Source organism: Nicotiana tabacum, chromosome 3 (genome assembly GCF_000715075.1).
Source record: "Nicotiana tabacum cultivar K326 chromosome 3, ASM71507v2, whole genome shotgun sequence".
Taxonomy (NCBI): Eukaryota; Viridiplantae; Streptophyta; class Magnoliopsida; order Solanales; family Solanaceae; genus Nicotiana; species Nicotiana tabacum.
Genome location: NC_134082.1, coordinates 115,567,879 through 115,639,967, shown reverse-complemented (window position 1 = coordinate 115,639,967; position 72,089 = coordinate 115,567,879). Strand labels below are relative to the sequence as shown.

Sequence of the window (72,089 nt, the reverse complement as noted above, 5' to 3'; positions counted from 1 at the left end):
TATTGGATCCGTTGGTGGTATAGCTAGGGCAACTCTGGGATGTTCTCGTCCCCTACCTCGGGCAGGTTCCCTCTCCGGCCTCTACCAATAGGGGGAGTAGCTCCTCCTAGGTCTAGAACATCCGCAGTGTGCATTCTTACCATCTGTGAGAGAATAAGAGAAAGACATTTAGTGTAACATCAACTGCACGATAGGAGATGAAGAAAGAGTAGTTTCCTAATACCCTATAACCTCTCGAAGATAAGTACAGACGTCTCCGCACCGATCTACAAGACTCTATTAGGTCTGCTCATAACTTGTGAGACCTACGTGAACCTAGTGCTCTGATACCATGTTGTCACAACCTAATTTCTCCTATAGGCCATGATGGCGCCCAACGTTGCCGCTAGGCAATCCTACAGTGAACTAACTCTATGATCCTTAGATGCATCTATTAACCTACCGAGGCGAACGACCCGCTCCTATGAGAGTAGTGAAAATTTACCCCGTTCGCGGAATATACTTGTGACGTGGTTGAACATAGATTCCTCAAGTTATCATGACATCCCTCAAATCTTTTCAAAACAAGAAATTCAACTAGGAACTTTAAAATATAGAAATCCTCAATCTCAATTCTATTCAAGGCAATTGGTAAGCATAATCAAATAATGGTGTCAACAAAATATGGTGTAGACCTAACACTACCCGGACATAAGCATAATTAGTAGCTGCATACTAACTTTCGTCACCTCGTACGTACGTAGTCCTCCACAAATAGAAGCACATATTAATTAAATTCACCTATGGGGTTAATTCTCTTTTACAAGATTAGAAAAGAGACTTACCTCGTCCCAAAGCTTACTTTACGGTCCAAAAATTGTGATTCAACTCTCTCCAAACGACTCGAAACTAGTCAATTGTTATATAAAATAGTCAATACACGTTCAAAAGTTCATATCCTAGCTATTAAAGTAATTTCCCAACCTTAACTGAAAAATTCCTAAAATTCACCCCAGGGCCCACGTGCCCGGATTTCGAAATTTTTTGAAGAAAGTTGTTACCCATAACCTCATGAACTCAAATATATGATTTTTATTAAATTTCATAACAAATTTGGTGGTTAAATCCCATTTTTATCAAAAACCTAGGTTTTCACCTAAACCCATGATTTTCAGTAATTTACATGTTATAATCTTCCCATAAATTATGTATTTAACTCACAATAGGTAGAAATTACTCACCCTCAATAGCTAGGTCGAAATCCCCCTTTTTGAAGCTCCAAAATTGCACACGTGTGTGAAAAATTAGAGGAAAAGACCTAAGTCCCGTTTTTAAAATTGAGGTTCTGCCCAGCTGAATCCCCCTCATTCACGAACGTGGAATAAGCCTCGCGTTCGTGAAGGCAAAATTTCATGGCCAGAAAAATCCTGCATCGCGAACACGAGGGCAACCTTGCGATCGTGACGGCCTGAGCTGCCTGGGCATCGCGAATGCACCTACGCGAACGCGAAGAGCAATGTGCACTGACCCTCCTCGGCTCCTTTCCTTAAAGTGAACGTGAGAGGGGCTTCGCGAACGCGTAGGCCTAGGATCATAGGGCTTCACGAATGCTAGAGCCTGATCACAAACGCGAAGAGCAATTGCTCACTGCCCCCAGATCATTCTTTGCGAATGCAATGGCCCTACCGCGTTCGTGAAGAAGGAAACTAGAACTGGAAAAATCTGGTTTCCTCAACTTAGCTCCGGGAGGTCCGAAACATACCTGAGCCCCTCGGGACCCCTTCCAACTACCCCAACCAGTCTATAAACTTAATATGGACATGTTTGAACTCTCGAAATGCGTAAAACAACAACAAAACCAAGAATTACACCTCAAAACCAAATTGAATCAAGATATGAACTTCAAGTTTCTAAATCGCTCCGAGCGCGCCGAATCATACTTAGACTACTCGAAATGACACCAAATTTTGTGTGCAAGTCTTAAATCACCATACGGAACTATTTTCAATCTCGGAATCCCATTTGGACCTCTATATCACCAAAACCTACTCCAAACCAAATTTAAAGAACTTAAAAATCTTCAAAGAGCCAACTTTCACTATTAGGCACCGGAACATTCCCGGGTCATCCAAACTCCGATCTAAACATATGTCCAAGTCCAAAATCATCATACGAATCTATTGGAACCTTCAAATTTCTTTTGCAAGGTCGTTTACTAAAAACGTTGACCGAAGTCAAACTTAACCTTTTAGGCAACCTTAAGGAACCAGTGTTCCAATTTCAATGCGAATCCTTCTAAATCCCGGACTAACCATCCCCGCAGGTCATAAATAGTAAAAGCACATATGGAGAGTCTTATTTAGGGGAACAGAGTTCTAGAAAGCAAAACGACCGATCGGGTCATTACACTTAGTTTTGTCTCATCCATTAAATTTGTAGTCACTTTTAAAAAATAGGTAACTTTAGGTATATTCACATTTTTTGGTGAAAAGACATATATATTTTTCTCTTCTTCTTCGATGTTGCTTTCTTCTTCTTCTTCTTCTTCTTTGTGCTTAGGTTTTCTTCTTCTTCGATGTTGCAAAATGGATTTGTTGAATTTATTATTGTTTTGACAATTTGATGATCAAGGCTTGTTCTTTTATAAAATTTAAAAGTTATATTTCAAATTTGAGCTCATTTGGAGTAAATATGGGTGTTGAATCGTGTATTGAATTATTGAAATTCGAAGAACAAGTTTATGTTTAAGAACTTAAGATTTGAAATCTGAAGTTGCATTGAACGGATTGAACTACTTAAGATTCGAATTTCTGAAGTTACATTTGATAGATAGAAAAATCGCAGATTTGATTTTTGAAGTTGCATTAAAGAGATTGAACTACTTAAGATTTGAATTTTTAAAGTTGCATTTGAGATATAGAAGAACTTCTAATTTGATTTCTGAAGTTGCTTTGAAAAGATTAAACTACTTCATATCCGAGCAGGTACACTTTACAAAATTTTGTGCAATACGAATATAGCTTTAATGATAGCCCCAAAAGTGAGTATATATAAAAATGCCCCTAGTCAAACTCTTCTATGTATAACTAAATTATACATATATGCTTCCAAAAAAGTATAAAGCACTTTATTGTTAATAAAATTTGAGTTTTATTTTTTTGTTCTATTAAAATTAAAATCATATATTACAAAAATACACTAAGTCCAAAAATTTGTAAAGAAATTTAAATATGTTTAAAACTATGGGCATGACAGTAGGGATGTAGCAAATCTCTTATTCAAGGTTTAAAGTTTTTTTCCTACGTTTTCAATAGTTGATCTAATATTTTAGAACTTTAAATTAAACAACTCAAATTTTCATATCTATCAATTAGATTTTTGAAAACAATAACCAATATAGTGTATTCAAATAAATTGCTAATTTTTTTATCTTGTATCTTTTATTTTTGAGTTTGGGATAAGTATAAATAGGGTCTAATCTACTTGGAGCGTTCATTTTCTTTAATGAGAAGGACCTTTTAATAATATTTAATTTACATGCAACTTACAAATGACAAAATATTCCATCAAAACAAGATAACAATACACATAGGGCACCTAAAAGAAAAATAATTTTTACCCTTGGAATCATTGCAGCTTACGCTCTAGATAGTATTAGATTTTTATGGTGTCCTTTTGTGTTGACTATTTTTATTAAATTCTTAAACTTAACTGTAGGTATTCGTTTAGAGTTCATTAACTGTAATAAACTATTCCAGTATGATTTTGTTGTTGGAGTAGTAACAATGAAGTTGATCAATTGATTCAACTTTTTTAAACAGTCAAATTACTGATAGTAGTACCCAATATCAAGAACATATGCTTCGGTAATCGTTCTCCTCTGTAAAATTGCAAGGTAAAAACTTGAAATCTTGTTGTATTTCTTTCCTAGGAATCATTGCAGCTTATACTCTAGGTAGTATTAACTTTTGTAATATTCTTTTGGGTTGATTATTTTTGTTTAATTATTCAACTTAACTGTAGGTATTTCTGTTTTCCCTCAAGAACTGTTTTCATTGCTAGAAAAGTGGTCTGGAGTCGCCTGCTGATATGACTTATCATTACCATGACAAACACCAAAAACTTAAAGTACCATGCAAACTTTGTGGCTTCTTTTTCATCAACAAAGCGGAGTCTAACCAACATTACAACGAGGACCATTCAGTAAAGACCATTCACAAGTTGTAGAAGAAGAACCCAAAGAAGAGGAATAAGAAAAGGAATTAAAGCTTAGTTTATAAGTAGCATTTGTGTGTATGGAGGAGATGGGGAAGTGAATAAGAAAAATAATTAAAACTTAGAGTTGGACAAGGGGCTTTCGGCAGACATTATGAATTAGTTTTGTTGCAAACTCTCTTTTTTGGCATGGCATCAATATTTGCCAACAATAATCAGTTATCAAATTAATGTGGTTCAATTCCTTCAAATAATACTCTTGCAAACGTGAAGAAAGTTATGAACATTTAGCGCAAACTCGATTGTACATTGCGATTCACTTTATTGTACAATTAATCTTAGGAGCAACTTTTTCAACTTTTTCAGTCTTGTTAACATCACAAAGAACCTCTGTCATGACCCGCATTTTCTCACCCTCGGGAGTCGTGATAGCGCCTACTAGTGAAAGATAGGCAAGCCAATTGGTCCAATTACTTAACCTTTTACATTTTTAATCTTTTAACAATGGTGAACAAACATCATATAAACAACACAAATATAAAGCGGAAGACTGAGACGTAATAATTTAATAATGATACCAATGGCAATCCATAACATAAGCTACCCAGAGCTGGTGTCACAATATCACAGATTGTCTAGGAATACTACATATAAAGGTCCGAAAGATAAATACAACGCTGTCTCTAAAATACATAAAAGAAACATAATGGAAAGATAGAAAGAGACGCCAAGGCTTGCGGACTCCTGCAGGACTACCTCGGGACGCCTGATGGACTGAAGGCAGCCACCTCACTGCGGTCCAAAAGCTACAGCACCGGGATCTGCACAAAGTGCAGAGTGTAGTATTAGCACAACCGACCCTATGTGATGGTAAGTGCCTAGCATAACCTCGGCGAAGTAGTGACGAGGCTAGGACCAGACTACCAAATAAACCTGTGCAGTTATATAATATACAGCAAAAAGTAAAGCAGAAATAAACAAGTAAAGATGGGGGGGGGGACATGTTTCGGGGGAATAACAGGTAAAAACAAAATATCAAGAGAATTACAAGGGAATCAAAATCCAACCACTAACAAGAATAAGGGAACACAGGCAGATTTAACTGCGGGGAGTATCAGATAACAACAGAATATCAACAGAGGAATGTAAAGAAAAACCATAATTCAATTGCCAATAAGAATAAGGAAAACAAACACAATATTCACTTTCATTTCTTTCTTGTTGAGGTGTGCAACCCGATCCCAAATCATGTAATACCGTTGCGGCGTGCAACCCGATCCTATTTCATATAATACCGTTGCGGCGTGCAACCCGATCCTATTTAATATAATACCGTTGTAGCGTATAACCCGATCTCATTTCATATATTACCATTGAGGCGTGCAACCTGATCCCATTTCATATAATATTACCGTTGCGGTGTGCAACCTGATTCCATTTCATATATTACCATTGCGGCATGCAACTCGATCCCATTTTATATATTACCATTCAGGTGTGCAACCCGATCCCATTTCACATATTACTGTTGCGGCGTGCAACCCGATCCCATTTCATATATTGCCATTGCGGCGTGCAACCTGATCCTATTTCATATGATACCGTTGCGGCGTGCAACTCGATCCCATATACAATTCAACATCAGTTTTAAAAGAATCCCGGCAAGGGAATAAGAGTATAACAACAATATCCCGACAAGGGTGACAACATCATAAACAATAACATCCCGGCAAGGGAAATAATATCATAAACAATAACATCCCGGCAAGGGAGACAATAATGATAACCAGCATATTAAGCATAAACAAATCACAACTGAGTCACAACAATTACAATACGAGACTCACGGGCATGCTTGACACTGACGTATAGATACTCGCCACCATGCCTATACGTCGTACTCCACAATTAACACATAGCAATTAAGACACAACTCCTAATCCCTCAAGCTAAGGTTAGACCAAATACTTACCTCGATGCCACGAACACAATTCAAGCCTTAACTACCGCTTTACCTCTTGTTTCCACCACCAATTCACTTGTATCTCGCCACAAGTTACTTAACTATATCAATAAATGCTAAATGAATCAATTCTAATGCATGAAAATAAGTTTTCCAATAATTTTCCCAAAAAGTCAAAAATCAACTCCGGGCCCACATGGTCAAAACTCGAGGTTCGAACCTGCAATGACCTGACCGGTTATTTTAAGAATTTATGCCCTGGTCCCTTATTAACTGCTTTCTCTGTGTTTGTTTCTGCTATTGTGAGTTGCTGGAAGGGTTTATTTGGAGTTTCAGAGAGTTCTGGGACACTTAGTCCCTAAATGAGAGCTTAAGTTTTGGAAATTTGGCCGTAGTCAGAACAGTGTGAAGACGGCCTTGGAATGGAATTATGATAGTTCCGTTAGCTCTGTTGGGTGATTTCGAATTTAGGAGCGTGTTCGGATTGTATTTTAGAAGTCCGTAGCTAATTTAGGCTTGAAATGCCGAAAGTCAAATTTTTGAAGTTTCCGGTTCGATAGTGAGATTTTGAGCCGAGGTTCGTAATGGAATTCCGAAAGTTGGAATAGCTCCGTAGGGTTGAATGTGATGTGTGTGCAAAATTTCAGGTCACTCGAATGAGGTTTGATAGACTCTTTGATCGAAAGCGTATTTTGGGAGTTTTTGAAGTTCTTAGGCTTGAATCCGATGCTAATTGGTTGATTCGATGTTGTTTAAGGTGTTTGGAAGATTTGTATAAGTTTGGATAGTGGTATATGACTTGTTTGTGCTTTCGGTTGAGGTCTCGGGGGCCTCGGGATGATTTCGGATGGTTAACGGGAAGTTGGAACTTGGAGTTTGCAGTTGATGTTCTTTGGGCTGATGTCATAACCGCATCTGCGGTTGATAGGCCACAGATGCGACTCCTACATAAGCGGAATTTAGCCGCAGAAGCGGCCAGCTGAGGAAAAGCAAGGAGCCGCAGGTGCGGAAGGGTTCACGTACCTGCGTGACCGCAAATGCGGTAAGTAGGTCGCAGGTGCGGATTTTGGGATTTTAATGAGTTTCATAGGTGCGGTCATTTTTCCGCAGGTGCGGTCCTATGGCCGCAGAAGCGGATTCGCTGGGCAGAACATATAACTAGTTGCCTTCGCGAATTTGAGTTATTCTTTCACCATTTTCATCCGGGAATTGAGCTTTTGGGAAGGTTTTTGAGAGGGAATTCAAGGGAGCTTCGAGGAGGTAAGATTCTTGGAACCTAAACTTGTTATTTTGGTGATTTTATCATTCTAACCATGAAAATTTAAGGAAAATCACTGGTAAATTGAGGGTTAGAGCTTGATTAATTAGAGATCTTTGAGTGATGATTTGAGGGACCATTTGAGGTTTGATTTTAGTACTTTTGGTATGACTGAACTCATGCGAGTATGAGGATTTCGAAAATATAAATTTTACCCGATTCCGAGATGTGGGCCCGAGGGGCGTTTTGGTTATTTTACCTAATTTCGCGTATTAGCTTAGAATTTCTTTGTAGAATCAGTTACTTGAAGTGTTATTTGAATTATGCAATTTAATTGAATAGATTTGGGCCATTTGGAGTCGAGTACTCGTGGCAAGAACGTGGTTTCAGGCTAACTTTGAGCCGGTTCGAGGTAAGTAGCTTGCCTAACCTTGTGTGGGGGACCTTCTCCTTAGGATTGGTATTACTGATAATTGAAATGTCTTGTACGTGAGGTGACGAGTGTGTACTTGTGCTAATTATTGAAAATCCGGGTTTCATTAAGTAAACGGAGTACCCTTCTGGGTCATCCTGGTCATAGGGGCTGCAATCGATGAAAATCCCTCCACAAAATGATGGTAGTAACTCACCAAACCAAGGAAACTGCGGATCTCTATAGCTGAGGATGGTCTGGGCCAACTCTGCACGGCCTCTATCTTCTTTGGATCCACCTGAATACCCTCACTCGATACCACGTGGCCTAAGAATGCCACTAAATCCAACCAAAACTCACATTTCGAGAACTTAGCATATAACTTCTTCTCTCTCAAAGTCTGAAGCACAGTCTTCAGGTGCCGATCATGACCTTCCTGACTTCGGGAATACACCAGAATATCATCAATAAAGACAATGACGAACGAGTCAAGATACGGCCGGAAGACACTGTGCATCAAATGCTTAAAGGCTGATGGGGCATTGGTAAGCCCAAATGACATAACAAGGAACTCGTAATGACCATACCGAGTCCTGAAAGCAGTGTTCGGGATATCTGGCTCCCGAATCTTTAACTGATGGTAACCTGAGCGCAAATCAATCTTAGAAAACACCCGTGCGCCTTGAAGCTAGTCAAACAGATCATCAATACGAAGCAAAGGATAATGGTTCTTCACTGTAACCTTGTTCAACTGGTGATAATCAGTACACATACGCATAGTACCATCCCTTTTCTTCTCAAATAAGACAGGAGCACCCCAAGGTGATACACTGGGCCGAATAAAACCCTTATCAAGTAATTCCTGTAACTGATCCTTCAACTCAGGAGGAGCCATACGATACGGAGGAATAGAAATGGGCTAAGTGCCCGGCAACAGATCGATGCCAAAATCAATATCTCTATCAGGCGGCATGCCTGGAAGATCATCTGGAAACACATCGGGAAAATCCCGTACTACTGGAACTGTATCAAATGAAGGGGTATCAATACTGACATCTCTCACATAAGCTAAATACGCATCACACCCCTTCTCAACCATACGCTGAGCTTTAAGAAAAGAAATAACTCTACTGAGAGTGTGATCTAAAGTACCCCTCCACTCAACACACGGTACACCTGGCATAGCCAACATCACAGTTTTGGTGAAACAATCAAGAATAGCATAATGGGGTGACAACCAGTCCATGCCCAAGTTAATATCAAAGTCAACCATGCTGAATAACAATAAATTGGCTCTGGTCTCAAACCACTAAGAGCGACCAAACACGACCGATAGATGCGATTCACAACAAGAGAATCTCCCACAGGAGTAGAAACATAAACAGAGGAACTCAAAGAATCCCGAGATACACCCAAATGCAGAGCAAAATAAGAAGACACATAAGAATAAGTGGAGCATGGATCGAATAGAACCGATGCATCTCTGTGACAAACTAGTATAATACCTGTGATGACAGAATCGGAGGCAACAACCTCGGTATGGGCAAGAAGGGTATAGTATCTGGCCTGGCCTCCCCCTCTAGGGCAACCTCTGTGTCCCCGACCTCCATCTCTAGCTGGCTGAGCAGGTGGGGTAGTAACTGGAGCTGTAACTATAGCCTGAGAACTCTATGGGGTACGCTGTGTCTGAGAAGTCTGTGGAGGTGCACCCCTCCAAAGTCTGGGGTAATCCCTCACCATATGACGTGTGTCACCACACTCAAAACAAGCTCTGGGAGGACGTGGTAGATGTGACTGGCTCGGGCCACGTCTACTGTACTAACCTCTGAAAGCACCCCGTGCAGGAGGCGTGCTAGATACCATTGGTGCATAATAAGGCTCCTGAGGCCTAGGAGGAGCTGGAGCACAACTAGCTGCTGGAAGAGCTGATGAACAGGGCGACTCATATAACCCCTACCATGACGACCTGCAGCTGGGGTACGGGCACTAGAATAATGGCCCGACTCTTGAGACCTCTTGGCCTCCCTCTCCTCTCTCTCTCCCTAGCATGCATACCCTCAATCCTCCTAGCAATGCTCACCACCTGCTGATAAGAAATATCCATCTCCAACTCACGAGCCATGCTAGACCTGATGCTGGGAATAAGGCCCTCAATAAACCGGTGAACCCTCTCGCGAACAGTAGAAACCAAGGCTGGTGCATGCCTAGCCAAACTAGTGTAACGGACAGCATACTCTGAGACAGTCATAGCACCCTGACGCAAATGCTCAAACCCTACGCGCCATGCATCCCTGAGGCTCTGAGAAACATACTCTCTCAGGAACAGATTTGAAAACTGAGTCTAAGTCAGTGAAGTAGCCTCATCCGGATTGTCTAACTCATAGGTGCGCCACCACTCATAGGCGGCTCCTCGAAGCTGGAAAGTAGTGAAGGAAACCCCGCTCGATCCTGATATACCCATGGTATGGAGAATGCGGTAACTCTCATCTAGAAATTCCAGAGCATCCTCCGATGCTAGACCGCTGAATACATGAGGCTTGTACTTCTTGAACCTCTCAAGCCTCAGCTCCTCCTCCTTGGAAGTCGCTGCCCTATCCTCGGGCTAAACTGGCACTGCAGGAAGTCTAGGAATAATCTTAGGGACCTGCTAAACATACACTCGCTGCTCAGAAGTGCAGGCGGCGGGAGTTTGTGCTCCTCCCCCAGCCTGAGATGTGGCTGCAGCAAGGGGAAACAACCCTGCCTGAGCCAAGGTGGTGTACATGCTCATGAATTGCACCAAAGTCTCCTGAAGAGCTGGAGTAGTAGTGGTAGTAGGTGTGTCAGGTGCTTGGACTCTGGTTAGAACTGCTGGTGGTACCTCGACGGCAGCTCGCACAGGTGCTCTGGCTGCACCACGTGCGCATCCTCGTCCTTTACCCCGACCCCGACTTTTGGCGACTCTCGCAGGGGCGCGGGTGCCTGATCATTTCAGCTAGTGCGTGTCCTCACCATCGGTGAGAGAATAGAAGATAGAAGTTCAGAATTCGTGATGTAAAAAATCTCGCACGACAGGGAATCAAATGAAGTGGAAATTTTCCTAACAGTTACATAGCCTCTCGTAGATAAGCACAGATGTCTCTGTACCGATCAGCGAGACTCTAATAAACCGGCTTGTGATCCATGATTCCTATGAACCTAGAGCTCTAATACCAACTTTTCACGACCCTAGTTCGCCCTCCGTGATTTGTTGTGACGGCACCTAGTCTCTACGACTAGGTAAGCCTAACAAATGCAGAACATAACTGACACTTGCGGAAGGAATAATCAAAACCAAAATAACAAAATGGAAACAATAGTTATAATGTCGCTCGGCATATACAACACAACATTCTCAAAACCAAGTACACTATCCCAAAACCTGAAAACTCACGGAAACATAAGCCTTTGGAATATCTAACAAGAAAAAAAATACAGAAGGGCAATGTTTAATAGCTAGAATAGAGAGGGACTTCTCGGTCTTCGGACGCGGTAGATGTACCTCAAAGTCTCTAGAGCAGTCGCCTCCCTCAAGGATGGTAGTCTTGAGTAGCGGTATCTGGATCTGCACATGAAAAATATGCACAGAAAAGGCATGAGTATACCACAACGGTACTCAGTAAATGCCAAGCCTAACCTAGGTTGGGTAGTGACGAGGAAAGCCAGGACCCTACTGAGGTTAAATAAAATATAAAGATCAACAGTATAGAATAGAACGGTATAAATAAGTACGGCAGTAAAATAACACAGGATGTACAGGACAACAACAACTATGCAGAAACAAGGTAAACATGGAAAGGAAATACAGCTCAACACCAATAGTAAAAATCGGGGATCTCCCAGGATACCGTCCTGTAGTCCCATCTGTACATATCCAGTGGATCTCCCGGGATCCCGTCCCGTAGTCCAACTCATAGTGCGCGGGGATCTACCGGAATCCCGTTTTGTAGTCCCAAATGTAAATACCCAATATTAGGGGAATCTACCAGGTGCATTCCCGTAGTTCCATATAACTGTGCAGGGAGTTCTATCGGGAATCTAACTCGTAGTCCCAAAGTAAATGTGCAGGGGGATCTACCGGGAATCTAACCCATAGTCCCAAAGTAAACATACAAGGGGGAGCTACCGGAATCCCACATCCATAGTCCCAAAATAAATATACAGCAGCAGCAGCAGGAAGATATACAGAAATGGAAAAATTTCATATTAAGGCAATAAGTGATTCTAGCCTAGCATGCTGCACAAAATTCAAGTAAGGCAGGTTGAATCAAATAAAGCAATTAAGTCACTTAGACATGCTTTCCTAAGTTAACAATAGACTTAATAGTGCAAGTAATAGAAACAAGAAAGGAAACATACTAGTAATTACTTAAAGAAAATCGGATTTCCAACAATTAGCACAAGTACGCACTCGTCACCTCACGTACAAGGCATTTCAATTACCAAATATACCAATCCTAAGGGGAAGGTCCCCCACACAAGGTTAGACAAGCCACTTACCTCGAACTGGCTCAAAATCAACCCGAAACCACGCTCTTACCACGAGTACTCGACTCCAAATGGCCCAAATCTATTCAATTCAATTTCATAATGTAAATAACACTTCAAGCAACTGATTCTACAATTAAAGTCTAAGCTAATACGCGAAATTATGTAAAATGAATAAACGCCCCTCGGGTCCACGTCTCGGAATTGGGTAAAATTTATAGTTTCAGAATCCTCAAACTCTCACGAGTCTAACCATACCAAAATTATCCAAATCCGATGTCAAATCACCAATCAAAACTCAATTTCTTGGTCTAAGAACTTTTCCCCAATTTTCATACAAATTTCAAAATTAAAGGATGAATTCATGTTTAGATTAATGGGTTACAAGAAAAAAGGAGTCTAGAATCATTACCTAATCGATATCTCTGAAAATCCCTCAAAATCTAGCTCAAATCCGAGCTCCCAAGCTTAAGTTTTGATAAAAATGGCTAAACCTTCGATTTTGAAATCTTATATCTACCCAGGTAATTCATTCTTAGTGAACGCGAGTCTACTATCACGAACGCGAGGCTACTATCGCGAACGCGATGCACAAAAGTCCTGCTGGCCAAATTCCTCTTTTGTGAATGCGAGGTCCACTCACGAACGTGTAGCTTACAAGAGTAGACCCTACGTGAACGCGAGGACCATGTCGCGAACATGAAGACCAACGGGTCTTTAACTTCGCGAACACGGGACATCATCGCGAACGCGAAGCACACTCCAGCTGCTTCACCCAGATGCTCTACGTGAATGCGAGACCCCCTCGCGAACGTGATGAAGGTTTTCTCTGCAACATAACAACAGAAAATCTGCAATCTTTCCAAGTCCAAAAATGGTTCGTTGAGCATCCGAAACACACCCGAGGCCTCTGGGACCTCAACCAATCCTAAGACATCATTCAAACTTGTTCCAACTCTTGGAACACTCAAAATAACATCAAAACACCTATTTTTCATCGGATTCAAGCCTAAGAATTCCAAAAACTCTAAAAATACGCTTTCGATCAGAAAGTCTATCAAACCTCGTCCAAATGACCTGAAATTTTGCACACACGTCACATTCAACACTATGGAGCTACTCCAACTTCCGGAATTCCATTGCGACCCTCGGATCAAAATCTCACTATCGGACCGAAAATTTCAAAAATTCAACTTTCGGCGTTTCAAGCCTAAATTAGCTACGGACCTCCAAAACACAATCCGAACATGCCCCTAAGCCCAAAATCACCCAACGAAGCTAACGGAACCATCGGATTTCCATTCTGAGGCTGTCTTCATACTGTTCCGTCTACGATCAACTCTCCAACACTTAAGCTCTCATTTAGGTACTAAGTGTCCCAAAACTCTCCGAAACTCAAAACTGAACATCCCGGCAAATTAAAATAGCAGAAATAAACTCAGAAAAAGCAGTGAATAGGGGATCGGAATGTTAATTCTTAAGACGACCGGTCGGGTCGTCACAACATACTTACTCACGCTACTTGTAGTTTACAATACTTCAAAATCTATTAAATACAATCTATTCATATGATATACCCAGTTAATTCACAAAAAAGTCTCATGAATTTCTCCCAATTTTCTTAACTTTATCTTTCAAAGTCTTAATCCTATTCCAAAATTATATCTACTCAGCCCTATAAGAATAATGTATATAAAATTCCATTGTCTGTACTAGATTAAAAGTAACTTGAATTTTGTTATTTCTTCTCTTAGTTAACGAAGTAATAGCTAATAGTGTGCTAAGTATTAAGTAAAAGAATCAGATTACCATAGAAAAGTTTTATAATTCAATTACCTAGCTGGTCCCCCTTTTTCTGTAAATCTCTTTGCTAGAATAGAGTAAACCCATTTTATGGTTGCTTTTGATCGCCTCTGTCTGTTTTGCTTCTGCCGAGTAAAGTTGTTTCCCCCCTTATTCTTTTGTTTCTATTAGTGTAGGGCTTTGCCCCTATTTCATCTTTCATTGTATTTTTTTTTGTTTATTAGTTTTTTTTTATAAATTACTTAATTACCCTATTTTTTTTTCTAATGAGGAGTATTACACAACAACTCTGTTTCTTCAACTTCGAATAACCAATTAGCGATCTACACCTTCGTCCATAGCACAATGCTATCTTGATACTAGAATGGTAGTTGTTATTTTAAGAAAACTAAATGAGAAGTATGTGATCATCCCAATTACCTTTAAAATCAATGACATATTCTCAAGTCTCTGAATAGTGCGCTCTACCTGGCTATCTTTCTGAGGATGAAAAAAAGTGCTAAGGTTCACTCTTGTGCCTAACCCTTTCTGAAAGCACTTCTAAAAGTTTGTTGTAAACTGAGCACCACGATCTTATTTATGGACAACGAAACTCAAGCAATCGAACGATTTATTGAATGTACAACTTGGCATAATCTTCTGCTGAATTTGTGGTCTTTACTGGCAAGAAGTGCGCTGATTTGGTAAGTCAATATATAATCACCCAATCAAATCATGCTTGCAAAATGAGTGAGATAATCCTATTATAAAGTCCATATTTGCCATCTCCACTCAAGAATAAGTGTATTTTATGGTAAAACACTAGGCTTTATGCTGCTCGACTTTCACTTGCTGATAATTTGGACACTTGGCCACAAAGTTCGCGACGTTATTTTTCATGTTGTTCCACTAATAAATCTCCTTGAGCATGATACATCTTTGGGAAACCTGGGTGGATAGAATACCTGGAATTATGGGCTTCTAACATGATCCTCCCTCTCTAAGTCCATCAATGTTTGGAACATACAATCCGTCTTGGTATCTTAAAGTACCATCATCTCCCTTTTGTTAAAAATCCATCGTCTTATGCTTGTGAATCCCCTCTTTCAGTTGCAACAAGTAGGGATCATCAAATTGTTTCTCCTTCACTTCAGCTACTAAGGAGAAAACAAGTCCTATTCTGGAAAATAACTCCACCATCTTCGGAGTTCGAAAGTCGAACTACTAGCTTGGCTAATTGGTGAACTTCTTTCACCATAGTTCTATTTTCTTGTTTGCCTCAATCATGAGCTACACTTCCCATACTTGATTATCTTTTAAGGTACTTCTTGAAAACACTTATAGTATTGTTGTGAGCTAAGTCTTGGACCAGTAATCCGAAGATTAGAGTCTCGTGCAATGGCACTATCCTCGTGATACATAACATGGCATGATTTTATAAAAACAATTATATCTCATGCTAACTCTGCGGATTTAACATCTCCAATTAGACTTACTGACGATCTTCATATATCCTGAATTCCAGGACTGCTAAACAAAGGTAATTTCATGATATTTTCAAATGAATCATTTTCTCGATAAGAATTCACCGGAAAACGAAACCCTTAGTTGCATCCAATCGGGTTCCTACAAAGAGGGGCAAGCTAGAAACTTAATAGTAGAGCCAGTAGTGATTGAGGGAATGGTGTTGGATGTAAATGCCACATCTTCCATGCCTGCTAATCCAGGGGCCTCTACTCCTGGAAAGGTTATCTTTTCATTGGGTGGTGTGGCAAGGAATGTTGTTGATTGCATCTCAAAGCTTGAAGCAAGACCATTCATGATAAGCACTATTGGATTTGACGTGGCAGGAAATTTGCTACTGGGACATTGGGAATCTACTGGATTATCCACAGAAGGTATTAAGAGAAATCGCAATATTGAGATTGTTGTTGTTTGCTATATCTTTGATGAGAAAGGTGGAGTGGTAGCTGGCGTAGTTAGGGTAGAATCAATTGAAAAGTTTCTCACACCAAGGTAAATTGAAAAGTTCAAGTGCAAAATAAGTTCTGCTCCAATATTGATGGTGGATGCAAATTTGACTTCTTCTTCTCTTGAAGCATCTTGTCAAATGACTGCCCAATTTAATACTCCAGTCTGGTTTGAGCCTTTATCAGTCGCCAAATCTAGAAGAGTCGCTTCAGTTATCCAGTATGTAAGTTTTGCATCACCTAATGAAGATGAACTTAATACCATGGCAAATGCCATATCCGGTAAAGACATATTTCATCTAATTCGAAAAGATCATGGTACTATAAAGCTGTCCACGGAATCTTTGTTCCAAATGCTTAAACCTGCAATATGGCTTTTGCTAGACAAAGGTGTTAAGGTAGTTGTTGTAACGCTTGGATCACATGGGGTATTCTTATGCTCCTGTGACGACCCGGTCAGTCGTCTTATGAGTTACCTCTCTGTTTTCCCCCATTTCAACTTTTTTACGCTTCGTTATCCGTGTTTTATGTGATCAGGTTGATTAGTTTGAGTTCATAGAGGATTTTGGTAAGAAATAAGACACTTAGTCTCTTTTAAGAAGGCTTAAGTTGTAAAAGTCAACTGGATGTTGACTTATGTGTTAGAAGGCTCGGATGTGAATTTCGATGGTTCGGTTAGCTTCGGGAGGTGATTTGTGACTTAGAAGCGCGATCGGAATGGGTTTTAGAGTTGTAAAGAAGATTTAGGCTTGAATTGGCGAAGTTGATAGTTTAGCGATTTCCGATTGATAGGCGAGATTTCGATATAGGGGTCCAAAGGAATTCTGAGAGTTGCAGTAGCTTCGTTGTGTCATTTGGGATGTGTGTACAAAATTATAGGTCATTCGGGTGAGATTTGATAGACTTTTGATCGAACGCGTAATTTAAGAGTTTTTGGAGTTCTTAGGCTTGAATCCCATGTTAAATTGGTGATTTGATGTTTTTGTGAGTGTCCCGAGGTTTTGAACAAGTTTGAACGATGTCATGGGATGCGTTGGTACAATTGGTTTGAATTCCAGGAGTTCCGAGTAGGTTCCGGGATGTCTTAGGCCAAAATCATAGCTAGCAGGTCCAGAAGGGTTGCAGGCCTCGGAACCCACCCGCGCGGACCGCACAAAAAGAAGTGCGGCCGCGGTATGTGTTGTGCGCGGACCGCACTTCGTGGTGGTTTTATGCGGGCCGCGGTGGTTTTGTGCGGACCGAGGTGGTTTTGTGCGGACCGCGGAGGTGGAAACCTGTGGGGGTACTCTATAAATACGAGGTTTTGGGTTTTATTTGATATTTTGACCTAGAGAGCTCGGATTTTGGCGATTTTTCGAAGGTTTTTCAAGAAATTTATCAGGGTAAGTGATTCTAACTTAGATTTGGCTAGAGTAAATGAATCTATTATTGAATTCGTCATTTAATTCGTGATTTGGGATGGAATTTGGGAAGAAAATTGTGAAATCTTTCAAAAAATATAAAATGATGTTTTGAAGGATCAAATGGTATCGGAATTGAATAATTTTCATATGGTTAGACTCGTGAGAGTATAAGGATTCTAGTTTTGTGAATTTTGTCAAATACCGAAATGTGGGCCCGAGGGTCGGGTTTGACCAAATTCTGGAATTTTGTGGTAATTCGATTGTTTTCGCTTGGGCTTTGTTCCCTTAGCTTATTGTGACGTATTCGTTCTAATTTTGGATAGATTCGATGCGCATGGAGGCCGATTCAAGGGGCAAAGGCATCGCAAGTTAGAGATTTAGCCGGTTCGAGGTGAGTAATGATTGTAAATGATGTCCTGAAGGTTTGAAACCCTGGATTTGCACATCGTAGTGCTATATTAAGGTGAGACACGCGCTGGATGATGAGCGTGGAGTCTCTTACTACTGGGGATTGAGACTTGGTCCATTCCGACTGATGATTTTATCGCGTATTTGACTGAAACTTATTTTTTATCATCATGATTTGGGCTAATTGCCATATTTGGGCTTCGTGCCCACTATTTGAACCCTTCGGGGATTTTGACTGATTTTCCTCACTATACTTGTTAAAAATCATATCCTCAATCATGTTTCTATCTGTTTTAAACGATTCGAGCTGGTTTTATCATACTATTCCTAAATGAGAGGAATTTGTGGGCTGAGATCCCTATCTTCTGTTATTGTGCCCGAGAGGCTGTGAAGTTAATGATTGAGAGGGGTTGAGAACCAATGGTGAGGATATTATATATGTTATGGATCGGGCTGCACGCCGTAGCAATATAGCGCTTGGGCTGTAGGAGCCCCTCCGGAGTCTGCACACCCCTAGTGAGCGTAGTCGACTATCTATATGGATCGGGCTACACGCCACAGCAATGTACGGATCGGGCTGCACGCCGCAGCGGTTATTCTTATTGTTGTTATTATGAGAGATATATGGGTCGAGAGCTGAGAATGAGCACTAAGTGATGAGAGTGAGCCCGAGGAACTGATACTGTTCTGAGTGATTGATACTGTGCCCGAGGGGCAGATTTCTACTCGTTATTTACCTGCTAAATTACCTGTTTTACCTGATTTAAGGAGATTTCACTTGACTTCTTCATTGATTTACTGCTTTACGTGATTTTTACTGCTTTGATATAGAATTGCTTTGTGCCTTACATGTTTTCATGCTTTTAGCCATTATTTATAATTATTACTCACTAGGTCGGAGTAATCACATTACTTACTACACCGTGTGTGCAGATTCAGCCATCGCTGAGTCCGCTCCTGAGTGCTGATCTTCCCGTTCGGGTAGTGTTTTGAAGATCACGAGGTAGTTGTTGGCGTCCGCAGCCTCGTGCCTCCCTTATCTTATCATTTTATTGTTCTTAGAACTATTGTATCGGGTTTAGTGATTAGTAGACTGTATCAGGATTTTTCTTAGTTGCTCATGACTTGTGACACCCCGATTTGGGTTGTATCGGGATGGTTTTTACTGAGGTTATCGTTAATTCCGCAAATTATGGATATTATATCATGTTTTAGAACTATTTATGATATTTAACTATTTTAAAGAGGTGTTTTGTTTGGTCTGGCTGGCCTTGTCTTCACGAGAGGCGCCATCACAATCGCGGTTTGGGAATTGGGTCGTGACAAGTTAGTATCAAAGGCTAGGTTACATAGGTCTCACGAGTCATGAGCGGGTTTAGTAGAGTCTCGCGGATCGGTACGGAGACGTCTGTATTTATCCTCGAGAGGCTATAGAACCTTTTAGGAAAAACTTCATACTCTTGAAATTCTTGTCGTGCGACCTTGTTGATCCGAGAAGTAAACTTCTATTATTCTATTCTCTACAAATGGTGAGGACACGAGCTACCGGACGAGGTGGACGACTACCAGTGCCACCCACTGAGGCCACCAGAGGTCGTGGTCGTGGTCGTGGCAGAGGCAGAGCAGCGAGGGCAGCACCTGTTGATCCACCAGCTGCCCCAGCTCCAGATCAGGCTCCAGTAGCACTAGTTCAGGCACCAATTGTGCCCATCGTGATCCTGGGTCTACAGGAGGCCTTGGCACAGATCTTGACAGTTTGCAGTGGCCTGGCTCAGGCAGTTTCAGCTGCCACAACAGCAGCTACTTCACAGGCCGGGGGAGGCAGTCAGACCCCCGCTACTCGCACCCTTGAGCAGGTAATGCAGGGACTACAGACACTGAGGGCACCTCCAGCCCAGCCGGTTGCACCAGCTCAAGAGTTTATTGTACAAGTTATGCCAAAGGATGTGTAGTGTCGTCTTGAGAGGTTTGGTAGGCTCCTGCCTCCGTCATTCAGTGGTGCTGAGGGCGAGGATGCCCAGGGTTTTCTTGACAAGTGTCAGTGGATGCTCCATACAGCAGGGATTCTTGAGACTAGTGCTGTGGCATTTACTACCTTTCAATTTTCTAGGGCTCCCTTCACTTGGTGGGAGGCGTATGAGAGGCGTAGGCCTGTGGAAGCAGCGCCCCTCACTTGCCAGCAGTTCTCTACTCTCTTTTTGAAGAAGTATGTACCGCAGTCGGGAGGAGAGGAGTTGCGTAGACAGTTTGAGTGGTTGAGACAGGGGGATATGACTGTGTCACAGTATGAGTCGAGGATTTCTGAGTTGGCTCGTCATGCCGTCTGGATAGTTCCGATAGATCGTGAGAGGATCAGGAGATTTGTTGATGGCCTTAACTATCATCTCTGTATTCTAATGACCCGAGAGAGGTTGTTGGGTGCTACGTTCGAGGAGGTGGTTGATACCGCTCGCGAGATTGAAACAGTTCGCCGTCAGGATCGAGAGGAGAAGGAGGCCAAGAGGCCTTGAGGATCGGGCAGTTATAGTGGTGCTCCTTTGAGGGGCCAGTTCCAGCATGGTAGAGGTCGTTCTTTCAGGCCTGCTCAGTCAGCCCATCCAGAGTATCGCGGGCATCTTCGGGTCATGGTCATTATGGATCTTAGCAAGGCTAGTCATCACTTAGTTCCCTACTAGCCCAGAGCTCGTCACGTGCCCCATCAGTCCAGGGTTCTTCCATGCCAGGTCCTTCTACTGGTCATTTCGGTGCCAGGGGTTCCCTTTAGTCCCCATCTCCAGCACTGGGTAGTTGTTATGAGTGCGAAGAGTTTGGACATATAAGGAGGCAGTGCCCTCGACTTCGTGATGGTCAGCTTCAGCAGAGGGGTCAGCCCTCGACTTTTGCTCCATTCGATCAGGGGTCTCCCCAGAGGGGGAGGTCGATCAGGCGGTGGCCAGGCTCGTTTCTATGCACTTCCAAGCAAGCCAGATGCCAATGCTTCAGATGTTGTCATTACAGGTATTGTTTCAGTCTGCCACAGATATGCCTCCGTATTATTTGATCCTGGTTCCACCTTTTCCTATGTATCGTCATACTTTGCTTGTTATTTGGGTACGCCCCATGAGTTTCTTGCTTTACCTGTTCATATATCTACCCCGGTGGGCGATACTATGGTTGTAGACCGTGTGTACTAGTCATGTTGGGTGACTATTGGGAGTCTGGAGACCCTAATGGATCTATTGCTATTGATCATGGTGGTTTTTGATGTCATTTTGGGCATGGATTGGCTATCTCCATGTTGTGTTATTCTAGACTGTCATGCTAAGACAGTCACTTTGGCTATGCCGGGTGTACCGCGGATCGAGTGGCGTGGTGTGACTGATTATATTCCTAGTAGAGTAATATCTTTCTTGAAGGCCCAACGTATGGTTGGGAAGGGTTGCCTTTCATATCTAGCGTTTGTGAGGGATGTTGGAGCTGAGACTCCTAGTATTTATTCTATTCCAGTTGTGAGGGATTTTCCTGATATTTTTCTTGCAGACCTGTCGGGCATGCCACCGGATAGGGATATTGATTTTGGTTTTGACCTGGTGCCGGACACTCAGCCCATTTTTATTCCGCCGTATCGTATGGCACCAGCGGAGTTGAAGGAATTGAAAGAACAGCTTCAGGAACTCCTAGATAAGGGGTTCATTCGGCCTAGTGTGTCACCTTGGGGTGCGCCAGCCCTATTTGTGAAGAAGAAGGATGGCACCATGAGGATGTGCATTGATTACAGGAAATTGAACAAGGTAACAATTAAGAACAAGTCCTTTGCCTCGCATTGATAATTTGTTTGACCAGTTTCAGGGAGCGAGAGTATTCTCCAAGATTGATCTCTGTTCGGGCTACCACCAGTTGAAGATCACGGATTCAGATATTCTTAAGACTGCTTTCAGGACCAGATATGGTCATTATGAGTTTCCTGTTATGTCCTTCGGGCTGACCAATGCCCCATCAGCGTTCATGCATTTGATGAACAGTGTATTTTGGTCTTATCTAGATTCGTCCGTTATTGTATTCATTGATGATATTCTGGTGTACTCGCGTAATCAGGAGGAGCACGCGGAGCATTTGCGAGTTGTATTGCAGATATTGATGGAGGAGAAGCTTTATGCAAAATTCTCCAAGTGTGAGTTTTGGCTCAGTTCAGTGGCTTTTTTGGGACACGTGATGTCCAGCGAGGGTATTAAGGTTGATCCAAAGAAGATAGAGGCAGTTCAGAGTTGGCCTAGACCATCCTCAACCACAGAGATTCGTAGTTTTCTTGGGTTGGCATGCTATTATCGCCGGTTTGTTCAGGGATTCTCATCGATCGCATCGCCCTTGACCAAGTTGACTTAGAAGGGTACTTCATTTGTATGGTCGGACGAGTGTGAGGAAAGCTTTCAGAAGCTCAAAATAGCTTTGACCATAACTCCAGTATTGGTTTTGCCATCAGCTTCAGGATCATATACTGTCTATTGTGATTCTTCGAGAGTTGGGATTGGTTGTGTATTGATGCAGGAGGGTAGAGTTATTGCTTATGCTTCTCGTCAGTTGAAGCCCCATAAGAAGAACTACCCCGTTCATAATTTGGAGTTGGATGCTATAGTTCATGCATTGAAGATTTGGAGGCAACTTGTATGGCGTATCTTGTGGGGTATTTACTGATCATCACAGTCTTCAGCATTTGTTCAAGCAAAGGGATCTTAATTTGAGGCAGCGAAGATGGTTAGAGTTGCTTAAGGATTATGATATCACCATATTGTACCATCTGGGAAAGGCCAATATAGTGGTCGATGCTTTGAGCCGAAAGACAGTGAGTATAGGGAGTTTGGCATATATTCCAGTCGGGGAGAGACTCATTGCAGTTGATGTTCAGGACTTGGCCAATCGGTTTGTGAGATTAGATATTTCGGAGCCCAGTCGGGTGTTAGCTTGCGTGGTTTCTCGGTCTTCCTTATTTGAGCGCATCAGAGAGCGCCAGTATGATGATCCACATTTGCTTGTCCTTAAGGATAGAGTTCAGCATGATGATGCCAGGGATGTGACCATCGGTGATGATGGGGTGTTGAGGATGCAGGGTCGGATTTGCGTGCCCAATGTAGATGGGCTTAGAGAGTTGATTCTGGAGGAGACCCATAGCTCGCGGTATTCTATTCATCCGGGTGCCGCGAAGATGTACCAGGATTTGAGGCAGCACTATTGGTGGAGAAGAATAAAGAAAGATATTGTGGGATTTGTAGCTCGGTGTGTCAATTGTCAACAGGTGAAATATGAGCATTAGAGACCAGGTGGCTTGCTTCAGCAGATGGTTATTCCCGAGTGGAAGTGGGAGAGGATTACTATGGACTTTGTTGTTGGACTCCCACGGACTTTGAAGAAGTTTGATGCTATTTGGGTGATTGTGGACCGGCTGACCAAGTCCACGCACTTTATTCCGGTGTGTACTACCTATTCTTCAGAGCGGTTGGCAGGGATTTATATCCGGGAGATTGTTCGGTTGCACGGTATTCCGGTTTCCATCATCTCAGATAGAGGTACTCAGTTTACTTTGTAGTTTTGGAGAGCCGTGCAAAGAGAGTTGGGTACTCAGGTGGAGTTAAGCACAACATTTCATCCTCAGACGGACGAGCAGTCCGAGCGTGCTATTCAAATATTGGAGGACATGTTGCGTGCTTGTGTATGGATTTTGGAGGTTCATGGGATAGATTTCTACCGCTTGTAGAGTTTGCCTACAATAACAGCTACCAGTCGAGTATTCAGATAGCTCCGTATGAGGCTTTGTATGGGAGGCGGTGTAGATCTCCAGTTGGTTGGTTCGAGCCCGGCAAGACTAGACTATTGGGGACAGATTTGGTTCAGGATGTCTTAGAGAAGGTGAAGGTGATTCAGGAGAGGCTTCGTACAGCTTAGTCGCGTCAGAAGAGTTATGCAGATCGGAAGGTTCGAGATGTGTCCTACATGGTTGGTGAGAAGGTCTTGCTGAAGGTTTCGCCTTATGAGATTTGGAAAGAAAGGGAAGTTGAGTCCGCGGTTCATTGGGCCTTTTGAGGTGCTTCAGAGGATCGGGGAGGTGGCTTATGAGCTTGCTTTGCCACCAGCTTGTCTAGCGTGCATCCGGTATTTCATGTTTATATGCTCCGAAAGTTTATTGGGGACCCGTCTCATGTTTTAGACTTCAGCACGGTTCAGTTGGATGATGATTTATCCTTTGATGTGGAGCCAGTAGCTATTTTGGGTCGTCAGGTTCGGAAGCTGAGGTCAAAGGATATAGCTTCAATGAAAGTGTAGTGGAGAGGTCGGCCCGTGGAGGAGGCTACCTGGGAGACCGAGCGGGATATGCGGAGCAGATATCCTCACCTATTCGAGGCTTCAGGTATGTTCTTGACTCGTTCGAGGATGAACGTTTGTTTAAGTTGGGGAGGATGTGACGACCCGGCCAGTCGTCTCATGAGTTACTGCTTCGTTTTCCACTATTTCAGCTTCTTTATGCTTCGTTATCCATGTTTTATATGATCGGGTTGATTAGTTTGAGTTCGGAGAGGATTTTGGTAAGAAATGCGACACTTAGTCTCTTTTAAGAAGGCTTAAGTTGGAAAAGTCAACCGAATATTGACTTGTGTGTTAGAGGGCTCGGATGTGAGTTCTTATGGTTCGGTTAGCTTCGGGAGGTGATTTGTAACTTAGGAGCGCGATCGGAATGGGTTTTGGAGTTTTAAAGAAGATTTAGGCTTGAATTGGCGAAGTTGATAGTTTGGCGATTTCCGGTTGATAGGCGAGATTTTGATATACGGGTCGGAAAGGAATTCCGAGAGTTGCAGTAGCTTTGTTGTGTCATTTGGGATGTGTGTACAAAATTTCAGGTTATTCGGGTGAGATTTGATAGACTTTTGATCGAACGCATAATTTAAGAGTTCTTGGAGTTCTTAGGTTTGAATCCCATGTTAAATTGGTGATTTGATGTTGTTGTGAGCGTCCCGAGGTTTTGAACAAGTTTGAACGATGTCATGGGATGTGTTGGTACAATTGGTTTGAATTCCTGGAGTTTCGGGTAGGTTCCGGGATGTTTTAGGCCAAAATCATAGCTATAGCAGGTCCAGAAGGGTTGCAGGCCTCAGAACCCACCTGCGCGGACCGCACAAAAAGAAGTGTGGCCGCGGTATGTGTTGAGCGGACCGCACAAAATGAAGTGCGGCCGCGGTGGTTTTGTGCGGCCCACGGTGGTTTTGTGCGGCCCGCGGTGGTGGAAACCTGTGGGGGTACTCTATAAATACGAGGTTTTGTTTTTTTTTTATATTTTGACCTAGAGAGCTCGGATTTTGGCGATTTTTGAAGGTTTTTCAAAAAATTCATCGGGGTATGTGATTCTAACTCAGATTTGGCTAGAGTATATGAATCTATCATTGAATTCATCATTTAATTCGTGATTTGGGATGGAATTTGGGAAGAAAATTGTGAAATCTTTCAAAAATGTAAAATGATGTTTTGAAGGACCAAATGGTATTAGAATTGAATAATTTTATATGGTTAGACTCATGGGAGTATAAGGATTCTAGTTTTGTGAATTTTGTCAAATTCCGAGATGTGGGCCCCGGGGCCGGGTTTGACCAAATTCTGGAATTTTATGGTAATTCGATTGTTTTCGCTTGGGCTTTGTTCCCTTAGCATATTGTGATGTATTCGTTCTGATTTTAGATAGATTCGACGCGCGTGGAGGCCGATTCGAGGGGCAAAGGCGTCGCGAGTTAGAGATTTAGCCGGTTCGAGGTGAGTAATGATTGTAAATGATGTCCTAAGGGTTTGAAACCCCAGATTTGCACATCGTAATGCTATATTGAGGTGAGACACGCGCAGGATGATGAGCGTGGAGTCTTTTACTACTGGGGATTGAGACTTGGTCCGTCCCGACTGATGATTTTACCGCGTATTTGACTGAAACTTATTTATTATCATCATAATTTGGGCTAATTGCCATATTTGGGCTTCGTGCCCACTATTTGAACCCTTCGGGGATTTTGACTGATTTTCCTCACTATACTTGTAAAAAATCATATCCTCAGTCATGTTTCTATCTGTTTTAAACGATTCGAGCTGGTTTTATCATACTATTCCTAAATGAGAGGAATTTGTGGGCTGACATCCCTATCTTCTTTTATTGTGCCCGAGAGGCTGTGAGGTTAATGACTAAGAGGGGTTGAGAACCCAATGGTGAGGATATTATATATGTTATGGATCAGGCTGCACGCCGTAGCAATACTTATATGGATCGGGCTGCACGCCGCAACAATATAGCGCTTGGGCTGTAGGAGCCCCTCCGAAGTCTGCACACCCCCAGTGAGCGTAGTTGACTATCTATATGGATCGGGCTGCATGCCGCAGCGATGTACGGATCGGGTTGCATGCCGCAGTGGTTATTCTTATTGCTGTTATTATGAGAGATATATGGGTCGAGAGTTGAGAATGAGCACTAAGTGATGAGAGTGAGCCCGAGGAGCTGATACTGTTCTGAGTGATTGATATTGTGCCCGAGGGGCAGATTTCTACTCGTTATTTACCTGCTAAATTACCTGTTTTATCTGATTTAAGGAGATTTCACTTGACTTCTTCACTGATTTACTGCTTTACGTAATTTTTACTGCTTTGGTATAGAATTGCTTTGTGCCTTACGTGTTTTCATGCTTTCAGCCATTATTTATAATTATTATTCACTGGGCCGGAGTACTCACATTACTCCTTGCACCGTATGTGCATATTCAGGCATCGCTGAGTCCGCTCCTGAGTGCTGATCTTCTCGTCCAGGCAGTGTTTCGGAGATCACGACGTAGCTGTTGGCATCCGCAACCCCTGTGCCTCTCTTATCTTATCATTTTATTGTTCTTAGAACTATTGTATCGGGTTTAGTGATTAGTAGACTATAACAAGATTTCTCTTAGTTGCTCATGACTTGTGACACCCCGGTTTGGGCTGTGTTGGGATGGTTCTTACTGAGATTATCGTTAATTTCGTTGGATATTATATCATGCTTTAGAACTATTTATGATATTTAACTGTTTTAAAGAGGTGTTCTGTTTGGTCTGGCTGGCCTTGTCTTCATGAGAGGCGCCATCATGACCGGGCTCGGGAATTGGGTCGTGACAGCTCCAATTCAAAGTCCAATCTTGAGAAACTTGCTTTCAAGGAAAACCAACCTCCTCACTTCAGTAAACAGTTATATAAGGAATCAGCTTTTTAGGGCTTCAAAGTGTGGCCGATCTCAAATCTTGTTGTTGTCCATTTTCCTGCACTTTCTGCATCAGTAGTGAAGCTTACAGGTGTTGGATATTGCTTAGTTGGTGGGACAATAGCTTCTTTGTGTGTTGGTTTAGATGTTATGAAAGTGTAGCAGTTGGGATTGCAGCTCACTACTAGAAATTTGGTAAAAAGCGACCACATATAGCGACCAACGTTGGTCGCTTATCTCAATATACAGACCAAAACGCATCCAAACAGGCTTGGTAGCTATATTGGTGGTCCTTTTACCTTAGCGACCAACTTTGGTCGCTAAGGTAAAATGACCAAATGTTCACTGTAAATAAAATACCGACCAACTTTGATCGGTACAATATTTTAATAATATAAATTTAGCGACCAACGTTGGTCTGTATATTTAAATTACGATATTTTTTAAATTATTATATATCAAAAATTAGCGACCAATGTTGGTCTGTAAATTAAAATGTATATTATTTAAAAATAATATATTTAACAATCTGGGTTCATAAGAGACCAACTTTGGTCGCTTATTTTTAATTTTTTTAATTTTTTTTTATACATAAGCGACCAACCTTGATCACTAATTTTCAGGATATTTTTTTTAATAAAATCTGGGTTCATTAGCGACCAATCTTGGTCGCTAATTGCCAGAATTTTTTTTTAATAGGTAAGCGACCAACTTTGATCGCTTTTCTAGGTAATAATTTTGTCATAAAATGCCTATTTTGGCAGCTACACCACCTACCAGCATACCAGAATCCCTAAATAACAATATAATTCAATTCATAAACTACAATTTCAATACCAAAATCTCCATAACAACCCAACAACAACAACAACACAATTCAAAAAACACATTAAAACCAACAAATTAAAGTTCAATAGAACTAACAAATTAAACTAAGAAAACTAAGTTAACGCTTATTACACCTAGTTCAAAACAAGTTCTATTTGTCTAGTTCAAAGTATATAAAAGTCAAGGAGTATTTTGTACAACATCATTATCATCACCGTCTGATGAATTTTCATCAACAAGACGGTATACAGAAGGGTCTACTTGTCGAGGACCGGAAGAACGATCACGGAGAGGACGGGAGGAACGAGCACAAGGAGGACGGAAGGAACGCTCACGTTCAAGTCGAACCTCTGGCGATGACTCAGGAGACCGGGGAATCGAAAAACCTCTAGAGGCTAGGAGAGTTTTGAGCTGCTCTTGCATGCCATGGTACTGAGCTTGCATGCCAATGTACTGAGCATCTCTAAGCTTTTCTCTTTCCTTGGCCGCTTCTGGCTCGGATGTGAGCTTTGTCACAGTCTCCCGCATAGCGGAGAGGGTCTCCCCATCTCCTAAAATTACAATTTATAAACTACAAGTCCAATTCATAAACTAAAATTCCAATATATAAACTAAAAGTCCAATTCATATCCTAAAAGTTCAATTCATATCCTAAAATTTTAATTTATAAACTAAAAGTTCAATTCATAAACTAAAAGTCCAATTCATATCCTAAAATACTCAATTTATAAACTAAAAGTTCAATTCATAAACTAAAAGTTCAATTCATATCCAAAAAGTTCAATTCATACACTAAAATTTCAATTCATATCCAAAAGGTTCAATTCATAAAATTTTAATTTATAAACTAAAAGTTCAATTCATAAACTAAAAGTCCAATTCATATCCTAAAATACTCAATTTATAAACTAAAAGTTCAATTCATAAACTAAAAGTTCAATTCATACACTAAAATTTCAATTCATATCCAAAAAGTTCAATTCATATCCTAAAATTTCAATTTTTATAGTTAATTAATTTCATATCCTGAAATTTCAATTCATATCCTAAACTTTCAATTTACAAACTAAAAGTTCAATTTATAAACTAAAAGTTCAATTCATAAACTAAAAGTTCAATTCATATCCAAAAAGTTCAATTCATACACTAAAATTTCAATTCATATCCAAAAGGTTCAATTCATAAACTAAAAGTCCAATTCATATCTTAAAATACTAATTCATATCTTAAAATACTCAATTTATAAACTAAAAGTTTAATTCATATCCTAAAATTTTAATTTATAAAATAAAAGTTCAATTTATAAACTAAAAGTTCAATTCATATCCTAAAGGTTCAATTCATATCCTAAACCCTAGATTCTAACTAAACTATCAAGACAATACATAGTATAATTCAAATCTAACTAAACTAAATTCAACACTAATTAAACTAATTAGTTAATAAAATTAATTAAAACAAAACCTAAACCCTAATCCTCAATAAAATACAATGTTCAAAGTATTGAAACATTAATTGAAACAATAAACTACAATATTGAAATAATTGAAACAAAAACTAGAAATAACAAAGATTCAAGGTTATAATTCAAACCTAGGTTTTTTTTAGGTGGAGAAGGGGGGAAAGGGGAAGCGGACTTCGGGTTCTTTTAGGAATTGATAGACTTGTCAAGATCCTAATTAGTATATATAATTTTTCATCAAATATATCTGTGTGTAAATTGATTCATCGACTTATAACCTACTCAGATGCATCATTGAATATTAAAAACAAAACGTCTCGACGTATATTAATTAATCTGTTATAATTGATTCATCGACTTATAATCTAGTAATAAATGAATGTAATTCATTAACTCTGTTATAATAAAAATAATGAATATAGTATTATAAATTGAGTATTTTATTATATATATATATATATAATAAAACACGCTTCGTTGTACTACTTTAACTACATATATATATAATGTTAGAGTATATTTTAGTGTATTCATCCCTTGTATTACAAAAGTGTTAACGGATTACATTTATATTATTTAGATAGTAAATATAAAAGTAATTTTTATTTTTGACCAATGTTGACCTGAAAATAGACCAACTTTGGTCGCTAATTATCCAGAATTAAAAATTAGCGACCAAAGATTTATTTATATTTTATAAAATATTTTAAATAATAAAATAATTATTAAACGTTATAACTGGGTCCCAACTTTGGTCGCCAATGTTAAATATTATTTATTTATATTTTATAAAATATTTTAAATAATAATATAATTATTAAAACGTTATAACTGGGTCCCACATTAGCGATCAAAGTTGGTCGCTAATTTCAATATTTCTTTGACCAAGCAAGTCTGACCAGCCCGGTCAACATGTTGACCACTTTACCGACCAAAAAGCGACCAACCTTGATCGGTAAATTATTTAAAATAATTATTTAATAATTTTCTCCACATTAGCGACGAACTTTGGTCGCTTTTTTTGACCAGCCAACTTTGGTCGCAAATTTTGGGCGGTAATTCTCAGATATCTAGTAGTGGCTGCTAAAGTTGCTGTTGAAGTAGAAAGCAATGTCCCTGCAGAATTGTTTGGCCAGACTAACAGATGATGCAAGGTCTGTATACTCGGGTGCTACAATGCTTCTGTCTCAATCCAAGTTGTAGTTCACCAAAGTTTGTGAATTATATTGTTGTAATCTTATCACATGTTCGTGCTGTAATCTGAATGAAATAACAAATCTTTGGATTTGTGCCCTGATCACTTCTCTCTTTTTTTTCTACCTCTGGATTACTTTGAAAATTTATACTCAATTAAAGCAGATCTAACTTTCCAAAAAAAAAAAAGAAGGTAATTTCATGGTTGCTGCCGTTTATGGTAGTCATTGTAACTTGGCCTACTGCAAACTTGGAGATAAAAGGTGGACATGCATTGACAAAGGTAGGATGGGATACGATGATGCCATTTTTCATGCGCAGAAGTTATATGTTGTGACATTCAGTAGTCACTTGTGTTTGAGTTGTTTGCTCTTCCAAAACTTGTCGAAACCATAGAACCACCCCAACAAGAAGGGTATCCGCAAAGACGCTACTTGGGCTGCTCCAGGTTCAACGACATTTGAGCAGGACTGGGGAAGGTAAAAGTTATCGTTATCGGGCAAGCTTCTTCAACTTATATATTTATGTACCCAGCAGTCGTAGTTGGAGTAAAGTGGAAAACATAGGTGAAAAGGTGCTATATTTGGAACTAAATACATCAATTTCAATAGCATCTACTCATCTTCGTGGATATAAGGGGAAGCATATTATTTTACAGATATAGTAGAAGTACACAGTCCTTGCCATGATGTGAAATTGACAAATGCTGGTTGTGGCCAACACCAATTTGGTACATACACAATCCTGAAGATTTCATTGAGCAGTAGTCCTGGACCTTTGACAAGGACTAAGGTGGAATGATAAAGCTTGTTTTTTTTCTTCACGCAATTAGTTTCATATAGTTCAGTTTTACTCTTCTTATGTATAGTTATTGTTTCGTTTCCGTTATTATAGAAACCAATTTGTTATATAAATCCCATTCTAAACACTTAAATGTTAATTTTTCAATCATGTACGCTTCACTCCCCCCCCCCCCCCACACACACCCATGTACATATTACTTGCTTAAGTTAAGACCTTTTGTATTTGACTCTTTTGTGAGCTGGACTTTGATAGACAACTTCGGACTGGAAGGTGATGATGCTCATCTCATTGAAGAAGTATTAGGCATGTGCCTAATAAGAGTTTTCTTTGGTTTGATAGCCAACCTTGTTGACTTGGTTTGGTTGGTAGCCAACCTTGTTGAATTAGTTTGGTTTGGTAGCCAACCTTGTTGAATTTCTTTGGTTTGGTAGCCAACTTTGTTGAATTGTGAAAAGTGTGTGTAAATTGTCAAATATTGTAGGCTTTAGAGGGTGAAGCTTTGGCTATAAAAGGAGAGCTTCAACTCTCATTTCTTCACACCAACAAAGAGAGAAAGAAAGAGTGAGGTTTCACAGACAAGGTATAAGAAAATAGTCTGTGAGGAAAATAGAGAGTGAGCGATATTGTAGTGAGGTGGGAATATCAAAAGAGGGTTATTTCTTTTGAGTGTTGTAGTGGTCTTTGGAGTATTTACCTCCGACCTACAAAGTGTAAAATTCCTTACTATAGTGATATCAGTTGCTCCTCTCGGGGTCGTGGTTTTTTCCCTTATTCAAAAGGGTTTTCCACGTAAAAATTTTGGTGTCATTGTTACTCTTTTATTCTTGTTAATTACCGTATCTCGGTGCTACATTATTATTCCGCTTTATTACCGTGAATATTATTTTGGTAAGGGGTTTATTCCCAACAACTGGTATCAGAGCACAGGTTCTGCTCGTTCACTGAAATACTATTCACTGTCGGTAGTACTATACTTGGTGAAAAATAAAAATGTCCGGAGTAAAGTACGAGGTAGCAAAATTCAACGGAGATAACGGTTTCTCAACATGGCAAAGAAGGATGAGAGATCTGCCCATCCAACAAGGATTACACAAGGTTCTAAATGTTGATTCCAAAAAGCCTGATACCATGAAAGCTGAGGATTGGGCTGACTTGGATGAAAGAGCTGCTAGTGCAATTATGTTGCACTTATCAGATGATGTGGTAAATAACATCATTGATGAAGACACTGCACGAGGAATTTGGACAAGGTTGGAAAGCCTATACATGTCCAAAACGCTGACAAATAAATTGTACCTGAAGAAGCAGTTATACGCCCTACACATGAGTGAAGGTACGAATTTTTTGTCACATTTAAATGTGTTTAACGGACTAATCACACAGCTTGCCAACCTCGGAGTGAAAATCGAGGAAGAAGATAAAGCCATCTTGCCATTGAACTCGTTGCCATCTTCGTACGATAATTTGGCAACAACCATCCTGCATGGTAAGACTACTATTGAGTTGAAAGATGTCACATCGGCTCTTCTACTCAATGAGAAGATGAGAAAGAAGCCTGAAAATCAAGGACAGGCTCTCATCACAGAAGGTAGAGGCAGGAGTTATCAAAGGAGTTCGAACAACTATGGTAGATCCGGAGCTCGTGGGAAGTCAAAGAACCGATCCAAATCAAGAGTCAGAAATTGCTACAACTGTAATCAACCAGGTCACTTCAAAAGAGATTGCCCAAATCCAAAGAAGGGCAAAGGTGAAACCAGTGGCTAGAAGAATGACGACAACACAGCCGCCATGGTGCAAAATAATGATAATGTTGTCCTCTTTATAAATGAGGAAGAGGAATGCATGCACCTGTCAGGTTCAGAGTCGGAATGGGTGGTTGACACAGCGACATCTCACCATGCCACACCGGTAAGAGATCTTTTTTGCAGATATGTAGCAGGTGATTTCGGCACAGTGAAAATGGGTAACACAAGTTACTCAAAGATTGCGGGGATTGGTGACATTTGTATCAAGACAAATGTCGGATGCACATTGGTTCTAAAGGATGTGCGGCATGTACCTGATTTACGGATGAACTTGATCTTGGGAATTGCTTTAGACCGAGATGGATACGAGAGCTATTTTGCAAATCAAAAGTGGAGACTCACTAAGGGATCATTGGTGATTGCAAAGGGAGTTGCTCGTGGCACGTTGTACAGGACAAATGCAGAAATATGCCAAGGTGAATTGAACGCGGCACAAGATGAGATTTCTGTAGATTTGTGGAACAAAAGAATGGGTCATATGAGCGAGAAGGGATTGCAGATTCTTGCCAAGAAATCACTCATTTCTTATGCCAAAGGTACAACGGTAAAACCTTGTGACTACTGTTTATTTGGTAAGCAGCATAGAGTCTCATTTCAGACATCGTCTGAAAGAAAATTGAATATACTTGATTTAGTATATTCTGATGTTTGCGGCCCAATGGAAATTGAATCAATGGGCGGTAACAAATATTTTGTTACTTTTATTGATGATGCTTCACGAAAATTATGGGTTTATATTTTGAAAACCAAAGATCAGGTGTTTCAAGTTTTCCAGAAGTTTCATGCTCTAGTAGAAAGGGAGACGGGTCGAAAGCTAAAGCGTCTCCGAAGTGACAATGGAGGTGAGTACACTTCAAGGGAATTTGAAGAGTATTGTTCAAGTCATGGGATCAGACATGAAAAGACAGTTCCTGGAACCCCACAGCACAATGGCGTAGCTGAGAGGATGAACCGCACCATTGTGGAGAAGGTGAGAAGCATGCTCAGAATGGCTAAACTGCCTAAGTCATTCTGGGGTGAAGCAGTTCAGACAGCCTGTTACCTGATCAATAGGAGTCCATCAGTTCCGTTGGCGTTTGAAATCCCAGAGAGAGTCTGGACCAACAAGGAGGTGTCCTACTCGCATCTGAAGGTGTTCGGTTGCAGAGCTTTTGCACATGTACCAAAAGAGAAGAGAACAAAGCTGGATGATAAATCTGTTCCCTGCATATTTATCGGATATGGAGATGAAGAGTTCGGGTACAGACTGTGGGATCCTGTAAAAAAGAAGGTCATCAGAAGCAGAGATGTAGTCTTCCGAGAAAGTGAAGTTGGAACTGCTGCTGATATGTCAGAAAAGGCGAAGAATGGTATAATTCCTAACTTTGTTACTATTCCTTCTACTTCTAACAATCCCACAAGTGCAGAAAGTACGACCGACGAGGTTGCCGAGCAGGGGGAGCAACCTGGTGAGGTTATTGAGCAGGGGGAGCAACTTGATGAAGGTGTCGAGGAAGTGGAGCACCCCACTCAGGGAGAAGAACAACCTCAACCTCTGAGGAGATCAGAGAGGCCAAGGGTAGAGTCACGCAGGTACCCTTCCACAGATTATGTCCTCATCAGTGATGAGGGGGAGCCAGAAAGTCTTAAGGAGGTGTTGTCCCATCCAGAAAAGAACCAGTGGATGAAAGCTATGCAAGAAGAGATGGAATCTCTACAGAAAAATGGCACATACAAGCTGGTTGAACTTCCAAAGGGTAAAAGACCACTCAAATGCAAATGGGTCTTTAAACTCAAGAAAGATGGAGATGGCAAGCTGGTCAGATACAAAGCTCGATTGGTGGTTAAAGGCTTCGAACAGAAGAAAGGAAAAGACAAGGGGTTGATAGCAAAGTTGAAAGGAGATCTGTCCAAGTCATTTGATATGAAGGACTTGGGCCCAGCATAACAAATTCTAGGGATGAAGATAGTTCGAGAGAGAACAAGTAGAAAGTTGTGGCTATCTCAGGAGAAGTACATTGAACGTGTACTAGAACGCTTCAACATGAAGAATGCTAAGCCAGTCAGCACACCTCTTGCTGGTCATCTAAAGTTGAGTAAGAAGATGTGTCCTACAACAGTGGAGGAGAAAGGGAACATGGCTAAAGTTCCTTATTCTTCAGCAGTCGGAAGCTTGATGTATGCAATGGTATGTACTAGACCTGATATTGCTCACGCAGTTGGTGTTGTCAGCAGGTTTCTTGAAAATCCTGGAAAGGAACATTGGGAAGCAGTCAAGTGGATACTCAGGTACCTAAGAGGTACCACGGGAGATTGTTTGTGCTTTGGAGGATCTGATCCAATCTTGAAGGGCTATACAGATGCTGATATGGCAGGTGACATTGACAACAGAAAATCTACTACTGGATATTTATTTACATTTTCAGGGGGAGCTATATCATGGCAGTCTAAGTTGCAGAAGTGCGTTGCACTTTCAACAACTGAAGCAGAGTACATTGCCGCTACAGAAACTGGCAAGGAGATGATATGGCTCAAGCGATTCCTTCAAGAGCTTGGATTGCATCAGAAGGAGTATGTCGTCTATTGTGACAGTCAAAGTGCAATAGACCTTAGCAAGAACTCTATGTACCATGCAAGGACCAAACACATTGATGTGAGATATCATTGGATTCGAGAAATGGTAGATGATGAATCTCTAAAAGTCTTGAAGATTTCTACAAGTGAGAATCCCGCAGATATGCTGACCAAGGTGGTACCAAGGAACAAGTTCGAGCTATGCAAAGAACTTGTCGGCATGCACTCAAACTAGAAGACAGTGCTACCTCCTCTAGATGAATGAGACTGGAGGGGGAGATTGATGATGTCCATCTCATTGAAGAAGTATTAGGCATATGCCTAATAAGAGTTTTCTTTGGTTTGGTAGCCAACCTTGTTGACTTGGTTTGGTTGGTAGCCAACCTTGTTGAATTAGTTTGGTTTGGTAGCCAACCTTGTTGAATTTCTTTGGTTTGGTAGCCAACTTTGTTGAATTGTGAAAAGTGTGTATAAATTGTCAAATATTGTAGGCTTTAGAGGGTGAAGCTTTGGCTATAAAAGGAGAGCTTCAACTCTCATTTCTTCACACCAACAAAGAGAGAAAGAAAGAGTGAGGTTTCACAGACAAGGTATAAGAAAATAGTCTGTGAGGAAAATAGAGAGTGAGCGATATTGTAGTGAGGTGGGAATATCAAAAGAGGGTTATTTCTTTTGAGTGTTGTAGTGGTCTTTGGAGTATTTACCTCCGACCTACAAAGTGTAAAATTCCTTACTATAGTGATATCAGTTGCTCCTCTCGGGGTCGTGGTTTTTTCCCTTATTCAGAAGGGTTTTCCACGTAAAAATTTTGGTGTCATTGTTACTCTTTTATTCTTGTTAATTACCGTATCTCGGTGCTACATTATTATTCCGCTTTATTACCATGAATATTATTTTGGTAAGGGGTTTATTCCCAACAGAAGGTTCTAATTATACTTCAGTGTGGGCCTTAGAACATTTTCCGGAGTGAGTAATTGAGTTGTCAGCAGATAATTGGCCAGCTAAAGTACTTGGTTCCAGGATATTAGCACTCTAATTTCATAGTACATTATTAGTTCTACATTTAATTCAGTTATATTTATGTATTTCTTGTACGACTTAATTTTTCTTCTTTCTTTGAACTGTTATTTCCTTTTCACATTTTTAAAGTGACAAATTTGATTTCTAACGCTTGAAGATAACAAAAAAAGTAAATTGTAAAATTCCATATGAAATGTTTATAAGCTATGAGGCAGCTAGGATCATTCACCGACTGTTGGCCCAAGTAAATGCTAGTTTTGAAGACTGACAAAGGAACTCATACATGAATAAGGTTCATCCTAGTGGAGCACAGATATGGATAGACTTAAGTATGTGAGATGCACATGAACGAGATAAACCTAACTTGCCAGAAGCAATATCTCTTGCATATTGGATAAGGAGAAGGACTCCTTACTCAAAGAGAATACGATTTGAGAAAGGGAAGGAGTTAGAGGTTGAGATCAACTAAAACTCTTCCACCAAGGAAGAGTAGCATCAGAATTCTAATCAATATCTATTTACTAACTCTATAAATATGAGTGTTGTTCTCTTTTACAGGTAACACACATAAGCAGAAGTTAAAAGTGAATTGAGAGCAAAATAGCAAGCAATTTTGCAAGCAATTTGTCTGTAATTCAAGCGTGCAAACCTGAAGCTACTTGAATCAGACAGAAGAACCAGTTCCAAGTGTCTGTCTTTTATTCTAGTTCAATTGTAGTAGGTGGTTTCATATTGTACCTTTCAGCTTTATCTAGAAGCAATTGTATTAGGTACTTAGAGTTTTCAAGTTAGAGTTAACTTGAAGTTGTCGCTACAGTTGAGGCTGTGTGCTACAACGGGATTAGAGTTTGTCCTAGGTTTACAAAAGAGTTTTTGTAAATGCAATTTTTGGCTCAGTGATTTTAGTGGAGAGTTTGGGAAAATCCTACTAGAAAGTAGGTCGTGGTTTTTTCACCTTTTGAGCCAGGTGTTTTCCACGTAAAATACTTGTGTTCTTTACTTTCCGCATTTACTATTTCTGCAATAGTAGGTTAAGGAACACTTAGAAGAACCAAGTCCTTCCATAAACAGCTTAAGCGAAAAATTGATCACCACACAAATCACCCCCTCTTGTGTGGTATTGAAGTATAAAGCATCACCGACTGTCTGATAACATTCCTCAGCCCAATAATAAGTACATGGGAATTTCCATTTGGCAGTTGTGAGTAGTATAATAGCACAAATAAATGAGAATGATGTCTTTAGTCAAAAAGGAAACAATTATGTGCTGCTAAAATTAAGAAGGCTAGTAATTGGATTCATGTACTTATCGAGTAAACCAAGAAACTTGGCCGGATATATTGTTATTCCCTGCATACAGGCAAAAAGATATTCCACTGCTTGTTCATGGGGTTTCTCGCCCAAATACTAGCTTATTTTCATTTTTTTGTCCTTCATGCATAGCCTCAAACAGAGTTATATTTCATTAAAAGACACAAATTAAGAAGAAAAGGAAGGAAGAAACTAAAATGGGACACACGAGCTTGAAATGTTGCAATACAGAGTTCTTCCTCTATATTGTAGCAGTTGTGTTTCTAGTGTTGTGCGCTGGTTTGATGTCTGGGCTCACGTTAGGCCTCATGTCTATGAGCATTATTGATCTTGAGGTTCTAGCAAAATCTGGAACGCCCAAAGACCGTCTCCATGCTTGTATGCACTCTCCACATATATTTGTTTCTTTCTTTTCCATTTCTTAATTTATTCTATGCATTAAAAGTTTCTTGTCATTCTTTAGTCCAGTTACCAAGCAACAAGGACAAATATTAAATTGAATACTTATAACTTTCTCGCTAGTGACACAATTAGTCAGCTCTTCTATTCCATTATTGAAATCACAAGTGTAACTCAGTTCTAGAATTTACACGTCGATTGAAGACTACTCCCTCCGTTCCAATTTATGTGAACTTGTTTGACTGAGCATGAAGTTTAATAAAAAATGAAGACTTTTGGAATTTGTGGTCCTAAACAAGTTAAAAAGGAACCCAGATTATTTGTGTGGTTATAAAAGCTTCTCATTAAAGGTAGAATTGTAAGTTTAAGCTAAATGGTTTCCAAATTTAGAAAGGGGTCATTCTTTTTGGAACGGACCAAAAAGGAAATAGGTTCACATAAACTGGAACGGGGGATTATTTTTTTTGCTTTTTTATTTATTTATTTAGAGAAATCAGATCCAAGAGTCAGCTTGGAGCTCAGAGGGAGAGTATGTACAATAGGTAGAGAGAAGATGGTTACAGGAAAGTGAGCCTGGAGCTGAAAGGGAGAGTAAATACATTGGGCAGAGAGAAGACAGTTGTGGAAATGAGCTTACCAAAATTTGGCTAGAGGGCATGAAGCTGAGAGGATGAATAAGTACATTAGGTAGCGAGAAGACCGCTGTGAAAATAAGATATTCAAAATATGACTTTGATATCATGTGAAAGAATCTAAATTGTTTTCAACCCAAACACCTAATAAAACGAGTAGAGTAACTCAGGAGTCAGGACATACATTAAGGACATTTTTGGAAACCAATGGGGGGGCAAATGTATTCTCTAAGAGAGGGATACCGTGCGGGTTTAAATGTTCACGACCAATATTTTAACTACTTTTTGGGGTTATTTCAGCAAAGATCTTACCCATTATGAAGCAACAACATCTATTGCTATGCACGCTTCTGATCAGCAATGCTGCTGCTATGGAGGTAAGCACTGCTGCTATAAAACAAGTGTAGCAGCTATACAATTGTAATTGACAAGAATACTTCTTCAATTCCCCAGGCACTTCCTGTTTTTCTTGATGAATTAGTACCGGATTGGGGAGCAATTCTTCTTTCTGTGACATTGATACTCCTCTTTGGTGAGGTTAGTTCTCAAATATTGCAAACTTATGGCCTTAGCAAGTGCAAAAGGGATTTATGTGTTTTTTCTTCCCTGGTTTCATTTTATTTTAATTTGAAGTACTAAGTTCTTTTAATTGATACTCATCTTATATGGCTGTTATTTTGCTATTTTAATTTCTTTTATGTATGTTATGTATTTTATGTTATTATATTATGAGTCTATCAATAGTACTAATATATCGTCACTTGGTGCTTTCTTAAGCTGAGGGTCTCCTGGAAACAGTCTCTCTGCCCCTCGGGGTAGGGGTAAGGTCTGCGTACATACTACCCTCCCCAGACCTCACTTGTGGGATTATACTGGGATGTTGTTGTTGAAGTACTAAGTTCCATAATTTGGTTTGCAGATCATACCACAATCTCTCTGTACACGATATGGGTTAGCCATTGGTGCAACTGTTGCTCCAATTGTCCGCGTTCTTATTTGGTTTTGGTTTCCGGTAGCCTATCCAATAAGCAAGGTGCGATTATTTCTATCTGCATTTACGAGAAATGCAGCATATACTGCATATTTCCAAAACCAGTATGTATGAATTTACTAATGAGAAAAGAGTAGTATGTGTAAGTTTGCTTTCTTATATTGTTAATCGCCAGATTTTAGACTACCTATTGGGGAAAGGACATAAAGCTCTGTTTCGACGAGCTGAATTGAGAACACTAGTTGACATGCACGGTAACAAGGTAATTAACCTGTCACTCTCCGCTGAAGGACTGTTTCTCTATCCCTCTTTTACTTTCAGAGGATGCAGCTTGTCTGATGTAAATGAATTTTATGCTAACAGTGTATCTTAATCTGCTGTAACTAGTCTTATTTTAAGGTTAATAATCTCACTTTCATAGACACCTGTAGCTATTTTACATAGTGTATAGAATTAAGTTAAGTTAAGAAGGGAGCGTTGGGGTAACCGGTAACGTTGTTGTCATGTGACCAAGAGGTCACAGATTCGAACCGTGGAAATAGCCTCTCGCAGAAATGCAGGGTAAGCGGGCTGCCCTTTTTTAATAGAATTAAGTCAAAGAATTTCAAAATCTCTACCCTTCCTTCTCCTTGGCCTTGTCCTAATTTAATGTGAACTGTACCGCTACCTGCCAATGCTGCTAAGTTTTTGGTGTTGTAACTAATCAGGCAGGAAAGGGGGGAGAGTTATTGCTTCATGAGACAACTATAATTGCAGGAGCACTTGATCTCACTGAGAAGACTGCAAGGGATGCCATGACTCCAATATCTGAAACTTTTGGTATTGACGTCAATGCCAATCTCGACAGGTACATTGTACTTGAGCTTATGACCATTTACTGAGAAAGTTCAAGTTCTATGCACTGATAATGTATATAACTTAAATGCTTACCAAAAGAAGTGAGATGCATAAGATAAGAAAATTTGATGTCTTTCAGCAGGGATCTGATAAATTTAATCTTGGAGAAGGGACATAGCAGGGTTCCAGTGTACTACGAACATCCAACAAACATAATCGGACTTGTCCTGGTAATTTCTTGCTGGCTCAGTACTGCACATAGAACATCCAAGTATTATTATCTTTGCTACGTAAATCGATAAGATCCGGCCAAAACTAGCAAAATGCCGTTCTTCCTTTGCTTATTCTAAGTTTCAAAACAGATGAACGTAAAATTACATATCCCTGGTAACTGACTTTCTTGCTTGAAGCAAGCTGGGAAATGCTTGTGTCCCCAAAGAAAAATCCTTCATCTTTATCGCTTACATGAGTCTGTATAGATTCAAACTACTTAGCAAGCACTGCCTGAGTCTGTATAGATTCAAAATGAATCATGATTCAAAATCGAGCTTTTCTTGAGTTAAAAATAGCAATCTCATATAGATGCCTGACTCTGCAAATGTATGGTTACTAATTATGGTGATAACATCTTAAGATTTTATATTCTGACAAACAGGTAAAGAATTTGGTGACAATTAATCCAAGAGACAACCTTTCTGTGAAGAATGTAACAATACGGCGTATTCCAAGGTAGTTAAGCTAGAAATCGTCCATAGCTTTTGCATGGTTATTGCATAAGCACTGAGAAACTGGTGTTTTCTTAGTTGAGTGAATCATAGCACTTACTGACATCTCACATTTTTAAATAGTCCCCTGACTAATTTAGTTTGCAAAACATGCTAGAGTTTCAGCGACAATGCCATTGTATGACATACTTAATGAATTCCAGAAAGGTCTCAGCCACATGGCTGCTGTTGTGAAAAAGCACGATGGCACGACCGAGAAAGAAAGCGCCAATCTGTCGAATGGGGGTGAGGAATAACTTACAGTCTATAGATTTTCTTGCTCATCTATTCCTCTTTCTCCGTCTTACTTTTCTAAGCTGATTTGTACATGTGAAATGCCACTTCAGTAAGAGAAGTGAGATTGAGCATTCCTGGAGAAAGCTTTTATCAGAGGAAAAGCTCAAGGGCCAGACGATCATTGAGGAAGTCAAAGAGATACAATGCAAATATTTCACGAAGGGAATACTCGAAAAGCAGAAGGTGGTCAGAGGAAGTTCATCCTGCGATCCTGCCAATTAAGGAAAAATCACTTTCAGCACTTTCATCAGAAGAAGTAATTGGGATCATTACCATGGAAGATGTAATTGAGGAGCTTCTAAATGTAAAGAAAATGTTTCCTCCTGTAAGCTGTTTTTTGCTCTTAATTCCATAACCTAAAATTGGTAATTTCTTGGTGTAGGAAGAGATCTATGATGAGACAGATCATCTTGAAGCCAATTCCTTGTCTAGACTCGGCCGCATCAGCATAGATAATTGACACGGGGTGTATTCTTGGAGCATCAAATCAACGTTCGATGATGTTTATTTATGCAACATTTCTTCCGTAGACTATGAATTGATTGATTTGCATAAGTTATTTCTTCCGTTAATGATGTTCAGTTATGCAATTATGTCAGTTATTACGCCCCCATTAATTGTTCAAACCAGCCTCTGCTACTGTAGATGACCCACACATAGCTTAGACTTCCCACAGGAACGTGTGGTACAAGGGCCTTGTTTTTCCCTCTGGAAACTTCCTTCTTCATAGACAAGATATCATTTACCAAATAAATATTTCTTTTTTCCAGGAACTCAACTGGACATGAAATAAATTGTCAAAAGCAATAGATCGATGTTGAAATATCCACCTATACCAGATTATACCTGTGTGTTCATTTTGAGTTCTTCAAAACAGCTGATGGATTACACATTTGAAGTTATATGGTATCAGATTACCATTATTCTAACAGATTAGTTATTTAGCTTGAATTTAGCTCTTTGATGATGTACAATAAGTTGGATAATCATGAACAGAAAATGAATAGCTAGATTACTTTCAATATTCAAAACATATTATAGAAAGGTTATGCCAGAAACTTGAGAAAATTACAGGAATCGAATTTATTTTGTGTGATTTGTAATTAGGGTTCTAGCTAGGGAAAGCGTAGAGAGAGAGAGAGAGAGGAAATTTCTTTCATTGAACAAAGAAACGGAAAAAATCTGTACATCCGGAGAGTGCTCCTCCTTTTTATATACACTAGTTAAATTGCGGTCAAGAAAGAAAATAGTAAATATACCATAAAATGTTGTTATAAAGTTAATTGAGATAGAAAAGATTTAAAAAAAAAAAATTAAGGATAGAAGAGATACATTTTTCATGTATTACATACAAATATAAATATTTTTTCGAGTTTCAAAACTAGCATATCACCTGTTCAAGGTTCATTCACGCACCTCACTAACTCCTAAATAGATCATTCAAAATTGAAAAGTGCTTAACATTAATATAATCTTAACAAACAAACAAAAAAAGCAAAATTAATTTCGCTAAATCCTTAAAACAGAAAAATTATATACGTCACAAAGCACGTCAATTTCTTAAACAGGAGAAGCTTTATGCTCATAAAGGTATGGAAGTAGTAATACATCCCTTCTAAAACTCAATTGTTGCTTTCACATTCCATAGGCCTCTTCCCTCAAAACTTTTCAAGAAAATATTAATTTCTCTCTTTTATTTCTCTGTCTCTCTTGTAAGTCATTGCCAGCTTTATTATATAACAAACTTTTACATGAACTTGTTTGACTCAAAAGATATCGGAACCTTTTTGAATAAATCAATCAAAGAAAATGAAGGGGTAAATCTTAGCTAAGTATAATAATTTCTAGAACAAAAGATATACAAGGAGAATACAGAGAATAAGATTTCTTTATCTTGTCAAGATAAAACCTTAAACAACAATGATATCAATCGTTTATGTAAGCAAGTGTTATAGCAAGTATTATAAGTTAGGAAAATGCTCAGAGAACTTACAAGGTTGTTTTACGCTCTATATATAAGGGACAAACCCCTTCTAAGCCCTAAAAGACAAGTCATAGGGAATATTTGAAAGAATATTCCTAATGTCCCCTAATGGGCCTACGCTGCTGCAAAAGTCGTACAGCCTCTTGTACCTTTTGGCGTCCTCGAGCTTCTTTCAATATATTCAGTATCACTTTATTGGAGGATTCGGCTTGGCCATTGTCGGTGGGATGGTATGGTGTAGAGATTATTCGCTTGATGTGCCATTTTTCGAAAAACTCGGTCGTTTTCTTTCCGACGAACTGAGGTCCGTTGTCACAGCTGATTTCTTTGGGGATGCCGAAGTGGCATATTATATTTTTCTTTATGAACGCGATAACTTCTTGCTCACGTATTTGAGTGTATGCACCTGCTTCCACCCATTTAGAAAAATAGTCAGTTAAAACTAAAAGGAAGCGTACCTTACCTCGTCTGCCGGGAGGGGTCCGACAATATCCATCCCCCACTTTATGAATGGCCAGGGCGAAGTGACAGAATGCAGGAGTTCTCTTGCTTGGTGTATCATAGGGTGTATTTTTGACACTGTTCACACTTCTTGATGTAATCCGCGGCTTCTTTTTTCATGGTAGGCCAGTAGTATCCGGCGCGGATGAGGCATCGGACGAGGGCGCGATTTCTCGTGTGCACGTTGCAGTGCCTCTCGTGTACTTCTTCTAGTACTTGCCTTGTTTGATTTGGCCCAAGACACTTGGCCAGGGGGCCGCCGAACGTTCTCTTGTAAAGATCACAGTTTATGAGGTTGTATCTGGTTGCCTATATTCGAAGCTTTTTGGATTCTTTCTTATCTTGTGGGAGCATTCCATCCTGCAAATATGTTATGATACGGTTGCGCCAGTCCCAAGTTAGGTTTACAGAATGTACCTCAAACTGGTCTATTGCGGAATGGAGAAGAGTGACCACTTCCTTGTTGATATTTCTGGTGGCTGTCGCTAGCTTGACGAGACCATCTGCTTTGATATTCTGCGTCATGGGTATTGGTCAAGGCGGCATTTATCGAATTCTGGCAGCAGTTTGTGAATTCTGACTGGTACTTTTGTAGTCTCTGTTCTTTGATTTGGAAAGTCCCAGTGACTTGGTTTACCACGAGTTGAGAATCGCAATGGAGGACAAGTTGTCGAGCACCATATTTGAGGGCTAATTTCAATCCTGCAATCACAGCTTCATACTCGGCTTCGTTGTTAGTCATTTCGGGGCATTGTATGGACTAGCGAATTACTTCGTCCATAGGAACTTTGAGGACGAGTCCCAGTCCCGATCCCGCCGCATTAGATGCGCCGTCGGTGTAGAGGACCCAGAGGTCGGAATGTGTGAAAGCGCGGAGCGCCTCCTGCTCTACTTCAGCAATATTTCCGCGCTGAAACCGGCAACGAAATTGGCGAGCACCTGCAACTTAATAGCAGTTTGCGGTTGGTTTGTTATATCGTGCTCGCTAAATTCTATAGCCCATTTGGCCAACCTACCTGATAGTTCGGGTTTGTGTAGGATGCCCCTGAGGGGGAAGGTTGTCACCACTTTTATGGGGTGACATTGAAAATATGGTCTAAGCTTTCGTGAAGCTACAACTAATGTCAGATCTAGTTTCTCAAGGTGAGGGTACCTTGTTTCGGCATCAATTAAGGTTTTGCTGATATAGTAAATCAGAGATTGCGTACCTTTATTTTTGCGGATCAAGACTGCACTTACCGCAACTTCGGAGACTACTAGGTACATAAGTAGGCATTCACCCGGGTCTGCCTTGACGAGTAGTGGTGGCGAGGATACGTACGCTTTCATCTTTCTCAAGGCGTCGACGCATTCTAAATTCCACTATAGTTCGTGGTCTTTCCTCAACACATTGAAGAATTTATGGCATCTGTCCGACGACCGTGAAATAAACCTCGACAGGGTAGCTATTCATCCTGCTAATTCTGCACCTGCTTCTTACTAGTTAATGTCTCTGGTATTACTTCGATGGCTCTGATCTAATCCGAGTTGACTTCGATACCCCTTTGTGACACCTGAAAACCAAGGAACTTTCCTGAGGTTACGCCGAAGGCGTATTTTTCGGGATTCAGTTTCATTCTGTATTGCCTCAATATCTCGAAGGCTGCCTTCAGATGACCAATGTGATCCTCTTTCTTTTTTGACTTCACTAGCATGTCGTCGATGTAAACCTCCATGGTCTTACCGAGTTGTTCTTTGAACATCTTGGTGACTAACCTTTGATACATCGCCCCTGCATTCTTGAGTCCAAACGGCATGACTTTGTAGTAGTACATTCCTCGGTGAGTGATGAAAGTGATCTTTTCTTGGTCTTCTTCAGCCATTAGAATTTGTTGTAACCAGAATAAGCGTCTAAGAAGCTCAGTAGTTCGTGTCCCGTTGTTTCATCGATGAGCTGGTCGATATGTGGTAACGGAAAGGAATCTTTCGGGCATACTTTGTTCAGGTCGGTAAAGTCGACACACATCCGCCATTTCCTGTTCTTCTTTTTTACCATGACCACATTGGCGACCCATTGGGGATATTTTGATTCTTGGATGGAACCATTAGCAAGTAACTTATCAACTTCTTCGCTAACCACCTCATTGATGGTGGAATTGAACTTTCTCCTCATTTGTCGTACTGGCGGGTAAAGAGGGTCGACATTCAGCATGTGTGTGGCGATGTCCCTTGGGATTTCTGGCATATCTAAATGGGAAAAGGCAAACAAATCGGTATTATTAGTTAAGAACTCATGGTACTTACTTGGTCCTGAGAGGTTGTGTCTGATATAAGCCTTTTTAGTGCTATCAGTGTTGTCCAGTTAAACAGGGTCGAGGTCTTCTACGGTTGCCTTGCAAGCTTCTACAACATCTGGATCTTTGAAGGCCTCTATTTGTATGTCCGCTTTGGTTCCCGATATGGCTGATTGCTATGCTTCCGCACTTGTCCCTTTAGTTGTTAGGTGTGTGCGCAATCTTGGGCGATTTGGTAGCATTTTTGGGCGGTGCGATGCTCGCCTCGGATGCTGAATATCTCCCATGGGGTAGGAAATTTGATTACTTGATAGTAACTTGACGGGACGGCTCACATGGCGTGTATCCATGGACGTCCTATGATGGCATTGTAGGCTGTTTCCTAGTTCATGATGTGGAACGTTGTTTCTAGGGTGATTCCTCTTGCCAGATCGGGTAGCACTATCTCTCCAGAGGTTCTTTCCACTTCATTATTAAAACCTGTTAGTGTTATACAATGCGGTACTATTTTATCCTCGAGCCTCATCTGTATGAGGACTCGTGGGTGAATAATACACGTACCGCTTCCGTCATTATTCTCTTTACATCGGTATTCGCGATGCGTAAAGTTATAACCAAAGCATCATAGTGAGGGAAAGACAAACCGTTGGTATCTGACTTATCGAAGATGATACTATCTTCGAGGTCGTCATACCGTTCGTGGGCGACTGTTCGTTTGAGTTTGTGTGTGGTGGTAAATTTCACATGGTTGATTACTGTATCGTCGCTAACGCCAATGATCATTTGTATGGTACGAGCTGGTGATAGTGGTTTTGGAGGTCCCTGAGGTTGATCGCGTCCACGAGCGAAGTTAACCCGTCCTCGATCGCTCAACACTTCTTTCAGGTGTCCCTGGTTTAGCATTCTTACCACTTCATGTCGTAGATCTATGCAGTCTTCGGTCTTGTGTCCCCTTTCCTAGTGGAATTCACACGGAACGTTCGATCTTCGGGTGCTCGGATGTGACTTCATCTTTTGCAGCCACTGCACCTTTGTGCCGAGCTTTTCCAGTGCATACACTATTTCAGAAGGAGTAACACAAAAGTTATGAGCAAATAACAGTGGAGGCATACCTCTTTCATTTCGGAGTGGTGAGTGGCGAGGCACGGCGTCTGCATGTCGTGGAGGAGATGGGTTGGATGTTCGGACTCGTGGAGGAGATGGGTAGTTGGTTCTTTCGGCCGTCGTTGCGACGATCTCTCCTTGTTTCAGTTTGGACCGATGTTAGTCGCTGGATCGGGCCATTTAGGTCATCCTCGTCTGCCCTTACTTCGGCGCAATAGGCATTATGGATTTCTTCCAACGTGGTGGGGGGTACTTCATGAGTCTACTTAGCAGCTTTTTGGTTTCTTTTGACCCGTTTCTGTTTAACCCATTTTGGAAGGCTGCTACCGCCATCCCTTCTGACACGTTTGGTAAGCTCATTCTTACCTTGTTGAATCGGGCTAGGAAATTCTGAAGTCCCTCGCCTGTCGTCTGCCTGACGGCGAAGATGTCATTTACCCTGGCCTCTGCCTTTTTCGCTCCCGCGTGAGCGGTGACAAATTTATCTGTCATTTCTTCTAACATTGATATCGATCGTATTGGTAGTTGGGAATACCATGTCAATGCTCCCCCCGTCAGAGTTTCGCCAAACTTTTTCAGCAGCACCGATGGCACCTGTTCTTTCGATATATCGTTACCTTTTACTGCAGTAACGTAATAGATTAAGTGATCTTCCTGATTCATGGTGCCATCATATATTTTCAAATATGGCGGCATTTTGAAGGTTTTCAGAATAGAGTGGGGAGCTACCCCTTCACTGCATGGTTGTTCGACGAATCGACCCACGTCATATTTTGGTAGCAACTTCGGAGCGCCCGGTATTTTATCAACCCTTTCCTGATGCTCTTTCATCTGATCACGGAGTGTTTTGTTCTCATTTTCCATCTCTTCCATTTTCTTTAAGATGGCCGCAAGTGCATCGTTACCTGCATCAATGACAGTATGAGTGTTACCTGTTCGTGGAGTTTCTGGCTCATTGGCGACAGTTGTGGTTTCTGCGGGTATTGTGCCTTCGATATCCCTTTGAACGGGTTTGTCGAGTATATTGCTCAAGGTATTTGTCAACCACTCTTCTAATAGCCTTTTCATAGTCAGTGGTGCTTCTCATGCTGCAGAGGATAAGATTTCTTTATCTTGTCAAGATAAAACCTTAAACAACAATGACATCAATCGTTTATGTAAGCAAGTGTTATAGCAAGTATTATAAGTTAGGAAAATGCCCAGAGAGCTTACCAGGTTATTTTACGCTCTATATATAAGGGAAAAACCCCTTCTAAGCCCTAAAAGACAGGTCATAGGGATTATTCGAAAGAATGTTCCTAATGTCCCCTAATGGGCTTACACTGCTGCAAAAAGTCTTACAGTCTCTTGTTCACATGTAAGTCGTCCCCTGCAGGATGTCGAGCTATGAGGATCTCGTCATTTGTCGTACCCATCAACGGTCGTGGTTGTTCAAATTTGGATCCATACAGAACTCAAAGCATATAATTCCATAGATATAAGATAAGAGAACCCTTGTGAGAGTTGGTTAAATCATTTACCGAAGGCACCGTTGTTCTAAATAATAAGACATTCTACGGACAATAAATGAAATAAACTTCTATGAACAAAGAAAATCACAACATGAACCTAGAAAATGATATTCCATATCTCAAAAAAGGAAAAAAAATAGAACATGAACCTAGAAGAATCTTTCTGCAATTCCCTAATACTTAATATCACAAGTTTATATGAATCTATATATATATATATATAAAAGAGGGAAAAAAGTACTGACTTGGCACCTTTCTTTACCTTGAAAAGATATTTATCTTTTTTGTCAATTTTTTGGCTTTTTCCTATCATTTTTCTACAAAATCAGAGGGTAAAAAAATGTAAATAAACAGTTGGCTACACCAAAAGACATAACGGATGTAACCCCGAAGGAATGTAACGTATGAGTTATGTCTCTATTCAAACTATAAGTGGTGTTGTGTAAATATGAGAGTGAGGCAACTGTGAGTATGCCATGAAAGTTTTTAAAGGATTTACTTTCCTTTCAAAGGGTTACGTCTTCCCAAGGTGGAGGTTTCTTTCTCTTAAACTCCTACTTCTTTCTCATTTTCATTAACCCACTCACCAAAATATATGCTTTCATTTTTGTTGATTTTTTCCTGATCATGTTAAATTATCAACTTTGTTCTCTAAAAATATTAGTGTGAGGCGGCTATGACAGTTATTACTTTACTTTGTTTTTATGGTATTTAACTTTTTTGATTTTCTATGTTTTCAGATGCCCTTCACGGAGGTTCAAGGCTAACTAATCTGTGGTTTGTTCATATTTCCTTTTATTGTCCTTTTTCTTTGTAACTTCCTCTTCTTTCAGTTATAAAATAGCATTTTTTTTGTGTGTGTAAATCTTTTAGCTACGGCACAAGGATTAATATACATTTAATTTACTTATAACAACAAAAAAAATCAGTCAATCCATCTATCTATATATGCATAATTGTGGATTTTTTCAGTTATATGGTAAGTCTCATTATCATGAATTGATTTTATCATTTCCATAACTTTTTCCCTTTTTTTCCTCTCAAATTTCTGTCATTCCAATTTATGTTACAAGTCCAAAAAGCATGTCCCTTCAGTGATGAAAAATAACTCCAACGGTCATTACTACTAAAGTTACAATCGTTTTTTCCCCTAAGACTAAAGATAACTCAGTGGCCACATTTTAATATTTGTGAACACTCTCAATTAGTCAATACTTATACTGAATTGCTTTAACAAGTATGTTCTCTTCCATCACACTTTCTACACACACTTTAAAACAATAGAATATATGTTAGAAACTAATTAAATTATGAAGGATGGTTAGTTAATTGGTTAGCTACTAATAGCGAATAGACGGCCTACACACATAGGATTTTTTTGTAGATCATATTTTAAATTCTTTGAAATGTTTGTTAAAATATCTGAAGGACAATTTAGTACAAAGATAAAATAGGAGGATAATTATGAAAAAAGGTTGAAATAAATAACATAGGCCGATGAGAATAAGGTAAGTTATATAATGTCCCAACCAAAAGAAAAGAATTAGTATAATGCAACTCCAAGGTAAGAAATCTCTTTGATAATTCATATTCGTCATCTTAGAATTTTAATTTCTGATTTTATAATTTTTTTTCTCCTTTTTCTGTTTTTACTTTTCCTCTAATTTTGTTTTACTCTTATAAGCGAGTTAAAATGCTTTTAATGCGTGCTAGAGTGTGACTTTTTATTTTTCTCTTAATATTTCATCTAGATAAGTTATACATGTGAAGAAAATTATAGTCGACTTATTTTTGTCTTCTTCATTTCATTAAAGAATGAGAATCCATAATTCTTTGTGTTAATTTATGGTGCGAGGAGCCGGAAAAGAAACCATGAGAAGAAAGAAGACAATTCACAAGACAACTGCAAGTCTACAAGTATACGACAGATGGAAAAATACTACACAACACTTATCTTTTTCTTATTTTCCTAATTATAGATTTAATCATGTTCTACATTATTATTCTAATAGTTCATTGCTAAGTGGAAAGAGAATAAAAGAAATAAATATAATGAAAGACAATTGGTACATTGTCTCTCTCGGGAAAGATGGCCCAATTTCTTTTTTTTTTTCATTTGAATTTTCTTTATTTTTTTTAAGGGGTCTAGAAGGCTAAAAGATAGGGACAAGAAAGTCGAGCCTCTAATTGACTTGGACACATAAATAATTCTCAAAATCGTGTATTGATATATTTCGTCAAGTGAAAGGAAACAGACTGGTAAGAATTCCGACCACATGAGGGAAACCGAAAAACTCGACTTTTCGGATCGAACGAATTTATAGTAAAAGGGAGGTGCAATAATGTAGAATAGTAAAAAATGCAACTAAAGAGCAAATTTTTCAAAAAATAACAGTAGTTTTCTCATAAATTGGGCAATTGTCTGACAATAAATTTGTGTAAAAATTTAATCGATGATGAGAAAGGCAAACATTCATTTCGGATTATAGAGAAGGCATCGTTGTAATTTGTTTCTGATGTGACACTTTTGATTGTTACAACGAGTTTGGAATTCATTCTCTGCCATTTCTATTAACTTGGAATGTTTCTCACATACTACTTTTGTTACAGAATTTATTCAAGTTATTAAAAAAGATAAAAAGATGTTTAAATAGTAGATTATTTTTTATTTAAACATTGATAATATTTAACTATATTTTAAATTTTGATAAGGGCAAAGTACACTAGTTTATATATACTTGGAGGCCTGCAAAAAGTTGGAAAAAGAAAAAAAATTAAATAAAATATATGAATACTATATCATCCAAATTCATCGGCACAACATGACAAGTCAAATTAAGAAGAAGTAAGCGATCCTTTAGAGTAAAAAGTGGGACAATACTTTACATCCCCAAATCTAATGGAACAATCAGCTCTCTCATCAAATGGAGCAGACTTCATTTCCATCTCTGTTATGCTTTGTCTGCGTCTCTTCTGGTAACCTGTCGCAAACACATAAAATGATCCCAGAAAAGAAATGGATCAGCATAGCCTCAAAAAATGAATAGGCGACGATAAACAAATTAACCTTTGGTCGTCATAACATTAATGCTTTCCTCCTTCAGTCTGTACTTTGATCTTCCGAACGCCAAGCTTGCCAGAGAATGCTAATTTGGATGTTTAAAATTAATGACTCCTCAGTCTGTATCTGTTGATTAACATCTTTTAGAGTCATATCGATCAGCACTGCATGATTTAGTAAAAGCAAATGGATAAACAACAAAGTAAGCAATCTTCAGAGAAGTCTGTATATATGTTTTGCTACCTGGCGTAATAAAGAAACTCAGAATATTAGTTAGGCCTCAAGCAATTTACTGTTTTTTAACAAAATAGTTGGTCAGAATGATCCTTCATTCTAAAAAAGATAAACAATCTAATGGAGAAAAGCTAATAGAAACGTACACATCCTTAGAGCTCAAATGCATCCTAGAATCGTTAGAACAACCAGCTAGCTATCCATCAGATGACTGATCCAGGCCCTCGTTAATATATGAAGACATGTTATCTGATAAAAATAATATCAATGTCTAGTAATATGCACACAGAATTAGTTGCATCCTTTAGTAGAGAAATTTAGAAGTAACGAAGCGATTTACATCAGACACATCACATTTCCTACTTGTATTACAGAACCCCCATTTATATCATCACGTTAACATTGGAAAACAAAATCTTCCACATTGACTAACAAAAGTTGTAATCGGAAGGAAAAAAGAGTAAGATTTTTGCTTATTCACTTTGATGAGCTTGTATGATTAATGTTTCCATCTATATTGCATTACCCCTGAGATAATAGGACCTTTCTGAATGATCATAGTCAGACTTCTCCGCTAATGGAGTTCGTGTTCTTCTTCTCCTTCAAGAAAAAAGAAGAAAATTTTTAGGTCTGGCTAGTGGGAGGAAGATTAGGACATCACATCACTATTCCAAACCTTCTTCCTTATGATACTTTTATGATAAAAATCTACTATAGTCTAAGCTTCATATCACTGAGTTATATATAAACAACATTTATAGATATGGTTGTGGAATGTGTGAGTTTTGGAGGAAGATAAGTAACAGGAAGTTGAAATACTATGCAATACCAAATCTAAAGCTATAAAAAAGAATCTAATTCTAATATAGTCTAAACTCCATAACACAAAATTATATATAAACAACATTTATAGATATTGTTGGTTAAGGGGTGACCTTATTTTTAGATATTGTTGTTGAAGGGGTGACCTCTTTCTCTTTCTTATTTTGTATAAAGATATCCAGATTCATGCAGTTGTTACTCATTGCAAGCGTGGGAAAACAACATTTATAGATAATGTTGTCGATGGCATGAGTTTAGTAGGAAGAGAAAGAAGAAGAGTAAGAGGCATGACTTTTGAAGGAGTAAAAACAGCTGTATTTTTTGAAGGAAGAAAGACCAAAATAAAAGAAAAACATAAGGTAGAAACACATCATAATGCAGCAAACAAAAAGTGAGGAAGAAAGATGGGATTTGCTGTGGCGAGGATGAAATATGAGGAGGAGTAAACAACAATTGGTTACAAGTAAGATTAAGAAAGTGGAGTGACTTTTCAAAGAGTAAAAAGAGGGGTGTATTTTGAAGGAAGAGAAAGAGCACTTAGATACGGCGAAAAATCACTTTGAAAAATAGATTTCATAATTTTTATAATATTGATTGGGAAAAAAGTATTTTTTTTTTTCCTGATCATTAGGTGTGTTAACATTTTCAAGTAGAACAGAAAAGAGTAGAGCAGGAAAAATATAATAATGCTAATATAGCAATAATCTCTATTTAATCTAACAAAAATAATAAGGCATTACAATTTTGCTGGGAAAAACTATATATTTTCCTAATCATTACAATGTTGCCGCTATGTTTAATGCATATGCCGTTTCAAGTAGAACAACAAAGTGTAGAGAAGGAAATACTAACAGATGAGGAAGTTGAACGACTATATTTCCAATATCAATTTTTGAGGCTACTATGAAAATCTAATATAGTTTAAACTTCATATCACTAAACTGTATATAAATAACATTTATAGATATTATTGTGGAATGCTCATTTTGGAGGAAGAGAAGTACCAGGAAGTTGAACTTCTATGCAATGCCAAAATCTAAGGCTATAATAAGAATCTAATATAGTCTAAACTCCATAACGCTAAACTATATATAAACAACATTTATATATATTATTTTTTAAGGCATGACCTCATCTTTAGATATTGTTGTTGAAGGCGTGACCTCTATTTTTTTCTTATTTTGTCTATAGATAACAAGATTCATTCAGTTGTTATCCACTGCAATCGTGGAAGGCAATATTCATAGATATTATTGTCAAAGGCGTGGGTTTAGTAGGAAGAGAAAGTAGAAGAGTAAGAGGCTTTTATTGCAGTGTTAAATTCATATGTCTCTCTTCAATCAGAACACAAAGGAGTTGAGCAGAACAAATATAATAATACAAATATAGCAAGAATCTATATATAATTAACATTTAAAAATATTGTTGTCGAAATTTGTTCGGAATTTTTTTAGCAGTTATATAATATTTTTTTTCACTCCATATCAGAGACACATGTATTATCAATTGTGAAAAAGTCATAGTAGTGAAGAATCTTTGGATTTCTGCAAGTGTTTTAGAATCTTTAGATCGTTAGTTATTAATCAGGAAAAAATTATAGTTTTCCAGAACTTTTACAGCATCAGTTATGAATGTTGGAAAAAAGCATAATACTTAGTGAAGAAGGTTTGGACGGTACCTCAATCTTTTGATTGCATTTTGGCATCCTTGGTTGTCCACACCTATATAATCAGATTATGGTTCATACAATTTTGTAAGAGTCTAAGTATAAAAGAATGAGGCGTAAATGATAAAGATTAACTTTGAAAGGATTACAAACCGGCAAATATGGAAGGAATACCAATTGTTTTCCTGAAATCGGGGGCGAGAATGAGTTTCTTCTATCATGACCCGGATTTTTCGCCCTCGGAAGTCATGATGGCGCCTATTAATGTGAGCTAGGCAAGCCGACTATTTGAACAAATTACCTTTTTACCCATTTTATATTCTTTAATAATTCTGAAGCAATAACGTGTAGACAGCGGAATTTACAATAAGCGGAAGAAAGTAATAAATTATCTGAATATGTATCTAATACAACTATTTGAGCATCGACTACCCAGAACTGGTGTCACAGTTTCACAGACGGTCTAAGAGTACTACAAATACGGGTTGAGAGAAATAAATACAACACTGTCTCTGTAAATACATGAAAGAAACATGAATAGTAGATAGAAGAAGATGTCAAGGCCTACAGATGCCTGTAGGACTACCTTGGATCTCCGTCTAGACTGAAGATAGCCACCCAAGCTACGGTCCAAAAGCTGCTGCTCCGGGATCTGCATACAGTGCAGAGTATAGTATCAGCACAACCGATCCCATGTGCTGGTAAGTGCATAGCCTAACCTCGGCGAAGTAGTATCGAGGCTAGGACCAGACTACCAAATAAACCTGTGTAGTTAAATCATATACAGCGGAAAAGAAGAACCGTAATATATCAAGAATGGGAAGGGGAAACATGTTGCGGAGAAACATCAATTAAGAATAGAAAGACAGAGAGTAAATAAAATAAATACCATATCTCAACTATCAGCAAAAAAAATCAGGAATCAAACAAGTGCACGACATCACCCTTCGTGCTTTTACTCTTGTCCTCACCAAAAGAATCAATATAAATTGCACGGCATCACCCTTCGTGCTTTTACTCTCGTCCTCACTATAAAATCAGTATAATCGGCACAGAATGGTATATCGTGCGGCATGACATCACCCTTCGTGCTTTACACTCTTCCTCACAAAATCATACACGGCATCACCCTCCGTGCTTTATCACTCTCTCACCAAAACAATACACGGCATCACCCTTCGTGCTTTAACGCTCTTCCTCACCCAAATAACAATCACAAATAATAGGGTAAGGAAATAAATAAAATTACAATAAGAATCCTGGCAAGGGAACAATGGTTCAACAATCAAGTCCCGGTAAGGGAACAACATCAAAAGAAACATCAACATCCCGGCAAGCGAAATAACATTAAAAACAACAATATCCCGGCAAGGGAGCCACGTAATGATTCTCTTCCTTTTCTCACTTTTACTTCACAACTCACTTCACAACTTGAGCCAATGCTCTAAAAGATTCAATTACCACTTATACTTTCACATTTCATTATACAACTTGAGCCAACGCTTCTCAATGTTCAAATGTCACAATTACTTCCACAAACTTTGCCCAACGATAGAAATCATCATCAAAGCATGAATAGTACAACGAAGTCACAATAATCACAATATAAGACTCACGGGCATGCTTGACACAAACGTATAGATACTCGTCACCATGCCTATACGTCGTACTCAACAAATACCACATAGAAAATAGGACTCGACTCAAGCTAAGGTTAGACCAAACACTTACCTCGATGTCACGAATACAATTCAAGTCTCTATTATCGCTTTACCCCTTGATTCCACCACCAATTCACTCGTATCTAGCAAAAGGTTACTTAATTACATCAATAAATGCTAAATGAATCAATTCTAATGCATGGAAATAAGTTTTCCAAAGTTTTACCCAGAAAGTCAAAAATCGGCCCCGGGCCCACATAGTTAAATCTCGAGGTTCGAACCAAAACCCGATTACACATTCCCCCACGAACCCAAATATATAAATTATTTTGAAATCGGACCTCAAATCGAGATCTAAATCCCCAATTTTTAAAAAACCTAGGTTCTACCCAAAACACCCAATTTCCCCCATGAAAAATCATTGATTTTGAGTTGAAATCATGTGAAAAGATGTTAAATATTGATGAAAACTAGTTAGAAATCACTTACAATCGATTAGGAAGAGAAGTTGACTTTGAAAAATCGCCCTAGAGAGTTTATGTTTTGAGAAGATGTGAAAAATGGTTGAAAATGCGTCTAAGTTATGAACTTACAGGTTGCAGGTATCGCACGTGCGATCAGGATTCGCAATTGCGAACCCAGGCTCTGCTAAGCTCGCATTTGCGAGGCAACTTTTGCATTTGCGAAGTCGGAATTGCGAAAATACAGTCACATTTGTGATAACAAGCCCAAATAGGGAGCATCGCATTTGCGAAGGGAAATCTCACATTTGCGAGGAAAGGCTGGCCTGGGCTATTTTGCATTTGCGACTCAGCCATCGCATTTGCGAACTCGCATTTGCGAGGCTTCGCAAATGCGAAGCCTACAGGCCTGCAATGAAACAGCTGAAGCCTGCAATTTTTCAAGTCTAAAATTCACCCAGTGGCCTATCCAAAACTCACCCGAGCCTTCGGGGCTCCAAAACAAACATGCACACCAACCTAAGGACATCATACGGACTCGCTCGTGCATTCAAAACACTAAAATAACATCAACAACTATGAATTTAGCATCAAAATCATGCAATTCCTTAAGAACTTCAAACTTTCCAATTTTCTCAAATACGATCTGATTCACGTCATTTCAAGTCCGTTTCTTACCAAATTTCACATACTCATCTTAAATCACATATAAGACTTGTACCGAGCTCCGGAACCAAAATATGGGCCAGATACCATCAAGGCTTAAACACATTTCACTTTCAAAAACTCATAAATATTCTAGAAAATAATTTTCTTTAAAAATTTATTTCTCGGGCTTGGGACCTTGAAATTCAATTTCGGGTATATTCTCAAATCCCATATTTTCCTACAGACCCTCCGGGACAATCAAATTACGAGTCTGGGTCCGTTTACCCAAAATGTTGACCGAAGTCAACTTAAATTCATTTTAAAGTCAAAATTCATCATTCTCCACAGATTTTTACATATTGGCTTTCCGGCTACATGCAAATCGAGGTGAGACATAAAGAGGTTTTTAAGGCCTTAGAACGCAGAATTTACTTTTAAAATAAGTGATGACCCAAGGGTCATAACATCTTCGAAAGACTTCATTGGCGTCGATGTCACGACCCTAAACCCGGACCCGGTCGTGATGGCGCCTATCGTGAAGAAAATGCCAGTCGACACACTCCCAATTCATTTTTAAGCAGTTAAGTAATGAAACTAAGTATTTGACATAATAATAAAAATCCCAAAATAAGGTAAATAATACAATTTGCAAAATAGACATAACCCGGCATCGAGGTGTCACTAGTCATGAGGATCTATCATAAAAACTACAAGTCTGAAAGACTCTACACAACCATTACATAACCAAAATAGAAGAAAATAAGATAGAGCGAGAAGTACTGGGCTGCAAACGCCGAGCAACTACCTAGTGAATCTCCGAAGTCTGCTGGAAGCTCTCAACCCTCACAAGCAGGACCTGAAGCGCCTGAATCTGCACACGGGGAGCAGGGAATAAAGTGAGTACTCCAACTCAGTGAGTAATAATAATAAATGAAGACTGAGCGATAAGAAATCACGTAAAGGCACATCAACAGGCTATAAAGAAGCAGTAAAAGCCATTAAAAGCAATAAAATAGTGAAAACATGTAAAATCGCCTTAGTTCAGTTTAAGCTTCTTTAAAATACCTTTTTAACAGTTAAAAAGTTAAATGAGAAGCATCTAGAACAGATAAACACATAAAAATCTACCCCTTGGGCACAATGTCAATAGAATCCGCCCCTCGGGCAATATCATGTAACAACACCAGCCCCTCGGGCTATATCTCATATCACAATGGGTACCCGCGCTCACTGGAGGTGTACAGACTTCGGGAGGGACCCCTTACGGCCCAAGTACAATATCAAGCCATCTCGTGGCAAAATCAGTAGGCTCTTGGCCTCATATCAACAAGCCACCTCGTGGCGTACAATCTCAGGCCCTCGGCCTCAAAATCACGAATCAGCTCAATAACCTCACAACATAGGCCCTCGGCCTTACTCAGTCAGAATCTCATAAGCCACTCGGGCAAACAGTAAAACATGATGCTCAGCTCAAATTATCATTTTAGAATATCATTTAATGTGTTAAAATAGAGTAAACATGGCTGAGTTATGAAAACAGTAGAATATAGCATGATTGAGTACAAGTTTAAAGTCAAAACAGTGAGGAAATATTAGTAAAAATCCCCCAAGGGTCCAAATAATTGGCATAAGGCCCAAATATGGCATTCAGCCCAAAACATGATGATAGCAAATAGTTTTCAATCAAATACGCGGTACAACAGTCATTCGGGATGGAAAAAATCACAATCTCCAACGGTGCATGACCCCACGCTCGTCATCTAGCGTGTGCGTCACCTCAATATAGCACAATGATATGCAATCCGGGTTTTCATACCCTTAGAACAACATTTACAATCATTACTCACATCTATCCGGTCCAAATCTCTAGCTCGCGATGCTCTTGCCTCTCGAATCAGCCTGTGGATGCTCCAAATCTAACCAAAATCAGAATCACGACGTTAAAATATGCTAAGGGAACGAAGCCCATGCGAAAATAATCAATTTACAACACAAATCCCGAAATTAACCAAAACCCGACCCCCGGGTCCCACGCCTCAAAATTTGATAAAATTCACATCAATAGATTCCTTATCTCCCCACGAGTTCATACATATCAAAAGTCCCAAAATCCGATCACAAACCCCTCAAATCCTCAAGTCTGGGTCTCCAATACCAAGCCCTAGTTTCCCAATTTTTAACCCTTAATTTCCATTAATCTTAGGCCAAATCAGTGAAATAATGTCATAGGATCAATTATTAGACTCAAAAATCTTACCTCTAGACAATATCCCTTGATTCCCGCTTCAAAATATCCCAAAAAGCTCCAAAACCGACATGAAATGGTGAAGAACAACTCAAAAATCGCGAAGGAATGCTTTATACCTTCTGGCCCAGGGATTTCGCATCTGCGGCCAAAATCCCGCTCATGCGGTATTGCTTTTGCGGTCCATGAACCGCTTCTACAGTTCTCACTTAAGCCCCTCAGATTTTGCATCTGCGATACACAAGCCGCACTTGCGCCATCGCAGGTGCGGTTCCTTAACCGCTTCTGCGGTTCCTGCCCTCCTTGCGTTCTTCCGCTTCTGCGACTCCAAGCTCGCTTCTGCGAGACCACACATGCGGTCCCCTAGCCACAGATGCAGTTATGACAGCAATGGGAAAACTTTAGTTGTCACAACCCAACTTCAATCTTTCGCCAACCATCCGAAATCACCCCGAGGCCCCCGGGACCTCAACCAAAAGCACAAACACATCATATACCACCATCCAAACTTATACCAATCTTCAAAACACCTCAAACAATATCAAATCAACCAAAACACATCGGATTCAAACCTAAGTTTCCAAAATCTTCCGAATTACGATTTTGATCAAAAAGTATACCAAACCACGTCCAAATGACCTGAAATTTTGCACACACATCTCAAATGACACAACGGAACTATTGAAACTCACGGAATTCCATTCTGACCCCTATATCAAAATCTTACCTTTCAACCGAAAAACACCGAAATTCCAATTTCGCCAATTCAAGCTTTAATCTACTCCAGACCTCCAAAACACATTCCGATCACACTCCTAAGTACCAAATCACCTACCGATGCTATCCGAACTATTGGAACTAACATCCGAGCCCTCTAACACATAAGTCAACATCCAGTTGACTTTTTCGACTTAAGCTTCCTCAAAAGAGACTAAGTGTCTCAAACCTCCTCAAAACCTTTTCGAACCCGAGCCAACCAATCCGATCACATATAGAACCGATAAACAAAGCAATAGGAAGCAGAAATGGGGAGAAACGGAGCGGTAACTCATGAAACGACCGGCGGGGTCGTTACATCCTCCCCCTCTTAAACAAACGTTCGTCCTCGAACGAGTCAAGAAAAATACTTGAATTCTCAAATAGGTGAGGATATCTACTCTGCATCTCCCGCTCGATCTCCCAGGTAGCCTCCTCCACGGGCCAACCTCTCCACTGCATTTTCACTGAAGTTATATCCTTTGATCTCAACTTTTGAACCTGACGCTCCAAAATAGCTACTGGCTCCACATCATAAGTCAAATAATCATCTAACTGAATCGTGATGAAATCCAGAACATGATACGGATCCCCAATATACTTCCAGAGCATAGAAACATGAAATACCTGATGCACACTCGACAAGCTGGGTGGCAAAGCAAGCTCATAAGCCACCTCCCCAATCCTCCGAAGCACATCAAAAGGCCAAATGAACCGAGGACTCAATTTACCCTTCTTCCCAAATCTCATAAAACCCTTCATGGGAGAAACCTTCAACAAAACCTTTTCACCAACCATGTAGGACACATCCCGAACCTTCCTGTCAGCATAACTCTTTTGTCTCGACTGCATTGTCCGAAGCCTCTCCTGATTTACTTTCACCTTTTCTAAAGCATCCTGCACCAATTTTGTCCCCAATAGCCTAGCCTCACCCGGCTCAAACCAACCAATTGCAGATCTACACCGCCTCCCATACAAAGGCTCATATGGAGCCATTTGAATACTCGATTGGTAGTTGTTGTTATAAGCAAACTCTGCAAGAGGTAAAAAGGGATCCTATAACCCTCCGAAATCAATGACACAAGCACGCAACATGTCCTCCAATATCTGAATAGTGCGCTCGGACTGCCCGTCCGTCTGAGGGTGAAAAGTTGTGCTCAACTCACCTGAGTACCTAACTCTCGCTGCACCGACCTCCAAAACTGTGAAGTAAACTGAGTGCCCCTATCTAAAATAATGGAAACTGGGACACCATGCAAACGAACAATCTCCTAAATATAGATCTCTGCCAACCGCTTTGAAGAAAAGGCAGTACACACAGGAACGAAGTGCGCGGACTTGGTCAGCCGATCCACAATCACCCAAATAGCATCGAACTTCTTCAAGGTCCGTGGGAGTCCAACTACAAAGTCCATAGTGATCCGCTCCCACTTCCACTCTGGAATATCCATCCACTGAAGCTAGCCACCGTTCTCTGATGCTAATATTTCACCTGCTGACAATTGAGACACTGAGCTATAAATCCCACAATGTCCTTCTTCATTCTCCTCCACCAATAATGTTGTCTCAGATCCTGATACATCTTCGCGGCACCCGGATGAATGGAATACCGCGAGCTATGGGCCTCCTCCAGAATCAACTCCCAAAGCCCACTACATTGGGCACACATATCCGGCCATGCATCCTCAACACCCCATCATCACCAATAGTCACATCTCTGGCATCGTCGTGCTAAACTATGTCCTTAAGGACAAGCAAATGAGGATCATCATACTGGCGCTATCTGATGTGATCATATAAGGAAGACCGAGAAATCACGCAAGCCAATACTCGACTGGGCTCCGAAATATCTAACCTCACGAACCGATTGGCCAAGGCCTGAACATCAACTGCAAGAGGTCTCTCCCCAACTGGAATATATGCCAAACTCCCCATACTCACTGCCTTTCAGCTCAAAGCATCGGCCACCATATTGGACTTCCCTAGATGGTACAATATAGTGATATCATAATCCTTTAACAACTCCAACTATCTCTGCTACCTCAAATTGAGATCCTTCTACTTGAACAAGTGCTGAAGGCTATAGTGATCAGTAAACACCTCACAAGACACACCATACAAATAATGCCTCCAAATCTTCAGCGCGTGAACAATGGCAGCCAACTCAAATCATGAACAGGGTAGTTCTTCTAATGGGGTTTCAACTGACGAGAAGCATAAGCAATAACTCTACCCTCCTGCACCAACACACACTCAATACCAACTCTTGAAGCATCACAATACACGGTGTATGAACCTGAAGCTGATGACAAAACTAATACTGGAGCTGTGGTCAAGGCTGTCTTGAGCTTTTAAAATCTCTCATCACACTCATCCGACTATACAAATGAAGAACCATTCTGAGTCAACTTGGTCAAGGACAATGCGATAGATGAAAATTCCTGAACAAATCGACGATAATAACCCGCCAAATCAAGAAAGTTGTGAATCTCTGTGGCTGAGGACGGTCCATGCCAACTCTGAACCGCCTCTATCTTCTTCGGATCAACCTGAATACCCTCGTTGGACACCACGTGCCCCAAGAAATCCACTAAACTGAGCCAAAACTCACACTTGGAGAATTTTGCATAAAGCTTCTCCTCCCTCAATCTCTGAAACACAACTCTCAAATGCTCCGCGTGCTCCTCCTGACTACGCGAGTATACCAGAATATCATCAATGAAGACTATGACAAACGTGTTGAGATAAGGCCGAAACACGTTGTTCATCAAATGCATAAACGCTGCTAGGGTATTGGTCAGACCAAAAGACATCACCAGGAACTCATAATGACCATATCGGGTCCTGAAAGCCGTCTTAAGAATATCCGAGTCCCTGATCTTCAACTGGTGATAACCTGAACGGAGATAAATCTTGGAGAACACTCTTTCTCCCTAAAGCTAGTCGAATAAATCATCAATGCGAGGAAAAGGTCGAACAATACCAGCCCCTCGGGCTATATCTCATATCACAATAGGTACCCGCGCTCACTGGGGGTGTACAGACTCCGGGAGGGGCCCCTTACGGCCCAAGAGCAATATCAAGCCATCTCGTGGCAAAATCAGTAGGCTCTCGGATCATATCAACAAGCCACCTCGTGGCGTACAATCTCAGGCCATCGGCCTCAAAATCATGAATTAGCTCAATAACCTCACAACATAGGCCCTCGACCTTACTCAGTCAGAATCTCATAAGCCACTCGGGAAAACAGTAAAACATGATGCTTGGCTCAAATTATCATTTTAGAATATCATTTAATGTGTTAAAATAGAGTAAATATGGCTGAGTTATGAAAACAGTAGAATATAGCATGACTGAGTACAAGTTTAAAGTCAAAACAGTGAGAAAATATCAGTAAAAATCCCCTAAGGGTCCAAATAGTTGGCACAAGGCCCAAATATGGAATTCAGCCCAAAATATAATGATAGCAAATAGTTTTCAATCAAATACGCGGTACAATAATCATTCAGAATAGACTAAGTCACAATCCCCAACGGTGCACGACCCCACGCTCATCATCTAGTGTTTGCGCCACCTCAATATAGCACAATGATCTGTAATCCGGGGTTTCATACCCTCAGGACAATATTTACAATCATTACTCACCTCTATCCGGTCCAAATCTCTAGCTCACGATGCTCTTGCCTCTCGAAACGGCCTCTAGATGCTCCAAATCTAACCAAAATCAGAATCACGACGTAAAAATATGCTAAGGGAACGAAGCCCTTGCAAAAATAATCAATTTATAACATAAATCCCGAAATTAACCAAAGCCCGACCCCTAGGCCCACATCTCAGAATTCGATAAAATTCACATCAATAGATTCCTTATTTCCCCACGAGTTCATACATATCAAAAGTCCCAAAATCTGACCATAAATGACCCCTCAAATCCTCAAGTCTAGATCTCCAATACCAAGCCCTAGTTTCCCAATTGTTAACCCTTAATTTCTATTAATCTTATGCCAAATCAATGAAATAATGCCATAGGATCGATTATTAGACGCAAAAATATTACCTCCAGATGATATCCCTTGATTCCCTCTTCAAAATCTCCCAAAAAACTCCAAAACCGATTTGAAATGGTGAAGAACAACTTAAAAATCACGAAGGAATGCTTTTATACCTTCTAGCCCAGGGATTTCGCATATGCGGCCAAAATCCCGCTCCTGCGGTACCGCTTTTGCAGTCCATGAACCGCTTCTGCAGTTCTCACTTAAGCCCTTCAGATTTCGCATCTGCGATACACAAGCCGCATCTGCACCATCGCAGACTAAGTGTTGTCACACCTCATGTTTCCTACCCCATAGGGTATAAGGAAGTTTTTCCAATTAAAGGACAATCGAAACGGGATATGTTTATGTAATTCAGAGTCGCCACTTGGGAGATTTGTGGTGTCCCAAGTCATCGGTTGAATCCTGAATCGAGGAAAAGATTGACTCTGTTGAATAGCCCATTAACCAGAAATCCGGATAAGGAATTCTGTTAACCCGGGAGAAGGTGTTAGGCATTCCCGAGTTCCGTGGTTCTAGCACGATCGCTCAACTGTTATATTTGGCTTATTTTATCTGATTTTAACAATTAAGAACTTATATGCAAATTTTAACTTTGAACCGCTTTTATCAATTGTATTATTATTGTTATTATTTTACGGAGAATTGCAACGTTGTGAAAACGTATCTCGAACCATGTCACAGTCAATGCACCCGTGGTTATCGACACATTTCGACTCTGTTGAGATTTGGATTTTGGCCACATGAATGCGCACCCGTATTTAAGGAAATAATTTATTAAAGACACGCCTAAAGCGACTAGCATATTGCTGTTTTGGGAGGAGGCCGTGAAAATTCATTAGACGGCCAACTCCAAAGTCTATCCGGTTATTGAGTCCTTTTATTGAGGACCCCACAATTTGTGATTTACTGTGGCAAGGAACGCCTCCTTTATTTTAAGGACCTAAAGTGACTACATTTCTATTTAAATTAGTCTCTAAAAATAAAATAAAAATCCTAATTAATTACATGCTTAATCGGTCCGTTGTTTATTATTTACGAACTTACGACCATTGTTGAAAAGTAAACATCACCAAAGCTGAAATTGTAAATAAAGTACAAAATTGACAAGCAGTAAAAAGAAGAAAACTAAACATCTTATAACTATTCTAAACCCATTTTGTAAAATGAACAAACCATGGGTATTAACTACTTGCAAATATTGGCAACTAGAATTAACTTTAATCACTAATGCTCTTTTGAACTTCAATATTAACTCATTTTTGAACTCGACTCATGTCTATTGGATTAATGTTCTAAGCCTTGCTATATTGATTCACTCTTCAAATATACTAAACCTGCTAATTCTACAAGTTAAGAGTCCCTATGTTTGCCTAAATTTGCGGGTCTTTTTACTTAAAGATTCAACAATTACAAAATTGCGAGTTCAAAACTAGATTTTTGTTAACCAACCAATATTAAATTGATATCCTACATGGATTATTTGCCCAAATGATTCCGAACTAAGGTATTTGATGACACGCATTAACAAAATGACATTATTTAACTATGAAACTCACGCGAGACTAAAAAAAGTTCAAAATACCTACATCTTACTCAAATTGAACACACATATTATACTAATTGATGCTCATATCTTTTCAAAGAATTCAATTCCACAATCTAAGGTCACTTATCACTTATTGCTAATAACATGATCTTATAGAAGAAACAGTCATACTTATACAAATGTCTAACATTCATTTAACAACATAATTAAAGTCTATCTAAAACATGCTAAAATTCTGCATCTCATTTCATCTTCAAAGTGTACATCAAAATGATTTGTAGAAGTGTACCTGGTATGGACACAAGAAGAATAGGGGAAGATCAGTGCAGGAATACAACAATAGCATATACAGCAACACAGCAGCAGCAACAACCAATAAACCCAGGAAATACTAAACTGAAAAACCCAACAGTACCAAAACTAAACACAGACAGATGCAATGAAACAGTAGTTTTCTGTTTTTATCAAACACTTCAAAGAAAGCAGCCTGAAACTTTGAATGCAAAAGTTCAGCCTTAATACTTTAACTCTAGCTCTTAATGCACAAGTTTTGATTTTTCTGAATATTAGAGTTCTTTGTTCCAGAATTCTCTTTCTCCCTGTAATTCTTGCTTTTTTTTCCTCTTTTTTAAATTCTCTCCTTTTTAAGTCAGATTCACAGCTTCTTAAATAAGCATTTCAGTTAGTGCATTATCCACTTAATATTCTACTTTTCATTTCTTAATTAACCCATTATACTAGTGCTGATTATTTTAACAATTAGTGCATTTTTCAGCCCCTTAAAATCAGCAACAAGTGTCATTCCCATTAAGAAATATTTCCACTTAGTCTAATAGAGGCCTAGTTTAATTAGTGGGTATCCTAATTCCCAAACTAACCCTGAAAACCCTTTGATATTACTGCCTAGCAACTGTATTAAAACTTTTAATTCTACAATTTGTTCCAGCTGAAAATTAACTCTGACTAACAACTATAACCAAACTTATTGACAACTAAATGACTAAGGTCGAATCCCAGTTGAAACAAACAAAACTGAATTTACAGAACTCTAACAGAATTATTTAAAAGCATCAATATGCACATGAATGAAGGTAATATGAATGCAGGTTCATTGTCAGCTTAATGACAATGTCCTGAAACTAGGTGGCCATAGATCAAACATACACAACAACATTTGACGAACTTGTTGATTTAACAAACAAGAACGAATTAATCGACGAGAACTAATTAACTGATTACCTACAACAAATGATAACAATAAATCTAAAATAGATAAACAGGTTGTTTCAATTAGCATTAACAGGAACAGGGATTTATAATAAAACAACTAATCGACGAACTTAATCGAATCGATTACACACATTATAACTCATAACAATTACAACAAATAGAAGCAATGCTAGAATTGGATCAAATAAACAGGTCTAGTGGAGATGAGAAGATGAACTGAAAAGCAGGGGAAATCAATAAAACTAAACTAAGCAGATACCTAGATAGAAAATCATAAATATAGAATAAAGGAAAAAGAAAAATACCTCAGAACCTCAAAATTATACGGACCCAGGCTCGAACTCAGACCTAAGTACTTTGAGGTTGAAAGACTTTAATCGAAGTGTTCTCAACTGAGAACACCTCGATTAAGGTCTATTAGACCCCAGCCCTTCATTTAATTTGGACAGATTCCATGATTTGGAATTTTAGGACTCCATTTTTTTTTCAGATTTAGGTCTCGAACATTTCTAGGCATATTCGAAGGGAGTCAATGGTGGTTTAGGGGTGAGGGAGGCCTGGGGGTCACCTGGTATGAATTTGAAATAGATCTGGGTAAATTCATGTTTGGCTCGAACCTTCAAAAGAAGATTCGAGGAGTTTCAGGAAGATTCGAAGTAAAAGGTTGACAGATCCATGATGAGGGTGGTCAGGGGATGTTGTGGTGTTAATTTGGGGGTCATCGGAACATGTGGAGTTTCAGACGAACTCTTCGATTGAAGATTCGAGAAGGTTGGTGATGATTCGAAACAAACGGGTACTGGATTTGGATTGGGGGTGGTTAGGAGGTTCAGGGGTGTTATTTTGGTGGTCGGCGACGTCGTTGCCGCCGGGTTTCAGGCGAAGGGGAGCTAGGGCGGCTAGGGTTTTGGGGGGCTTCATCTCAAAGACGATGATGAACAGGAAGACGAGGGGGGTTTGGTTTGAGGGGGCTGGGGTAGGATATTTAGTTTATATAGGGGAGGGGTGGTCTGATCTGGGCCGTTCAATCAAGAGAAATCGAAGGTCCAGATCAATTCACTTAACTCAACGGTGTCGTTTGGTTTAAGTTGGGGAATGGGTTGGCCCGGGGAATGGGTCGGGTATGGGTTACGGGTAAGGATATTGAATCTTAGCCGTTAAATTGATTTAATCCAACGACCTTGATGAAAAGTTACCAAACGACGTCGTTTGGCTTACCCCTGAGCTGGACTGGATTGGGGCGGGTCTTTTGGAATGTTTGGCCTGATTTTTGGGTCTAGATTCCTAGCCCAGATCTGATTGGCCCTATATTTTAACTCTTTTCATTTTCTTCTTTTAATTAACAATTCCTAATTAAAAATAAAAAATAACACTACACAATTATTAATTAATATTTACAACAATTAACATACAAATTAAAACCTTAAAATAAAATCACACAATGACAACAAATAAATGACAAAATTACAACAATTACATTTTTTTTGTGATTTTCCTTATTTTAAAACCCAATTATGGTTTAATTAATTCCTATTTGTAAGAAATAAAAAATCCTAAGTGCACATGCCACATATTTTTTATTATTTCAATTAATTATAACAGGATAAACATTTACTGACAAAACACGAATAATTATCCAAAAATGCCACGCAAATCCTAAAAATTGTACACCAAGAAAATGGAGGTTTTATTTTTTGATTTCTTTTGGAGTAGTTTTCGTGAAGCAAAAATCACGTGCTCACAGCTGCCCCTCTTTGTCCGAAAGCATGAAGGGTTTTCGTGCAAAGATAAAATGAGCAAATACGAGCGATTTTTTCCCGTTGGAATACTCCGTGTGAAGCCTTTTTTTGAAAATGATTTAACCGAACATTTGCTTCGAAGGTTTCCTACATATCTCTGGCTAAAAGGGAATCAGGTTAATGTAGTTCGAGAAGTTTTGGTAGCTGGGACTACCATGGGACTGCTTTTTGCTGTTATTGCTGTTGCATGTTGTTGCTACTGCTTACCGATCTCCTTATTACACCGTGCCGTAAGAAAATAAGAAGCTAGACTAAGCTAGGAGTTACAAAATCTTATCTATCTTCCATTTGCTCTGGTTGCCTTGCTTTCTTGTCAGCTTGCATTTCCTCTGGTGCATTTTCTTTTCAAAAACTGCTAGGGATGACACTGGCCTCTTGCTTTTCTGAACACAAGTTTTATTATTCTGTTCTATCTGCTGGGGACACTGCTTCCTATATTAAAGCTTGTTATGTTGGGGATTTTTGTTGTACCCCTCCTCATTAGTGACTTTTGTTTGATCTTGAAATGTGTTTCTCTGTTCTGCAGGCGGGCTCTTGACTCCAATCTTAGCTTTTGAAAGATGACACAACCTTCATTCTACAGGCGGGCTCTTGACCTTAACAACTTCTTGAAAATAATTCAGCCTCCATTCTCCAGGCGGGCTCCTGACTTCAACAACTTAAAAATACAACACCTTCATTCTCCAGGCAGGCTCCTGACTTCTTCAACTTTAAAATAATTCAGCCTCCATTCTCCAGGCGGGCTCCTGACTTCTTCAACTTAAAATAAATTCAGCCTCCATTCTCCAGGCGGGCTCCTGACTTCTTCAACTTGACTTCTTCAACTTAAAATAAATTCAGCCTCCATTCTCCAGGCGGGCTCCTGACTTCTTCAACTTGACTTCTTCAACTTAAAATAAATTCAGCCTCCATTCTCCAGGCGGGCTCCTGACTTCTTCAACTTAAAATAAATTCAGCCTCCATTCTTCAGGCGGGCTCCTGACTTCAACAACTTAAAAATGTAACACCTCCATTCTCCAGGCGGGCTCCTGACTTCAACAACTTAAAAATAATTCAGCCTCCGTTCTACAGGCGGGCTCCTGACTTCTTCAACTTAAAAATAATTCAGCCTCCATTCTCCAGGCGGGCTCCTGACTTCTTCAACTTAAAATAAATTCAGCCTCCATTCTGCAGGCGGGCTCCTGACTTCAACAACTTAAAATAAATTCAGCCTCCATTCTCCAGGTGGGCTCCTGACTTCTTCAACTTAAAATAAATTCAGCCTCTATTCTCCAGGCGGGCTCCTGACTTCTTCAACTTAAAATAAATTCAGCCTCCATTCTCCAGGCGGGCTCTTAACTTCAACAACTTAAAAATGTAACACTTCCATTCTCCAGGCGGGCTCCTGACTTCAACAACTTAAAAATAATTCAGCCTCCGTTCTACAGGCGGGCTCCTGACTTCTTCAACTTAAAAAGAATTCAGCCTCCATTCTCCAGGCGGGCTCCTGACTTCTTCAACTTTAAAATAATTCAGCCTCCGTTCTACAGGCGGGCTCCTGACTTCTTCAACTTAAAATAAATTCAGCCTCCATTCTCCAGGCGGGCTCCTGACTTTAACAACTTAAAAATATAACACCTCCATTCTCCAGGCGGGCTCCTGACTTCAACAACTTAAAAATGTAACACCTCCATTCTCCAGGCGGGCTCCTGATTTCTTCAATAATTCCTTCCAAATTGGTGTTTTGTTCCTCTGAAAACTACTGGGAATAACACTGATATGTCATTTTCCTTCCTTAAAGACTATTTCCTTTAAAGCTTAGTGCTTCCACTTCCCTGAAACCTGCCGGGAATAACACTGCTGGGGAATTATCTTCCTCCTTTAACAATGGTGGGGATGATATTGATTCAAAGGTCATTGCTTTTACAACTTTGGTTTATCTTGTCTCTTCCTAGATTGCTCTTCTTTTAAAATTTGTATCTCCCTTCTTGTATACTGTTGGGGATTTTATTTTCTTCAAAACTTGTGTTTTTTCTCTTTTTCCCAAATGGCTATCTGATTTCAAGAAAATTTTCGTAATGAGAAAAAACATTTTGCCCCAGTTTAATAATCTTCTTTGTGACCCTGCTTCCTGCTGTCAACTTGGTTTCCTTTTCCTGTTTTAAATCAAAGAAAAATTTGTTAGTTTAAAACGGGGCGAGTGGTCGTGCCACTTCTGCTGGGAATGATTTTTCCATTTTTCCTTTTCCTGCTTTTGCTACAAAACTTGATGGGGACATGTATTTTGCTGGGGATGATGTCCCTGCTGGGGATGGTTTTTCTTTTCTCTTCCTTCCCCACTCTATGTTGTCCGACCATTGCGGGACTTGGTCGAGAATCCGTCAGAGTTGTTCTTGCATCTCGCAAATCTGCTAAGGATCCTCATAACCTTTTAACTGTTTCTTTTCCATTTTTTTTTCAACGTACCCTGGAAATTTGGTCCTCTTGGGATCTAGACTCATTCATCATCTGGTCTTGCGACCAATTTCTTTTTGCTT

General features: G+C 39.7%; 1 protein-coding gene and 1 pseudogene across 5 annotated transcripts; both read left to right on the top strand.

Annotated features, from left to right (window-relative positions):
* Positions 1-15,699: 15,699 nt before the first annotated feature.
* On the top strand, positions 15,700-30,612 carry LOC107830335 (pseudouridine kinase-like; annotated as a pseudogene).
* Positions 30,613-38,226: 7,614 nt separating this feature from the next.
* On the top strand, positions 38,227-42,601 carry LOC107813310 (DUF21 domain-containing protein At2g14520-like). Of its 5 annotated transcripts, none has more exons than XM_075249810.1 (11): positions 38,227-38,474; positions 39,428-39,504; positions 39,581-39,664; positions 40,047-40,160; positions 40,294-40,380; positions 40,826-40,965; positions 41,095-41,185; positions 41,611-41,684; positions 41,838-41,965; positions 42,067-42,299; positions 42,399-42,601. In XM_075249810.1, exons 1-11 carry the CDS (start codon positions 38,294-38,296, stop codon positions 42,474-42,476), a joined length of 1,287 nt encoding a protein of 428 aa, XP_075105911.1. In that variant the 5' UTR covers positions 38,227-38,293; the 3' UTR covers positions 42,477-42,601. The 5 variants fall into 5 exon arrangements, with proteins under 5 accessions (XP_075105911.1, XP_075105912.1, XP_075105913.1 ...); XM_075249809.1 differs by having other exon boundaries at positions 38,233-38,474; positions 42,067-42,320; XM_016638562.2 differs by having other exon boundaries at positions 38,235-38,474; positions 41,098-41,185; positions 42,067-42,320.
* Positions 42,602-72,089: the final 29,488 nt, after the last annotated feature.

Coding starts and splice junctions, on each gene's coding strand:
- LOC107813310 (XM_075249809.1), top strand. CDS start 38,294: ATGGGACACACGAGCTTGAAATGTTGCAATACAGAGTTCTTCCTCTAT. Junction 40,966..41,094: donor GTCAATGCCAATCTCGACAG/GTACATTGTACT, acceptor GATGTCTTTCAG/CAGGGATCTGATAAATTTAA. Junction 42,321..42,398: donor TAATTGAGGAGCTTCTAAAT/GTAAAGAAAATG, acceptor TTCTTGGTGTAG/GAAGAGATCTATGATGAGAC.